Source organism: Dryobates pubescens, chromosome 31 (assembly GCF_014839835.1).
Source record: "Dryobates pubescens isolate bDryPub1 chromosome 31, bDryPub1.pri, whole genome shotgun sequence".
Taxonomy (NCBI): Eukaryota; Metazoa; Chordata; class Aves; order Piciformes; family Picidae; genus Dryobates; species Dryobates pubescens.
Window position 1 is genome coordinate 5,648,786 of NC_071642.1, and position 51,422 is coordinate 5,700,207.

The 51,422-nt window shown below is 59.0% G+C and overlaps 6 protein-coding genes across 6 annotated transcripts; 4 read left to right on the plus strand and 2 right to left on the minus strand.

Moving 5' to 3' along the window:
- Window positions 1-10,573: 10,573 nt before the first annotated feature.
- On the plus strand, window positions 10,574-21,426 carry KANK3 (KN motif and ankyrin repeat domains 3). Its single transcript, XM_054175468.1, has 11 exons — window positions 10,574-10,687; window positions 15,800-15,874; window positions 16,154-17,926; window positions 18,073-18,172; window positions 18,319-18,519; window positions 19,064-19,151; window positions 19,450-19,669; window positions 19,981-20,123; window positions 20,432-20,632; window positions 20,725-20,823; window positions 21,086-21,426. Exons 2-11 carry the CDS (start codon window positions 15,838-15,840, stop codon window positions 21,143-21,145), a joined length of 2,922 nt encoding a protein of 973 aa, XP_054031443.1. The 5' UTR covers window positions 10,574-10,687; window positions 15,800-15,837; the 3' UTR covers window positions 21,146-21,426.
- A 2,726-nt stretch (window positions 21,427-24,152) lies between these two features.
- On the minus strand, window positions 24,153-24,819 carry RPS28 (ribosomal protein S28). Its single transcript, XM_054175475.1, has 4 exons — window positions 24,707-24,819; window positions 24,577-24,624; window positions 24,376-24,502; window positions 24,153-24,278 (listed from the first exon to the last, which is right to left on the minus strand). Exons 1-3 carry the CDS (start codon window positions 24,743-24,745, stop codon window positions 24,380-24,382), a joined length of 210 nt encoding a protein of 69 aa, XP_054031450.1. The 5' UTR covers window positions 24,746-24,819; the 3' UTR covers window positions 24,153-24,278; window positions 24,376-24,379.
- NDUFA7 (NADH:ubiquinone oxidoreductase subunit A7) lies at window positions 24,798-25,906 on the plus strand. Its single transcript, XM_054175474.1, has 4 exons — window positions 24,798-24,927; window positions 25,076-25,125; window positions 25,223-25,498; window positions 25,684-25,906. Exons 1-3 carry the CDS (start codon window positions 24,877-24,879, stop codon window positions 25,380-25,382), a joined length of 261 nt encoding a protein of 86 aa, XP_054031449.1. The 5' UTR covers window positions 24,798-24,876; the 3' UTR covers window positions 25,383-25,498; window positions 25,684-25,906.
- A 721-nt stretch (window positions 25,907-26,627) lies between these two features.
- Window positions 26,628-30,749, plus strand: CD320 (CD320 molecule). Its single transcript, XM_054175461.1, has 5 exons — window positions 26,628-26,727; window positions 26,946-27,200; window positions 28,117-28,194; window positions 28,549-28,696; window positions 29,111-30,749. The coding sequence occupies exons 1-4, from the start codon at window positions 26,628-26,630 to the stop codon at window positions 28,692-28,694; spliced, it is 579 nt and encodes a 192-aa protein (XP_054031436.1). The 3' UTR covers window positions 28,695-28,696; window positions 29,111-30,749.
- A 1,527-nt stretch (window positions 30,750-32,276) lies between these two features.
- On the plus strand, window positions 32,277-36,072 carry LOC104308578 (potassium voltage-gated channel subfamily V member 2-like). The gene is made up of 2 exons (XM_054175469.1): window positions 32,277-33,762; window positions 35,464-36,072. Exons 1-2 carry the CDS (start codon window positions 32,509-32,511, stop codon window positions 35,743-35,745), a joined length of 1,536 nt encoding a protein of 511 aa, XP_054031444.1. The 5' UTR covers window positions 32,277-32,508; the 3' UTR covers window positions 35,746-36,072.
- A 1,821-nt stretch (window positions 36,073-37,893) lies between these two features.
- On the minus strand, window positions 37,894-40,733 carry LOC104308579 (bone morphogenetic protein 2). Its single transcript, XM_009909783.2, has 5 exons — window positions 40,472-40,733; window positions 40,220-40,356; window positions 39,818-39,937; window positions 38,784-38,982; window positions 37,894-38,300 (listed from the first exon to the last, which is right to left on the minus strand). The coding sequence occupies exons 1-5, from the start codon at window positions 40,731-40,733 to the stop codon at window positions 37,894-37,896; spliced, it is 1,125 nt and encodes a 374-aa protein (XP_009908085.2).
- Window positions 40,734-51,422: the final 10,689 nt, after the last annotated feature.

Here is a 51,422-nt window from a genome sequence, read left to right on the forward strand (position 1 = left end):
CTCTCTCCAGCTCTGGCCACACTGCTTTGGTTGCAGCCCAGACTGCCCTTGGCCTCCTGTGCTGCCAGTGCCCATTGCTGGCTCCTGTCCAGCTTCTCCCCCACCCCAGCACCCCCAAGTCCTTCTCTGCAGAGCTGTTCTCAATCTCATCATCCTGGACTGATATTGAGGGTTGCAGGACTTTGCACTTGGCCTTATTGAACTTCATGAATGACTCTTACTAGGCTCTTCTTGCCACTGGTTGTGCCCCAAAGCCACATGAAGCCAGGGTGGCATCACCACAGCTCACAAGCATTGTGTAAGACACTGGAAAACCCCCACACTGCTCCTCTGCCAGCACTCAGCAAAGCTAAAAACACTTCAGAGAGCTCCCTGGGGGGTAGATCCCATCCCTGCCCCTCAGATGAGAGATCCCTGATTAATTGCCTTTTAATAAGAAGGTAGAAATGTGGAGCCCAGGTCCCCAAACACTTGAAGTGAAAACCTGGAGGCTCAACACGCTGCTGGAGGAAGGCAGTTTGTACTAGCACAGCTACATGGTAACATCTCCAATCCAACCCCTTCTCCATCTACTGCCGAAGGTGCCAGCTGCCGCATGTGCCCTGCCACCGGCACGGCCGCCTGGGGACCACGGGGACATGGCTACGGCTGAAACGGGAAGGGTTTGGCGGAGCCCCGGGGGGCGCTGGCAGCAGGTGGGGGCTGTGGGAGGGGGTGACTCAGCCTGGTTTGACGTATTTCGACCTGCTCCTGTCGTGTCCGGTCCTGCCGGCTGCTCCCCCGCCGGCTCCGCAGCTGCTTCCCGGCCGCCCGGCCCCTGCGCTGCGCCCTGCCCGGGACGCCAGCTGGAGCACGGCACCCCCGACCACGGCTGTGCCTCCTCATCCTCCTGCTCTCGTGGGCTCCTCTCTGCTTTGTTAACTCTGTGTTACATCAAGGTGTGGGTGGCAGGAAGATGGGGCCAGATCCTTCTCAGCGGTCCCCAGTGACAGGACAAGAGGTGATGAGCATGAACTTGAACACAGAAGTTCCATCTAAGCATGAGGAGGAATTTCTGTTCTGTGAGGGTGCTGGAGCCCTGGAGCAGGCTGCCCCGAGAGGTGGTGGAGTCTCCTTCTCTGCAGCCTTTCAAGACCTGCCTGGATGTGTTCCTGTGTGAGCTGCCCTGGGTGACCCTGCTCTGGCAGGGGGTTGGACTGGATGATCTCCAGAGGTCCCTTCCAACCCCTGCCAGTCTGTGGCTCTGTGATCTCATACTCTGCTAATGATTTCTGATCCTCTCCAAGTCCATGGTGGGAGGACTGGGGTCTTCTCACCCCAGTGTGGGAGGACAAGGGGCTGAGGAGGTGTAGATCATGCCCCAGGAGTCACCTCTCCCAGCACCACACTGTCCCTCACACTCTTGCATTTACTGGCAGACACCTGCAGACTGGAAAGGGGGTGGGGGCTCCAGGGGACAACAGGGTGGAGGGGGTTCCAGAGCCTTCAGCCACCAACACCATTGTCACTGGAGCAGTGTGACCCTGCTCTGAGCACCTCCCAGCTTCATAACCCCCAAAGTACTCCAAGAGGGGCACATGTGGCACCTCCAGGGCTGTGGCAGGAATACCTGCCAGTCCTGGGGTGGGCACGAGGAAATGCCACTGTGGCAGTGCTGACCTGTGCCCCTGTGACAGCAGCCCCATGGCAGGTCCATCCCTTCCCAGCCCACCCAGCTTGTTTCACAGCCAGTCCCAGCAGCAGGACCCCCACTCACCGGGGCTGGGCCCAGCGCTCGCCTCCGTGCGTCACTGCCTGAATTAATCATCAGCCTGCTCTGCACCAGCTCCTCACTTAGAGTCTTGCCCATGAAAAATTAACAGCACTGAATGATTGATGGCTGGGCACCCCCACACCCCACGCTCTGCAGCACAGCTCACACCCCCCCAGCTCTGCTTCCCCCGGGGGCTGCCACATCTCCTTGTGCCCAGCCACCCCTCCACTGCTCTGGAGGATCAGGGAGAGAACCCCAGCAATGAAGTAACCTTCCCCCAAAGTGACCATTAGCTCTGAAGAGCTGCTGGTGGTCTGCTGGAGATGTTGTAGGTGGTGGAGCATCCCCAGGGCCCTGGGCTGAGCCATGGCAGCCACCTGCAGGGCAGGGATGTGCCACCCCTGGACAAGTATTGGGGTGTCTTTGCCAGCCCCAAGTGTGCACAGCAAAGCAAGTGGGGTGGAGCAGTGCTGCAGGCTCCAGAGTGCAAGATGCAATTTGGGGCCTTCTGCTTCCCCTCTGATACCACCCTGGTATCAGAGTCCTGACAAGAACTGCACCATGAACCAGTAATGTGTTCTCATGGTCAAGAAGGGCAATGATCTTGTAGGGTGCATGGAGAAGAGTGTGGGCAGCAGGTTAAGGGAGGTTCTCCTGCCCCTCTACTCTGCCTTGGTGAAGCCATCTCGTGAGTCCTGGATCAAGAGCTGGGTTCTCCAGTTCAAGAGAGACAGAGAACTGCTGGAGAGAGTCTGACAGAGGCTACAAAGCTGCTGAGGGGCCTGGAGCATCACTGTGAGGAGCAAAGGCTGAGAGCCCTGGGGCTGAGAGCCTGGAGAGGAGCAGCCCCAGAGGGCAGCTGAGCAATGCTCAGCAAGAGCTAAAGGAGATGTAGGGGGCAACAGGCTGGGGCCAGACTCTACTCAGTGGTGCCCAGGGACAGCACAAGGAGTAATGGGCACAAACTGGAACCCAGGAGGTTCCATCTGAACAGGAGGCAATAATTCTTTGGTGTGAGGGTGCTGGAAGCCTGGAGCAGGATGCCCAGAGAGGTTGTGGAGTTTTCTTGTCTGGATAGAGTCCAAATCCAGCTGGAAATTGTGATTCTGGGCAAGCTGCTGTGGGTGTCCTGCTTTAGCAGGAGGGTTGGACTGGGTAATCCCTTCCAACCCATACCATGCTGAGATTCTGGGCTTGTGTCATCTCTCTCCTTGTCACCTCTTGCCATGACCAAGAATTTGAAAGCAACCTTTGAGAGGCTGCATAGGTCAGGGAGAAGAACAAAAAGCTTCTTTGCACTGTCCTAGGCTCTGTGGCTTCTTATCCCTCCTGTCACTGCGCCACCAGCTGTGAAGAGGTCTTGCCCTCACCTTCTGGCAGGGCCTGACTGCCTCCATGATCCCCTCACCACCTCCAGCACCCACCTCAGGCTCATGCCCCTTCCATGCCCCCTTCACCACCTCCAGCACCCACCTCAGGCTCACGCCCCTCTCACCACCTCCAGCACTCACTCTGTTACCACCCTGTGCCCCCAGTGCCCACCTGGTGACTTCACTTCCAGCACCCAGCTCATGCTCCCAGCCCCCACCTGTGTCCCAGCCCCCAGAGCCCACCCCCATCCCAGCTCCCACCTCTGCCCCCCAGCCCGGCGCCCCCCCTCCCGGTTCCTCTCCCGCGGCTGTTCCCGGGACGCCATCGCCCCCTGCCGGCCGCCCCGTCCCGGTGCCTCCGCCGGACCCGGATCCCAACGGGAGTGGCAGAGGTCCGAGGGAGCGGAGCAGGGCCGCGGGGCCGCGGGGGCGGGAGGAGGCGGCTGGGGACAGGGCTGGGGAAACGGCTTGGGGACCGAACCGCCAGAGCAGCGGGGAAGGGGTCACTGCCAGCCTGCACCCCCGCACCCTGCCACCCCTCACTCTGCACCACAGCACCCTGGCACCCCATCACAGCTGCTCCTGCTGGTTGGCACAACCTCCTCCCAGCGTCCCCCAGCTCCATCCCCAAGGTTTCACACTGGGCATGAGCCCAGAACCTCTTCCCACCAACCCCCGCCAGTTCAGCTCTGCTATGGTGCCCTGCTCCCTGCCTCAGACACCCCACACCCTTCTGCCCTCTGTCCCTGTGGAACGTGGGGCTCAGTGACCTTGGTTCAGCCCACAGTGCTTCTGTCCTGCTCAGAGCAGGGCCAGCCAGCCTGCACCACCCTGCACCCACACACTCAGCAAGGTTTTTGCTCCCTCTGTCCTGGAAGCCACATCAGGGGACACCTCCTTGGTGTCGTACTGCCCCCACGATGTGCTTGGCTTTAATGCCTCAAGCCTGTGCTGCACCCTCCAAACACAGAGCAGTCATTAACAAATATCCCTCGGTTCTGGGGTCTGCCCTTGCTGGATGCCAGCACTGCCAGGGGTCCCATGCTCAGGGGGAGCTGTTTCTGGAGAGCACCCATGGGTGCTGCTCCATGCTGAGGCAGCTCTGGGAGGGCTTGAGCGGCACCTCCGCTGCCCACAGTGCCCCTTGGTGCTGCCCTGCCCCATGGCCTGTGACTGTGGGACTGGGCCACACTGTCCCACTTGTCCTGCTCCTCAAGGGAGTGGAGATGCAGGTCCTGCATGCCCAGCTGCTCCCTGCAGGGCAGTCCTTGTCCCCCTGGTGCAGGTCAGCTTGGACCAGCAAGGTCTTGCAGGAAAGCTGTGAGGGACTATTTGTAAGGGGCTGTGCTGACAGGACAAGGGACAACGGTTTGAAACCCAAGGGAGTAGGTTTAGATTGGATGTTGGGAGGAAGTTCTGCACAATGACAGTGGTGAGACACTGGAACAGGTTGCCCAGAGAAGATGTGGATGCCCCAGCTCTGGAATTGTTTCAGACCAGGCTGGGTGAGGCTTTGAGCAACCTGGGCTATTGGGAGCTGCTCCTGCCGATGGCAAGGGGGTGGGAACTGGATGATCTCGAAGGTCCCTTCCAACTCAAGCCATTCTATGGTTCTGTGTTTCTGTGGCTTCACCACACATCATCTGCAGGACAGACTCCTGTAGCTCAGCCACCCTCCAGCTCCTCTCTGCTCGCTAGTAAAGAAAATCCCAGCTGGGTGCCAGCGCCAGGGTCGTTTCCCTCCCCACTGTGGCAGCCAGGAGGTCTGGGCTCCAAGGCAGGGGTTGTCCAGGAGGGAGCTCTCGAAGTGGTGGTGATGGTGCAATACTTGGGGAGACTGTTTGTGTCCAGTGGATGAGGTGAGAAGTTCCCGGCGGAGATTCAAGAGCAGAAAGCAACGTCCGAAGTGCTGCCGGGCCACGGAGTGGAGCTCCAAAGCAGCCTGCGGAGGGAAGGAGCACGGAAGTTGCATTACCTCGGCCCCGCTGCGCTGTCGCTGACTCAATGCCCCGATTGTGTGCTGGGACCAGATGTGCTGCTTCGGGCAGTGGCACAGAAAGGCTTTTCTGCTGCCTTTCAATGGCAGATCTGTGCCATTCCTGCCGGGAAGGTCCCGCTGCGCCGCCCTGGCCCTCCCCAGATCCCCGGCGGCTGGGAAGCTGCTGGCTGCGGGGCGCTGGGGCAGAAGGGTGCTCTGTGTGCCCAGACACACGCCGCCTGTCTCGGCCTCTCTGGAAATGTCACAGGGAGCTGGGCGCGTCAGCCTGAGGGCTCCGGGGATGAGGGGAGCCGAGCTGGGGCAGGGGGGGCTGGAAACGACTGGAGAGACTGAGAGGCTGGCTCGCTGGTGGCTGTGGCAGGGTTGAAGGGCATCCACTGGGCAGAACATTCTCTCTTTGTCTTGAGGACTCAGCTGGCATCTTTGCCGGGTGCTAGAGGGCAGAGAGCCCAGAAGAAGGTATTTTGGGTCCAGCTTTTCCCTCCAGTGCACATCCCATCCCCTTCCTGCTCTGCAGAGTGAAGAGACAAGCTGCAGAGGCTGAGGAGGGGAGACTGGAAAGAAGGAAGAAATGTTTGACACTGAGACTGCTGAGACCCTGGCCCAGGTTGCTCAGAGAGGTGGGAAATGCCCAATCCCTGGAATGATTCCAGGTGAGGTTGTTTAGGGTTCTGAGCAACCTGCTCTGGCTGCAAGGAGTCTGGATGGGGACTGGATGACCTTTAAAGGTCCCTTCCAACCCAAACCAGTCTGTGCTGATTCTATTAAATCAGTGTGTGAAGCTGAGCCCATGTCACTACCACGTGATGAGGACATCCCTGTCCCCACACAGGGCAGTGTCCTCCCCTTCTGCCCAGAGCCAGGGATCTCAGAGCTGTGCCAGGGCTGCTGCTCCTACACAAAAGCACATCCCATGGGTGCTGGGCAGCATCCTGGAGCCCATCCTACTGCCAGACCAACCTAAGGTGGTGTGAAATCCCCAGAGCAGACACCCTCCCCAATGCCCCTTTCCAGCAGTGACTCCCTGTGGGGACAGGCAGTGTGGGCACTTGTTTTCAAAACTCATTTTGCAGCCTGTTGGCAGCAGGTGGACATAAGGACACAGCCCAGAACACCCCGGAGGAAAATGCTGGGTTTAAGCCGAGGTCACAGCTTTTCAAGGCACCTCAGGCTGTGCACAGTGTGATCCATGTTCCTGGAAAATCCCAGACCCAGGAGCATCCTGCTGGCAGCTCCCACCAACCGTTGGGGTGTGTTTATGGCCTTGTAACGGCAGGAAGCTGCCAGCTGGAGGGACAGGTTCCCCCCCAGTGCTGCTGGCCTCTGGCCAAGGCAAATCCCAGTCTTGGAAAGCCTGCTTGACATTTTCCTCAGCCCTGATAAGGCCAAGCTACAAAGGCAGCTACCAAAAAAAAGCCATCCCAGCCCTCCCCAGGCTGGCTGGGAGCTGTGCCAGGCACGGGAAATACTGCCCAAGACAAAAGTCTTCAGTGCCACATGGGCACAGAACGTCACCTGTGGCCACCTAGGTCCAAGGGAGCACAGGAGAGGGGATAGGGGATGAGGGCACCCTGCACCTGGGCCAGGGCTGGTCTTGCAGGGCCATGCTGTGAATGAGAGGGGGCACAGGGTCACATATGTCAGTGGGATGAGGGAGGGACTGGAATGGAGCAGAAGGTCCCCAGCGAGTGTGCGACACTGTAGCTGCCACCTCATGGCCCTGAATCAGGTTCAGGAGAGTCCCCAGGAGGTGATGAGGTGGTTGGGGACAATGAAGCAGGAGACTGCTGGTAGGGTATCTGTGGGGTGGCTGTGCTGCTGTTGGGGTGAGGTTTCTCCCACCCACTTCAGCCTTTTCCCTACCAGCCTGGCCAGCTATGAGCCCAGCATCCATGCAGACATCCAGCAGTGCCTCAAGAACCTTTTCCCAGGTCCTGCTGGCCCAATCGTGACTGGAGAGCTAAGGAAGCTGCTCCAGCTCCGCTCTTGTATCCTTTGTTTTGCTGCAACATCCCGGGGAGGAAGGATCCCAGCAGAGAAGCAAGGAGAGGAAATGAGCTTCCTGCCCACTCCTGCAGGCAGGACGGACATCCTGCCATGGCCGGGCTGGGACAGCTGAGCCTGCCGCGGGGGATGTGTGCTGGGAGGGTTTCTGTGTGCAGCATGGAGGTCTTCACAACACCTTCCTGCAGCACTGTGCCAGGCAAAGCCCTGGGCAGCCTTTGCCCGTGGGTCTCACACTGTGCCCATCCTGGCCAGCCCATCGGTGGGGACATGGAGGGGGCGATGGAGGCAGGAGCCAGGCTTGGGCCGGCATGGGGGAGCTGGAGCAAGAGGAGATGAGCTCAGGCAGGCAGGAAACGGCTGGAACACACCCCAGCAGCTGCTGTTCCGTGTTCACCCTTAGCACACAGCTTCTCCCAGCCACAGCCCACCAGCAGGCAGCCTTGGACACCCAGGGCTTTGGGAGCCTGCTGCCTGAGGAGGGGACCAGGATGTTCAAGGGTTTGGGATCCCAGGATCCCGGTGCCCAGGGACAGTTCATGCTGCAGCACACAGGGCTGCAGCCTTTCCCTACCCCACCTCCAGCAGCGTTTCCCAAATTCTCTCCATCCAAGGGGCCACCAGAGTGAGGCAGGATGACAGCAAAGGCTTGCTCACAGCCAGCTGCTTGCCTGGCCAAGCTCTATGGGTTTCCTCGTGTGCCAGCACCGTGCAATTCCTGTGCTGTAGAAGCAGGGACATGGACACAGCCTGTTCTGTCAGTTTGCAGCCACTTTAAGCTCCTGGGGCTCTGCTCCCAGCACACAGCAGAGCAGCTCCTTGCCATGCTGGTGAACATCACAGCACACATGCCCCTACTGCCCTGATGGGGAAACTGAGACACAATCACATGTACAGTCCCAGCTGGGGCAGGCAGAGGGCAAAGGACTGCGATTCACAAAACAAAAGCATGGTTGGAGACCCTCTTCTGGACCAAAAAAAAGCTCTTTAGTGTTTCTGACAAAGTCAAAACTCATCAGGTCCCAGAGCCTCGGGAGGGTCAAGGCCAGGTTTTCTGGCCAGCATGAGGTTCAGGCCCAGGCCCAGCCAGGATGCCATGAAAGTCAGCAGAGCCCCAGGCAGCTGAACTGCAACACTGCAGCACCAGGAAAACATTGGGGGGTGGCAAAGCTGCCCCTACAACAGCCACAAAAGCCTGACCAGCCCCACTCACCACTGTGCAGGGTGATGAGAGATGTTGAATGCTTGGTTCCAGGCTGTGCCAGTCCCTGATCTTTACCCATGTCCTTACCAGGACTGGGTCCCCAGGTGTCCTTCACCCACCTGAAGACTTGCAGCCTCTCAGTTGTGTGTTCATTAACTCAAAGCTTGGCACAGCAGGGCAGGCAGCAGGAGCTGCCATTTGCCTCTGAGCCGGGGTTCAGCTGGGGCTGCCACACTGGCTAACATGTGAGACTTGGGAAGGGCTTTTCTCCATGCAGCCTCTCAGAGCAGCTGTGATTTACTGGGGGTTACAGCAGGGGCTGGCCCTTGGCACTGCGCTGGCCATGTCTTTGTGCTTGAGCTTTGCAGAGCTCCCTCAGGAAGCCCTGAATGTTAGACGCAGAGGCTGTCCCTTGGGGTTAATTCTGCTTGATCACAGGAGTTTACAGCCAGGGGGTTCTGAGTGGCTCAGGGAACAACTCCACAGCCCTTGTTCAAAGGCTGCTGTTGAGCTTTAGCCTGGAAATCTCTCTGAGCTGCCACAGTTCCTTGCTCCAGCAGCAAATTTAGGTAGCCCCAGGTCTCTGTTTCCTTGGAGGTGCTTGGTGCTTCAAGGCTCCTCAGCACTGTTTCACAGCTCTGCCCTGGTGCCAGGGTGGCACTGGACATGTGGGTAAGGTCTGCAGAGCTGGCATAGACATCTCTTTCCCAAGATCATTTTCCCTCAACTCCTCCAGGGTTTTTCCCTGCCTTCACAAGGAGGAAACAAGAACTGCAGTTTGGCGACGGGTGACAGCTCTGTCAGGCTTCCAAGAGAGAGACCAAAGGGCTTGGCTGTGTGCCCTCCATGGAGCTTTGAGCCAGGACACAGGGCACAGGGCACAAGCATTGTGGCACAACCAGTGGGCAGACACTGGTGGGACTTTGCTCACTGTGCCAGATTTTACCTTCCTGATCTGGATGGAGAAGGCAGGCTGCAGGGCTAGGGAGGAGAGGCCAATGTCTTTGCCAGGCAGGCAGTGAGTCGTCAGGAGTGGAGCTATTCTAGACCTGCTTTGGAGACAGAACAAGGGCACGAAATGATCAAGTTCATTACCACAGGATGTTGGAGAGGCCAAGTATGTAAATGGGTTGGAGAGGGGTGAGGTCTGTTGGTGGAGGTAGATCCATTAGGCTATGAAAGGTTTTTCCGTCCAGATGCTGACCCTTTCCCAGGAAGTCCCCAGGCTGGCAGGCGGCGGCTGGGCGGGAGCCGGGAAGTGCTGCTTGCCTCTCCTGCTCTTCCCCTGAGCAGTGGTTACAGAAAAGCCAGCCATGGAAAAACACCCGCGGGGTGCAGCAGCTGAGAACCAGAGAAAAAGAAGCAGAAGCCCTTGCTGAGGGATTCAGCCCTGAAAGAGGTTGGAACTGTTAGTGAGGGCAAGCTTTAAAGTGTGAAACTGCCAGGGGTCCCTGCGGGATGGAGCACAGCCCAGACCTCGGCGCTGAGCGACCGGCGTGAGGAGCAGGCAGGGAAGAAAGCTGGCAAGAAAATGAGACAAACAGCCTGCTGCTGAGCCTGCTGCCAAAACCCAGCGGGGCCAGGCCCGGGGAGCCCGGCCGGGAAGAGCGGCACAGGGCTCCCAGGCACGGCTGGGACGTGAGACCACAAGGGCCAGGCAGGCGGGGGGACACAGCTGTGATGTGAGGAGGAGGATGGAGCAGGGAGCCGGACCCCTGGCACCCGCAGGCCACCAGCCCACAGCAGTGTTGAGCTCAGGGCTGAGGATACCCCACATCATCAGGGTGACATGGGCAGGGGGATCTCCCTTTCTCCAGGGAGACCGTGGCAAGGTGAGCAGGGTAGGGACATCCCAGAGTGATTAGTAAGAGCATTATCTCATCCCATACCAGAGATAACCAGGGCAGGGGTTCCCCCATCCCTGGAGTGACTGGGACAGCGGACGCCTCCCTTCCCGGGCTCACTGGGACACGGGACAGCCCTTCCCCGGGGTGGCCAGGACAGCGGACCCCGCCGTGACCAGGGCAAGGGACATCCCCTTCCTGGCCTCGATGGGACAGGGGATATCCCACCCCGGGAGCCCCCCAGCCGCAGGAGAGGGGGCGGCAAGGACCTCCGTGCCGGGGCGACGGGAGATCCCGCGGTGCTGTGCGGGCCGGGGGCGGCGCCCGTCCCGGTCGGGGCCCGGGGGCGATCCCCTCCCGCCGCCACCGCCCCGCCCCGCTGCCGGCCCGCCCTCGGCCCGGGGCTGCGGCGGGCAGCGCTGCCCGGCGCCGCGGTGCAGCCCAGAGCCGCCGGGCCCGGGACGGCGGCTCCGCGCTGGGGCCCGGCTGCAGCCCAGACGCCCGGGCGGTGAGGTGAGGGGCGGCGGAGACGGGACGGGGGGGTCCGGTCCTGTCTGGCCGGCAGCGGCGGCTCCGGACGGCGGCGGGGCGGGGGCTCGTCCCGGTGGCGGCGCCTGGCGGGGCCCCCGGAGCCGGAGCCGCCGCCGCCGCTCCGGGCCCGCCGAGGGGCCGATCGGGGACCGCGCTGGGGTGGGACGGGCCTGGCATCTCCCTGCTCGGGAACTATGCCCGGGCAGCACCGGGACCGGCGCTGCTGCCCGCACCCAGCGGAGCGTGGACCGGGGCAGGCGGCTTCGGGCCGTCGGGGCCGAGTTGGGCCGCCCGCCCCGGCTGGCGGGGAATCTCCGGGGCGGTGTCCGGGGCTGGGCTGGGTTGGGCTGGGGGCGCCCCGACCTGCGGGGGCGTGCAGAGTGCTGGGAGCGCTATGGGCGTCCCGGAAGGGTGGGGATGCAGGTGGGCACCCGGGGCGTGGGGACCTGCTAGGGCGGGGGGTGCTGCAGGGCTGGGGGACACTCCGAGGTGCTGGAGCCCCACAGGGCTGGGGGTGTGGCAGGGCAGTTTAGCTGCTGCAGGCCCTTCTGGAGTGCCGAAGGGTACATGGGGTGCAGATGGGAAACCCGCCCTGGGGCTGTGCCCACTGCTCTGAGTGTACCTGGCTGTGTGTGTACCCAGGGCTAAGTGGAACCACTCACTTCACCCCCCAGCAGCTCCTCGCAGCAGGGTGACCCCAGACCGTTGGGACTCTGCCAGCTGCATGTGTGGTCATCAGCCCTGAGGGGATCAGGGAGGTGTTGGTGGAAGTGCTGGTGGGCAGCTGTGATGGGGGTGCAAGACCAGAGGTAGATGTTGTCTAGTGGAGATGCAGGAGCCCTACGGAGCTATAGGTGTGGCAGGGCAGGAAGAGCAGATCCCCCTGTGAGCACATCTACCTATGGACCATGCCTGCTGCCCCGGTGTTGTGTGAGCCTGGGGAGGTCCCCGAGGTGCTGGAGAGCCCAAGCAGCCCCCACGGCTTTCTGACACCCGTGCTGACAGTGACAACTCCAGAAATAGCAGCCCAGCCCTGAGATGAGGCTGCTGAGTGGGAAGCAGCATTTCCTTTTCCCTCTCTTGCCAGCGCAGGCACAGCCACTCACATGGCACCCAGCAGCAATGGGAGCAGCCCCAGCATGGGCAGTGTGGCCAAGGGGGCCTGGGAGAGCAGGTGTGGGGACAGCAGGTGGCACACACCAGCTGCGCTGTACAGCCACGGCACAGGGGACAGGGACAGGAGAGACGGCCGAGGAAGTGTGGTGAGCCCTGGATGCCACAGCACCGGTGGTGACACTGCAGGTGACAGGGAGGTGTGACTGCCAGCTCCCTGTGAGCAGCCTGAATCCCAGCAGGGCACTGGGGGTGGCGGAAGCCCTGTGCTTGCTCAGTGTTTTCCCTTCGACTCTGGGACAGCCTCAGCCCCGAGCTTTGGGCCTTATCTCCTGTGCGCAGCTTTGGGGGAAGCGTGCCTGGCCGAGATAAATCAAGTCGTGCTGGCCAGGGCTGCTCTGGACTCTGTTCTTCTCACATTCCTCATGACCTCACTGTTTTGGCTTGGGAGGAGAGCCAGTGAGAACTCTCTCCACGTCCAGCCCTGGCCACGCTGGTGGAGTGGCTCAGGCTGCATGGCCAAGCACCTGTGGCCGAGCCAGGGTGGGGGCTGCCCCATTTGTGCCCCTGATGAGGGAAAGGGCCCAAAGAAGTCTGCAGCTTTAAAAATAGATGTGCCAGATCTGTCCCCTGCAGCCCAGGGGCTTGGGGACCCAGAGCAGAGGTGGTTCCACAAGGCTAAGGGTGCCAGGGGGCTGGCTGAGGCTGGGGCATGAGTACTGGGCTGTACCTGAGCTGTGCCAGCTTGCTCAGGATGCCCCATCCCTGACATCGCTTTTTATTGTCGCTGAGCAGAGCAGCTCCAGTTTTGGCCCCAAGTTTCCTCTGTTGGCATCACTAGGATGGCAGGAGGAGGAAATAGAAGTGCAAGCCCAGGATGAAGTGCAGCCCTGTCTCCACAGGGATAACTGTGTCCTCATGCAGTAGATTTCTGCTTCACCTCCTCCTCTTCCACTTCCCTTGGTCCCCCCCTGCTCCTCTGCAGAAACAGAGTGGGGCTAGAAATAACGTTTGCAGTTTTATCCAAAGGAAGATGGCACCTGGGGGCCCCTGTGCCCAGCCCCAGCAGCACCAAGCCCTGGTGCCCAGGGAAGCAGCCACGGCTGCTGAAAGTCAGCCTTTGGCACCAAGGTGGCCGGCATGGTCTTCCCCATTGGGACTTCAGCCCAGGTGGAGAGCGGCTTCCCTTTGAAGCGCTGGTGGCGGCCAGCCGGGGACAAGGCTGGCTTTGTGTGGCCGCCCCAGCAGGTGCCAGCAGCGGCTGGGCCGAGGGTGTGGGGACTTAACCCTTTTGCTACCACTGCACAGGGCCCTCTGCCACCGTTGCTCATCCTCTCCAGCTCAAATCCAGCCTGCCTCTCACTTGGCCACCCAGCCCAGGGCAGCCCAGGAGCAGGCTGCATATCATATGGTCCCCAGGGGGACATCATGGGGACCCTGTCAGGGTTTGGCCATCACAGGGTCTCCTGAGCAGTATTACAGAATCACAGAATCAACTGGGTTGGAAAAGACCTCAGAGATCATCAAGTCTAACCTATTACCTAATACCTAACACCTCCTGACAACTAAACCATGGCTCCAAGTGCCACATCCAATCCTTTTTTGAACACCTCCAGGGACAGGGACTCCACCACCTCCCTGGGCAGCACATTCCAATTGCCAGTTACTCTTTCTGGGAAGAACTTTCTCCTCACTTCCAGCCTAAACCTCCCCTGGCACAGCTTGAGACTGTGTCCTCTTGTTCTGGTGCTGGGTGCCTGGGAGAAGAGACCAACCCCCACCTGTCTACAACCTCCTTTCAGGAAGCTATAGAGAGCAATAAGGTCTCCCCTGAGTCTCCTCCAGGCTGTGCAGTGATTTAGAGCCTGCAGGTCCCATGGCCTGGCCTGGCCCCTTGTTTTGGAGATGGGTGAAGGCAGGAGCTGGATCCAGCCCATCTTGTTGGGGGCCGAGAGCCACGGGGGAACTGTGGGAGGCTGTCCCCTGGCTCTGGGGACAGGCAGTGCTGCCATGCAGTTGACAGCATCCACTGGCAGCGGCTGAAGGGGCAGGACAAGGTGGCACAGGGAAGGGGCAGGACAAGGTGGCACAGGGAAGGAGCAGTGCAGCCCTGGGTCAGGAGAAGGGACAGCAGGGCAGTGCTGGTGGAAGAGCCTCTGCCACAAGCGGCAGACCTTGCGCAGGGCTCCTGGCAGAGGCAGCTCCTCCTGGCACGGCCCCAGGCAGGACAATGTCTGCCCTGGCAGCGGAAGGGAGCTGCTGGCCGAGGAAACACTGCCGCTGGCCCCGCTGCTGCTGCTCTCCCTCTTCCTCCCGTTTGATTTACAGCCTGCACAGAGCCCGCTGGGAGGTTTGTCCTCACTACCTCACTGCTTCATGACCTGCAGCGAGGGCCCTGCAGAGAAGGAACCTGGCAGCTCCCCAGGGCAGGAGGGATTAGATGAGCTGGGGGTGCGTGGACCCTGCCAGGCACAAAGTTGGTGGCAGGGGAAAGTTGGAGATCCCAGGGAAGGTGGAAGGGGTGCCAGGATGGAGCTGGGATGATCCCAGCAAGGTGGAAGCTGGGAGTGTATCAGCTATGGATAGGTTGGTAGAGGAGGGGAAGAGGCCCAGGATCTGGCCTGGTGACTGATGGGAGGTGTCTCATCCTTGCCTGGTTGCTGTGAACCCCTTGACCCCATGCGCTGGGGCTGGCATTAGGAGGCTGCCCTGTCCAGCTGAGCCTGGCCTGGTGCTGCCTGTGCCATGGCTGCTTCTCCAGCTCCTGGCAGCTGCGTGGTCAGGGTGAGCTGTAGGCTGGTGACTGCAGCAGCATTGCCATGGGCAGTGGGTGCAAGGCAGGGACTGTCACACTGTTCCCATGTGACAGGGATGGCCACAGCATCTCTGCTATGGAAGTCTAGATCTTCTGGTTGGCCCAGGCAGGGGATTTGGGAATGAATAAGAGTGTTTGTCAGCAGCCAAGGCACCCTGCTCTGGACGGTGCTGAGCCTCAGCTTCCCTTGGGGCTGTTCCTGACCTGCCTTTCCTCTGCTGCATGCTTCCTCCCTTGCTTTTTTCCAAAAATAGCCTGGTGCCAACTGCTTTGCCCACCAACAGCTGCACAGCCACCTGTGCCCATGGGCAGGGCCACCACATCCCTGCCACGTCAGGACCCAGCAGGTGCCTGGGGGGTGACGCTGTGCACAGCAGCAGAAGGCGTTCCTGGGGATCCGTTTGCCCCTGTCCTGCTTCTGCCAGGAGCACTTCCAACCTGGGCCCAGCACCCAGATGCTGCCAGATGTTATGGCAGGTCCCATCTGAATGCTCACAGCTGGCAGCACCCCTAGCTGTGAGGTCAGCCCTGGCGCGCAGCCACATCCCACTGGCTCCCCTCCTGCGTGCCCATGCCTGGCTCCTGGGGTTCCCATTTCATTGCCCCCACCTCCCACTGTGCCTTATCCCCCATTATCAACAGGGAAAGGCAGCCAGGTCCCTCCTGGGGGGGTCACTGACCCTCAAGACACCCTTGGGGCAGGGATGGGCAGCACAGGGCACCCTGGCCCTGCTCAGCCCTGGCAGAGGGCAGCCATGGCACCCAGTGACCAAGGGGTGCTGGCAGCTGCCTGCTGTCAGGTGGCTCTGCAAAAGCATCGATTCGCTTCATCCGAAGCAAACTTCGCCGCCGCCTCTTTTCTCTTCCCCGTCCGTTCCCACAGCACAGCCAGGCTCTGACTCACGGCTCTGCACCCTTGGAGCTGACAGCAAGCGGCCGCAGCGGCCCCAGCCCAAGCATTCCTTAAATGTACAAAGAGCCCCAGCCCCGCGGGCAGCGCTGCGCTCCCTGCCGCACCGCCGGCGCCACAGCGGGGGAGGGGTCCTGGCACATGGTGGGGGTTGGTTGTGGGGTGTCCCCTGGCCAGGGCACACAGGTTTGTGGCTGCGTGGGACTCAGTGTTCCCTGTTGGCTAAGTTTCACTGGACGTGGCCCTCTCGTTGCAGGTTGATGATCCCCTGGTCAGCAACATCCTGGGGAGAAGATGGCTCAGCCTGCACCCCTGAACCAGAACCTTCCAGGTAAAGGGACTGGGAGTGTCACTGGGCAGGGACAGCAGAATGGCAGGGCTGAGTTGTCCCACCCCATCCCCATGGGCTTCTTCACCCCAGCACCAACCTCAGCAGGGAGTGGGCGCCCTGTGACACCCAACAACACCGAAGGTGCCAGGGTCATCTGCTGGGCCCATTGCCAGCAGCATCCTGACACAGAGCAGGGGCTGCAGATCCCAGTATAACCAGTAGGAAAAGCTTTCCTGTCTCCATCAAGTCTCTGCCTAACCATCCCTCCTCCACCTGCAGATCTTGGGGGCCCATTCTTGTACCGGGACCAGGATGATGGGGAGAAGAGCTCCTACTCGGTGGAGACTCCCTATGGCTTCCTCCTCGACCTGGATTTCCTGAAGTATGTCGATGACATCCAAAGTGGCCAAACGCTCAGGAAGGTGCCGCGCAGGGCCAGAGGTGCCCGGCAGCCGCCCAGCGCCCTGCGCAGCCCCAGCAGCCATGCCAGCGCCTGGACCTCTACCGAGTCCCTCAGCTCCATGGCCAGCGAGGACGGAAGGACAGCCGTACTGCTGTCCCCGCACAGCCGGGGGGCCCCGAGCAAGCCAGCCTCCCATCCTGTCTCACCGCCGCTGCCGGTGCGGCTGCTGCCTGTGCCCACCCGCAAGGGCCTCATGCGAAACCCGCGGGTGGAGAAGACCCTGCTGGAGACGAGCAGGAGGCTGGAGCAGGAGCAAGGCCATTTGCAGGACGGCAGTGGTGCCTCCCGCGGTGGCCTGAGCCAGCCGCTCCCCTGGGCGCCGGTGGGCACCGAGAGCCAGGTGGGCTGGGGCCGGGTGAGCCCTGGCAGCTCGGGGCGCAGCACCCCAGCGGCGGGGCTCAGCACCCCGGCGGCAGGGCTCAGCACCGCACCCCTGCACCACGTGCGGGAGCAGATGGCCGCGGCCCTGCGGCAGCTGCGGGACCTGGAGGAGCAGGTGAAAGTCATCCCCCTGCTGGAGACACAGATCTGCGAGCTGAAGAGGGAGAAGGCGAAGCTGATGGAGAAGCTGTCAGCAGAGCCCGGCGAGGCTTTTGGCCACCCCCCTGGCTCCGAGGTGGTGGCAGGGGGTGAGGAGCCAGCCCGATCAGGGCTGGAGGGTGAAGTGGAGCCAGCAAAGGGGCGAGCGAGCAAGATTGCAGAGCTGAGGAAGCTGACGGAGAAGCTGGCAGTGCCAGAGAGGGCTGGCAGGGCTTGGCCCAGCAGGAGCCCCAGGCCCACCGAGAGGCTGTGCCGCTCTGTGGCGGTGGGCGAGGACCGGGCCATGGCTGATGCAGTCTTCTACTACCGGTCCCAGCAGGGGGGCAGCGATGTGGTGGATGGCAGGGAGAGGGAGTGCAAGGATGCGGCCGTCTGGGTGCTGGAGTCCTCGCTGGGGCTGTCCAGCGAGGCAGAGCAGGAGCTGGAGCTGCTGCAGCAGACGGTGGGGCACCAGAAGGAGGTGATCGCCCTGATGGAGGGGCACCTGCAGGAGGCCACGCGGGAGCTGGAGGAGCTGCGGCTGGAGGTGTGTGCCCGCAGGCCCCGCGGGCAGGCAGACAAGGAGGTGACAGCCAAGCCACAGGTGGCCGAGGCACTGGTGGAGGTGGCAGTGGCGACGCAGAGCCGGGCGGCCGGAGACACCCCGCAGACGGCAGAGGCAGGCGTGGAGTGCTGCCCACAGACCGCCTGTGTCGGGGTGGGCTGCCGCCCCCAGGGACACGACGTGGCTGTTGGACCGGATTCGGTGCCCCGGGTTGAAGACAAAGGCAGCCAGACCGACGTGGGCAGCAGCCAGACCGACGTGGGCAGCAGCCAGACCGACGTGGGCAGCAGCCAGACCGACGTGGGCAGCACCGTCCTGGCAGGTGAGGAGGCAGAGCCTGGTGCAGGACATGCCCTGAGTGCCTCCTCAGTTCAGGATGCAGGAGATACAGGGGGGACGTGCCAGAGCAGCCCAGCCTCCAGGGCAGCCACTCCAGAGATGATGCCCAGCGGCTGTGACCCACACACAGTGCAGGATGGCAGAGCTGCTCCGAGCCCTGCAGCCGGTGAGCCAGCAGCAGGGGTGACAGCAGGGTTTGGGCTGGGACGGTCCTGTGGAAAAGGAGAGGGTGGCCCTAATGGGGACAGTGCCTGCAGGGCCAGCGTGGGGAGGTTCCTGCTTGCTGGCTCCTGACACCCATCTCTACCCCAGGAGCCCTGAAGTCCATCATGAAGAAGAGGGACGGCCCCCCCCGGAGCGAGGCCGAGGGCAGCAAGAAGAGCCTGCAGTTCGTGGGCGTGCTGAACGGGGAGTACGTGCTGGGGGCCTCCCCCTGCCCTCCTGGGCTGGCCCTGGGCCCGAGCATCCCCACCCTCTGCTGGGGAGCAGTGGCAGTGGGGTCTCGGGGGGGGACCAGGCAAGTGCTGTGGCACCACCAAGCATCTTCCCTTTGCGCAGGTACGAGAGCACATCCAGCGAGGAGGAGGAGGAGGAGGAGGAGGACAGCTCCTCTGAAAAGGCTTCAGCTGACAGCTCTGACAGCGAGGAGCAGGACACGGAAACCTCGGACGAGGAGGCTGGGGAGGGCGAGCAGGAGCCAGGACAGGAGTGCCAGGGGGGTGGAGTGACCCTGATGGAGCCCCCCGAGGTGAAGGAGAAGTAAGTGCCCAGTGAGGAAGGCTTCCTCACACTGTGCAGCTGGGAGCCACAGGCTGGCACCAGACCTGCCCCCTCGACACCGCTGCCCTGGGGCTGGTTCAGCCAATGGGGAAAAGCAGCTCCAGCTCCTGCAAAAGCCATTCCGCAGGAAGAGTCCTGCCAGCTTCTTGGGTCTGCTGAGGAGAGGAGAAGAGTGAGGCCTCAGATGCCCCTTTGCTGGAGAAGAGTTTGGAGGGGGATATTGAAAAACCAGCAGCCCTTTAATGGCATTTTTCAACAAAAGGGAAAAATTTGGCCTAAAACTGAGTAAATCCTGCCCGAGCACAGCCGGGTAGGGCTTGGCTCAGCAGAGCTTTGCAGAGGCTGAAGCTGCCAAGGTGCAACCACCAAGCCAGCTGTTGCACCATGGGGAGCTCATGGAGGCTCACTGGCATGGGGGGAGAGGAGCTCTCTGCAGGAGCCTCAGGGTGGCCCTGGCTGGGGAAGTTTGGAGGGGGGGAAGTTGACACAGACCTGCAGCGCAGACCCCCCCTGCTCTCCCCAGGTTTGAGCTGAGCCCCAGGATGCGAGAGGCCTGCCTCATCGTCAAGACACACCTGGGCCATGCTGGTGCCACCAAGAGCAAGGAGGTGGTGAGTGGGGTGCTGTGGGTGGCACTGCTCACCCAGTACCTGCCAGGGTCCTTCCTAGGGCTGCCCTTCCCAAAAATGGACCAAGCAAAGCTCAGCATCTTCCCCCAGAACGCAGTCCTTGGCTCCAGACACCCTTAAACCCACGTGGACGCAAGCTTGGGCCATCCCAGCATGGGTTTGGGGTTCCCTGCCTTCTTCCAGACCCCTCCTATGGAGGGGCAGGGCCAGGGACAGCAGCATGGTGCTGGGGGGCACACAAAGCTACAGCCCCCAGCTCAGCGCTGCTCGCTGCCCACAGCTCGCCAGCAGCAGCCTGGTCCTGCAGGAGTGGTTCCGTCTGTCCAGCCAGAAGTCCTCCATCCCTGACACAGTTGCCAACCACCTGCTGGCCTTCGCTGAGCTCTCTCCTGCTCTCCTGGCTCATGTAGTGAACCTGGCAGATGGCAACGGCAACACAGCTCTGCACTACAGCGTCTCCCACTCCAACTTCCACATTGTGCAGCTGCTGCTGGACACAGGTCAGTGCCCCTGAGGCCCTGAAATGTGCCCCTGCCACCATCCCACTCTGCACCCTGGGCCATATCCTGGCCAGGACATGGTGAGATGGTGCTAGCAGCACAGAGGCAGGGAGAGCTGCCCTGGGCTGTGTCCATCTACAGGTGCAAAGGAATCTGGGCAGCCACTGCAGCCCAGACTGGAGAGGGGGAACCCCTCCACAAGTCTGTGCTCATGGGGCTATGGGACAGCTTGCAGCACCCTAGGCACAGCAGGAGCCAGGCATATGGCTCAGTCCATGCCTCCTGAGCTCCCTGCTGTGCCCATCCCCCAGGGGTCTGTAATGTGGACCACCAGAACAAAGCTGGCTACACAGCTCTCATGCTGGCAGCGCTGGCGGCCGTCGAGCAGGAGGATGACATGAACGTGGTCAGGAGGCTCTTCAGCATGGGCAATGTCAACGCCAAGGCCAGCCAGGTGGGTGTGGGCTTGGAGCCACCGTGCTTACCTGCTCCCCCAGGCAGCTGCCAGGGCCATGCTCAGCTCCTTCAAGGCAGGACTGTGACTCCAGAGTCTGAAGGGACTGGTACAGAGGGCATCATGTTGTTAGGAACTCCTGCCTGGCATCAGGGCTCTTAGGTCTCACCCACAGCTAATCGCCAGTCAGCGAGGTGCGCAGAGACTGTGTGGGCACCAGAGACAGGAATAGTCCCTCCTTGGGGCAGCAGAAGAGAGGGTGGCAGAGCCTGGGCAGGAGCAGCCTGGCAGTGTCCCTTGCACCGCAGGCTGGGCAGACCGCGCTGATGCTGGCCGTCAGCCACGGCCGGCAGGAGATGGTGGCCGCCCTGCTGGCCTGCGGGGCCGACGTCAACCTGCAGGACGAGGAGGGCTCCACGGCTCTGATGTGCGCCTGCGAGCACGGCCGCACCCACACCGTCCAGCTGCTGCTGGCCCAGCCTGCCTGCGACGTCTCCATCACTGATACTGTAAGTCGCTGCCACCGCGGCTCAGGGACACCTACCCCCACCTCCCCCCCGCGGCCTGCCCCCAGGCCTCTACCCGAGCGCCTCCCTTCCAGGACGGGAACAACGCCGTGGCCATCGCGCTGGAGGCTGGGCACAGCGACATCGCTGTGCTGCTCTACGCCCACCTCAATGGCACCAAGGCACAGCCTCCAGTGAGTACCTCACCGCCCCCCTGTCACCTGCCCTGTGCCACACACAGGTGTGGCACGGCACCGTGACTCAGCTGCACAGGTGGCACGGGGCTCCCTTGGGGGAGGGACAGGGCTATGATCCACAGTGCTCCCCAGAAGGGGCTGCAGGGACAGGTGCCACGCACTCGCTGCACCCTCAGAAGCAGGGACCCAGCCTGGCTGGTCCTGATCAGGAGTTGCTGGAGGGATCTCTGGTGACATTTTGTGGCTGCTCTCTCTACAGCAGGGGATATCACCAAGGGCCCCGAAGAGCCCTGGCAGCCCCAAGACAGCAGATCAGTGACCCTGGGATCCAGCTGGGTGCCAGTCAGCACCATCAGCACTGGGCTGTAACTGATGTCCCTTCACCTGCCACTCCTGTGTGTTGAACTGCTCCCCGCACTGCAGATGCTCCAACCCTCCTGTCACTAGGAGCAGGCCTCCTCCCTGGGCCTCCCTTGCCTCTCTGCTGCTGACAGCAGCCCACACATGGCCACCTTGCTCCTCCAAGTGACAGAAGCCAAGCATCAAGTGTAGGGTGTGCCCTACCCCCTCTGCTCCCTGCTGTCACCACTGGAGCTGTGCTGATAGTCCTCTGCGAGTCCCTAACTCACTGGAACTCAGAACAAACCCAGCAGCACTAGCTCCTGGTTTCTGCTCCCTTAGCAGCCCCTGGCAGCTGCAGGGGCAGTGGAGCTGGTGGCAGGGGGCAGGGCTGTGGAAGGTGAGCACCGGCTCAGTGTCCCTGGGGGAGCCATGCCCAGCAGGCAAGGGAGAGGGGACACAACCAGCTTCTTCCTGGTGCCTTGGACGTGGGCTGGGAGCATTTCCAGACTGAAATACTTGCCCTTTTCTGCATTCCTTTTCCTGGCTGAAATCTGCATTTTTTCCTTGCACATGCACACAGAGTGATAAAAACCCAACCACATATTGCTTAGCCAAAGGATGGAGTTCAACATGGAATCACTTGGTGATGTCATCTACAGAGCAGGAGCACAACTTCTGAGCACTCAGGGCTGCAGCCAAGCTGACAGGAGGCAATAAGCCATGGAGAGACTGCCCAGCCAACACCTGACACAGAGAGCAGGGACCTTGTCCCAGGGGAAAGACAGCAATTAGCAGCTGAATACTTTAAAGTCTCAGAGCCACTGAGTATGAAGGCAACCAGAGCCCAAACCCTTCCCAAAGGTGAGGAGAGCAGCTGAGGATAGCTCCAGGAAAAAAAAAGACTGGCAAGAAGAGCTGAAGGAGCCCAGGGCCTGCAGAGATGGATGTGAATGTCGCAGACGTGTGTGTGTACACCAGGCAGGGTGAGAGCAAGCAAGGTAAGGAGCAAGGACCAGGAGGAAAGAGAAAAAAGCTTCTGCATGTGAAGTCAGCTCTGCTCTGAAGCCTTCATGAAGCCAATGTGTTACAGCCCCCAGTTGTGCTCTGTGGCCCAGCCTCCTCCCCCACCCAGGCCTGGTCTGGACCACGCTGCAGGCTGGGAGGTGCTCCCCAAGAAACTTGCTGTGGGCTGCACACTGCTGTCCTTGGAGTGGGGCTGCTTCAGCTTTGCACTGAAGTTAATCTGCAATGCTCACAGCCACACCCTAGTACATTACTCTATGTATTCTGTACTCCCTGCTTTGGTCTCACAGGTTTGTGTACTGATATTTTAATACTGATGTCCATTTTTAAGATATAAATAACATGTAAAGTAAAAGTGTTTTGAATTATTATTCTAGCCAGCAGCAGCAGCCCCCTGCCTCCTTGTCTGGCTCAACCCCCACCCCAGAACAGCTTCAGTAGAGGTACAGCCCAGCACAGCCCTCACCCTCAGCAGGTGCCTGCACATTTCTGAGCTGCCTACATCCACCAGGCTCATTTTATTCCAGCTGAACCGTCCCAGTCAGCATCTTCTGACCTGTTTCACTTCACAGGACCAAGTGGGACAGCAGAACCAGACTGAGCCCTTTGCTACCCCTGGCTCACCTCAGTGCTCTTGTGTTAAGCTGTATTATTCAAGGGCCATCATCAGTGGGGATGCAGTCACCTCTGTCTTCACAGTGTCATGGGCTGACCCCACAAGGACATCTGAGAAGGGCTACAGCTGCTCTCAGCCATCCCTATTGTAAGTCTACCTCTGGCTGACTCACAGCTGATACCTCCTGCCTGGGCCACTCAGCACTGTCAGCTGCCACAGCAAACACTCTTTGGTCATTCCTAAAGCTCAGCAGGGAAAAAGCAGTCAGAGGACTGCGTTCCATGGCGGAATTCTTGTACTCGCAGCTAGCTCCTGAGAGCTCTGCTGCACCACACGAATCAGGGAAGTGTAGGCTCATGCAATGCTCTGAAACAGCTCCAAAGAATTAACAAGCACTAGATCAAGTGATAGCACAAGCAGGTATTAGTAAGAGCTCTGTCCAGAACACAGACTCTGTGAGCTGACCACAGCACAAGACCGACAGGAGAGTTAAAAAAAACCCACCCCATATTTCGGTATCAGCCCCAAGTGCAGTCCTCACCATCTGCCCACTTTGAGCAATGTGAACACCCATTCCTGAAGTGCTCTCCTCAGCTTTAGGACAGTCAAACTCTCAACTCCACCTGCCACTGAAGTATCTTAATCAAGTCCTGAATGTTGAAGGATAAATCCCATTGGACACTACAGAGGAACTGCAGACCTGACACAGTTCAAGCATACCACAGACCAGTGTCACTCTCTGCCAGGTAGAAAATACCAGTACCTAAAAACCAGCCTTCAACTGTGCCAGTCTGCAGGCTCATTCCTACTTCTCTCAGCCTTATTTTTATTTTATGCAACAACCTAAACCAGTAGATCATCTTTCTAGCTAATCATGTGGCAGTAGGGAAAGTTGAGAAGTGCAACAAATTTACTAACTCCTCTAAGGAGAGAAAGAAACACTGACTGTGGGTGGCTGCCAGGAAAGAGCAGGTGTATTTATAGGAGCATTCACAGAATAGTTTGCTGAGCACAGACAGAAGCAGCAGGCTAGTGCCCTGCAAGCTCTGGTACAAAGCTGGACTTCCAATCTGCAGTTAAACTCCTCAGAACTCCACTAAGTTTAGCAGTGCCACTACACCATTTACACACAGAGAAACAGCTACGGTAAAGGTCAGATCTAGACTGCTGCAATCAAAATAATTACTTTTGTTGTCAATAGAAAGTCCAGAACACAGCACTATTATGATGAAGGATGCTGTGTAACCCCAGCAGCAAGCAGGGTGTGCTTTCATCCCTCAGCTGAACAAGTGCTGGGATAAGGCAGAGCACCGGGACACAGCAGGGCAAACCTGCATTCAGTGAGATCCAGGCAAGAGGCTACTGGAAAAACCTTTTATTGCAGTTACAACGCCACCATGCTCCTCTCCATCCATCTGGCCCAGATGAAGCCCACCAGCCGCTCCGAGTAAGCGCCACCAGCATTCATCACCTAGAAAAGAGCAGCGGGGACCATGCCGGCTTAGAGGCCGGGGAGCTCCGCGGCGCGGCGAGGCCGCAGCCGCCGCCCCGGGCGGCCCTGCACTCACCGGCTCAGCGCAGCCGCCGCGCCTCACGCTCCGACTCCAGCAGAGTGAGAACGTCGCCCTCCCGCACCGGCCCCTTGACGTTGCGGATGATGGAGCGGCTCGTATCGTCCATGAACTCCACGCGCACCTACGGGCCCAGACAGCGTCAGCTCAGCCCCGGCTGGGCCCTGCTCCCCGGCCAGGCCCGGCCCGGCCGCTCACCTGTGTGCACTGCCCCTGGGAACCGGTCCGGCCCAGCACCTTAGTGACCTGCGGGGACAGAGCGGAGGATGGCGTCAGCTCCCGACCCCTGCGTTGCGCCGCGCCCCGTCCCAGCCACCCCCAGCCCTACCCTGGCCAGCTTGATGGGCTGCACGCGGCTCGTGTCCATGGCGGCTCCGCGAGGGAAGGGCCTCGGCCTCCCCGCGCCGCCTTATATAGCGCCAGGGCTCGCGAGACCCGGCGTACCCCGCGCGCTCCCGGCAGCCCCCGCGCCGCCCGCTGCCCTTCAGAGCGGCCAAGATGGCGACGGCCACCAGGATCATCCAGCGCCTCCGCAACTTCCTGGCGGGGGTAAGGGTGGTGCCGCTCCCGAGCGCGCCCGGGCTCACTGGGCTCCGTACTGTTGGCTCCGTAGAGCCGCCGCTGCGGGGCAGCGGCCCGCGGGCCTGCGCAGCGCCCGGCATTGTATGAGCCACTCTTGCCTCGCCTTGTCTTGCAGCGGAACCTCCAGGCCAAGCTGGCACTGCGCTACGAGGAGATCTCCAAGAGGTGCCAGCGGGCCGGGCCGGGCCGGGCTGCGGGTGTCGGCGTCAGCGCCGAGGCTCCCTCGGCCGCAGCTGACGTTCTGGATCCGTTCTCTCTCTAGAACCCAGCCGCCGCCCCGCCTCCCGGTGGGTCCCAGCCACAAGTTCGCTGATAACTACTACTGCAGCCGGGACGGACGCCGGGAGTCGTTCCCGCCCATCGTGGTCGCATCGCAGCAGAAAACTCTGGCGGCGGGGGCGCTGGCTGGCAGGTGGGTCTGACCTTGTCGGTCCCGCAGCGCTGCTGCTGCCGTTGTTCGAGCTGAACGGGTTTAAGCCTTGTTTGAGTTACAGCAGAGGTGCAGAACTCTTCCCGTTACCAGTGTTGGATTTCCAAGGTTGGTAGAAGAGCACTAAGCTATTTCTTTGTGTCTGTATCTCCTCTTGAATAGGGGACATGATTGAAACTTGACTGAACAAACCTCTCTAGCAGTAATAAAATTTGTGCTTCTGATTAAATCCAAGCCTGATTTTCATGCTGTTTGCTAATCTGTTTTCTCTTTCTTCATTTCCTCTGCCACAGTTCAGGCTCTGCAGTGACAACAGCTGATAAAAAAGCAGTGACCCCAGGACCACCACTTAAGAAGTGGGAAATTTCTAAAGACCAGCCTTATTTGTGAGCGGTGAGGGTGAACGAGGCTGGGTGTGCTGATCACAGTTTGTCACAAAGCAGCACTCTGAGGGGGAGGCCTGCGGTGGATTTTGCAGCAGTGGTGCTGCTGACCAATAAATAAATGTATTTAAAGCTGTGGTTATCCCCCCTGTATTGTGTCTGTCCTATTTAAATTACCCAGAGTACTGCTCTTTAACGTTTTGGGTGTGAGATTTTCTTGAGGGAATAGGAGCACAGGACAGGTACGTGAGCTCTGAATTTGTAAGCCACAGCTGAGACCCCACTTCAGGGTAGAGCTTTCCAAACACTCTCTAGCCAAAAAAGCCCTGATGCCCTGATTTTGCAGAGACAAGTGGCCTGCAGCATTCTTACTGCAAGTGTCTTCATTCAGGCTGCCCGCTGTAGTTACAACTCTTCCCCAGTGACAGCAATGTGCTCTGGCTGTGGCTGCTGTGAGCTGTCCTGGTTACTCCACTGTGCTGCTGGAGGTTCGCCTGCTGCCTGCGCTGCCGGAGTGTGAGGTGGTTCCTTTGCGCGGAGCGGCTGGCAGCTAGCGGCGGCGTCACCTGGGTAGGAAGCTGCAGAAAGCTGCAGATGCGGCCGCAGGGAGCCGGACGGTGACTGTGGAGGGCCGGCCCGCCAGGGGGCGCCAGAACCGCGGTCCCCTTCCCAGGCCAGCAGGGAATGCGTCGGGCTGGCGCGAGGGCCGGGCGGGGCCTCCTCAAGGGCGCGCGTCCGCGCCCCGCCCTCCCGCGCATCCCATTGGTAGAGAGCAGACCCGCGCGCATGCGCGCCGCCAGAGCGCGGCCGGCTTTATAGGGCAGCGGAGGGGCCCTAGGGGCTGCGCTAGCGGCATGGTGGGGCGGCGGCGGCTGCTCCCGCGCCCGCTGCTGCTCCTGCTCCCGCTGTTCGTCCCGCTCTCGGCCTCGCTCCCGTCACCTCCTCCAGCGAACGGTGAGAGCGGCGGGGGGGGTGGAGTCAGGCGCTCGCACGTGTCTCGGTTGTGCCTATTGGCTCCCGCGCACACCCTTCGCTCACATTGGCTGCTGCCCGTGTCCGCCCTCGCGTGCGGGCTCCCCTCGTGGGGGGTGGGGAGGGGGTCGCGGGGGTCTCCTGGGGCGGGGGGGGGATCGGTAGTCCAGCAGCTCCTCACCCTCTGGCCCTCCCTGCAGCCTCCCTGCCTGGTTGCCCCCCGGGTCAGTTCCAGTGCAAGCCGGGCACCCCCTGCTTTCTGGATGAGTGGCGCTGCGATGGGCACCCGGACTGCAAGGACGGGGAGGACGAGCAGGACTGCAATGGGTACCCGGACTGCGAGGACGGGGAGGACGAGTGGGGGTGCGGGACGGCGACCCCGGCGGCGCCGAGTCCTGATGATGCTTGGGTGACCCCGCCGCGGAGCTCGGCGGTACTGCCCACCGACAGTGCAGGTACGGGGCCGGGGAGGGCAGCGGCAGACTGAGTCCGATGGTACCCCCGGTAAAGGCTTTCACTGCCGCGCCGAGATCGCTGCGCTGCTGGCAGAATGCTGCAGGCAGAGGAAACGCTGCAAGGTTGGCCCCACCTTGAGCTTCCTCCTGTGGAGAGGGCAATGAAATCCCTTAGGGCTCCCTTGGGAAGCGCCTTTGAAGTACCTTCTTCCAGAACGTGCAATTCTGTAGCTTCCTTACAACAAGGCATCCACCCATCCCAGCCCCTCTCGTTTTTGGGGAGTAGGTGAGCTGGAGAGAGTTGACAGTGGAAGCACTTCTGGGCCATAGGAGCAGGATCAAAGCAGCAGACAACTGGTGTCTGTCAAGCTGACCTTCAGCACCTGCATCCCCAGGGCTGCTCTTGTCTGCTGCTCTGCTCTGAGTTGTTCTGAAGCTTCCCTTGTCACAGACCTGTAGCTGGCTGAGGGGCTTGGAAGGGCTGTTGAGCCCCAGGGGTTCTGTGATGCCAGGGAGTTGAAGTACCAGGTATGGAGGGCAGGGATACTGCTGCAGGCATGAGCAGCAGTGCTTGGATTTGATCTCTGCAGAAGTTCATTTGGTAGGTGGGGAGGTGTGTTGCAACCAAAAGGTTGGACCTTGGGCTTCCACAAGGAAAGGTTAGGATGCTGCAGCTACAGCTGGACAGTTTCCCAGCTTTCCCTCTTACACATTTGCAGCAGGATGGTTTTTTTTCCCCTCTGCTGTGGGCTAATCACAGTAGCAGCAGATAAGGTTCTGCTCAAATTGAAAAAGGCCTCAAGGTTGGCACTGTTGAGTTGAGCTGGGCACTCAGCCAGGCTTGTGTTGGAGACTGCTTTGCACACTGACCATAAGGTGTGTTGGAACCTGACTGACTGCTTGCTTTTTCTTGCAGAGACTTCAGGTACACCTGTGCTTGAGGGCTCTGTGCCATCAGGGACTCGAGGCTGCTTGTGGATCTTGATTATGGCAGGTATGTGAGACCCAGACTGCTGCACATGGTCCTGGTTCTGGCCTGGGCTGTAAATTGGTTATCCTGATGGAATTAATTCCAGGCTTGTGTCAGTAGTTGCTTTTGCTGGGCTGGGAGGACTGGGGCAGGCCTCACACCACAGCTTAATCATTCCTCTGCCTTGGACACACCATGTCCTTGGGAAGGTCATTCCATGCAGTCTGGCACTAACTCATTTCCTCTTTCTGTCCCTTATCCTTGAGGGAAGCTGCTGATCTCTAGTTGTTGGCTAACACTGTTGAGCAGCAGAGTCCAGCCCTGACGTCCAGGCCAAGTACTGTGAGTGGTTCTCTGCTTGTGCACTCTCCTCTCTAGTGCTCCTGAGTGTCCTGGTAGCTGTGGGTTCTATTGCTGTGTGGGGTCTGTCCAAAGCAAAAAGCAGACCTGATATCTTCAGTCCTGAAAAAGCATCCAGGGAACAGCTGATGCCTGATAAGAGCCAGACAGGTTCCTTTCCCTGAAGGTAAGTCTCTTGTGCTCTGTGTGCCTGAGGGAGAAATGCCTTTGCTCTGTGTTCCCAGCCTCTAGAGCTTTTCCCTCTGGGAGCAGCTTTTCTCAGCTATTTGTGCTGCTGGTCAGCCACAGGTCTGGGGTTTCAGTCTATCTTGAAGCAGCAGAGCTCTCCTCTTCCTCACAAATCAGGCTTGAAGGCTCTTGCTTGACTGCAGAGGTAGCTGCCTAGCCCAGTGTGAGAAGATGCTGGCTTGCTCTGGTGGTGATGTGTGCTCTCTGTCCCTCCTGCACTGCCCAAGGACACTGAGCATTGTGCTGATCTGCTGCTGGGGACTGTTTTCCTCAGCTTTGCACAAAGGGAAGGCAAGCCAGTGCATTCCCAGAGGCCTGTCCATAACCAGGTGTTTCTCTGCTCTTGTTACAGGGTTCTTTGCCATGAGGTGATGAGATGGGGTTAGTTCTGGTGTCTCTCCTGCTCACTACAGAGGCTGACTACATTGGACATAAGCTCTCCACTCTGGGTTGTTGCACTGAAATAAGAAGATGCTCCCTTTGGAAATGGTTGGAATTACTTTGGCTCTGGAAGTAGCACAGAGCCTTCCCTGGTGCTGTGAACTCATCCTTCACACAGGTTCCTCTCCAGGGGCTGGTGATGCCAGCTCTCACCAGTGTGGCCTTGGACACAGAGGTTTTGTTCTCCATGCCATGACAGTCACTAGGTGCAATGTTTCCTCTCAGCTTCCTGTCAACTGCTTCCTTCCACTTCCAGCCAAGAGGCCTTTTCCACATGCCCCATCCTTGCCCCTGGGTTTTGTCAGGGAGTAGAGGCTCCCTCATCCATTTCAGCAGGAGCTGAGTGACTCCACAGGGATCAGCTGGCTGTTTGCTCCCTGCTTGTGCTGGGGTTCTGGTGCTGCTCAGTCCCACCTGCAGGAAGCCTGTGCTGGCAGGTCAGCCTCAAGGGCCAATCTTGAAAAGCTTCTGTCTGCTGTGGCTTTGCTGAGCAGCCACCCAGAGCCAGCATGGGGCAAGCAGCTTTCCTTCACACTCCCTTCCAGCAAGGTCTCTGCCCTTTGCAGAACTGCACTTCCTACCCCAGTGCTGAGCTCTGGATGTTTCTCTGACACTGTTCAAGGTATCTTCCTTGAAACTCTTCTGACATGAGTGGTGTCCCTCAGGTGTCTGTACTGGGACCAATGCATTTGTCTCCATCAGTGGTGTTTTCAGTGGGGTCAAGTGGTGCAGTTTCTTTGCTTGGGCGATGGGGTCCAGCCAGAGGGAAGAGTGGAGCAATGTGAACCTCAGGAAGTTCATGTGCAAGGTCCTGTGCCTTGGTTGGGGCAATCCCTGGGGAAGAGAAGGCTCCAGAGAGACCCTATTGTGTCTTTTCAGTAATACCAATATCGATTTAAAATACAAGTAAGGGGGCAAGGAAGAAAGGGGGAGAGAGGCTTCTGACCAGGGCCTGCAGTGACAGGACCAGGCACAACGGTTATAAATTGGAAGGAGATAGATTGGACACAAGGGAGAAATTTTTCACACTGTGAGACCCTAGCCCAGGTTGCCCAGGCACGAGGAAACATTTGAGGTGAGGTTGTTTTATTCTTTTTGCCTTCAGCTTGCACTAGCTCATGTCTTGGATCAGACATGGTCCTCTGGGGCCTCTGAGCAGCTCCCTGAGCAGCTCCATGATGTCCACTTCTCAGAAGAACTGGCAGTGGGGGAAGGAGATTACTGAGCACAGCCTCCAGGTCCATGCTGGCCACATGCTCCCTGCACAAATGATGAAAAGCTGCTGCCCAGCCTGCTGAGCTCTGTGCCTTAAAGGGGAGACTCTGCCTTGCCAAGCAGACCTTGGTTGTCAGCCTTGGACCTAGAGCCTTCATCTGCTGGATGGTGTTGGGATGCTGATGAGCCCCACCAGAGAGACTGCTCCATGTGGTGTGAGTTCCTCCAGGGCTATCTTTAGTACCAGCCAAGAGGTCACCTGCAGTGCTGCACACAACCTTGCTTCTGTTTCCATAGGGACAGGTGGAGAGAGCTGCTGGTGAATGACACAGGGGAATAAAAACCCCAGGAGCCATCAGTTTCAGATTCTTTATTTTCCTTGGGTTTATCCACTTGGGAGGGTGGGGGCTGCATCACCTTTGCATTTTCACATCCTGGGAAAGAGGACTCCTGGTGGGTAGCCTGGCATGGGCAGGTAGGGAAAGCAAGGGCTGCTGTGCCTGCTTGGGGCTGGAGTGACTCCAGCATACACCATGAAAAATGGAATAGAAGGGAATGACAGAATGAAATAAAGGGAGCAGAGTCTGTGGGGCCAAGTGAAGCATCTGATGCTGGCACCCAAGGGTGCCAAATAGATGACAATGGAAAGTTTAGCCAACACCAACCTGAGAAGTTTGAGACTGCCTGAATTTGCTCCTTGATGAGAGCAAGTGAAAAGAGATCCCAGCAGGACAGGGCTGAGCCAGGGCTGGCAGAGCTGCTTGTGGCAGAGGTCAGCTGTCACCAGCCTGGCCCAGATCATCCCCTTAGCTGGAGCTGTGGAGCTGAGCTGCACTAACAAGGCAGAGCCTCTTGCTCTGTGTGGTGAGAAGCAAGGCTAGGGTCACACTGAGCCGTCTCAGCCTCTTCCCACTGCAGGTCCCTGCAGGTTTTGCTCACTAATCCCTGAGCTGTTCCAGGGCTGAAAGAAACATTTCTTTATTATTTTTTTTGTGTGTGAGTCTTGTGCCAAAACTTTGTGACAGCAATTTCCCTTCTTCTGTCCTGTGCCAGAAGCACTTTTATTGTCCTAATCCCCAGGCTCAGGGACTTGAAGGGTGGTGGAGCCTGAGCTGCTTTCCGGCCTGGAAGCAGCTTTGTGGTCCAGGTCCTTCTGTTGAATTAGATCAATTCATGGAAATCTTTGTGGTGTTTCATATGCTGAGCTCAGGTTGTGCTCCAGATGTTTAATTTTCATTCCCCTTTGAACTTGCAGGTCCAAAGTATTCTTTCCTTCTCTTTCTGTAGTCTAGGGGAATTTTTCCTGCATGTTTGCATTTCCAGTGCCCCATTCCCTGTTCCTGCCCTGCTGGTGGGAGCACTGCTGCTGAGGGCTGCTGTGGTGAGCAGGGGGCCCAGGGCAGTGCTGCAGGAGCAGCTCTCACACTGGGGATCTGCTCAGGCACTGAGTGGAGGGTCAGAAGGTTCCTTCACCTCTTTCCCTGTCAATGAGTGCTGAGAGCTGAGCTGGGAGGTGACAGCCACTTCCCTGCCCTGGGCTGTGACAGCTGATGAGGCAGGGGCAGCTGCTTAAGGAGTGGCTGCTGCCAAGAGCAGCATCTGCGGCAGGGGTACAAAGCTGGTGGAATCCTGACCGTCTGCACCTTCCTGTGCTGCCAGGGGAGGGCTTCGGGGTCAGATCAAGGCAAGTCCCTGCTCCCTTTCCCCTTGCCGTCGTGGATGCCCTCCTTGGGAGCAGAGTAGCGTGAGAGAGGCAAACAGCTAATAACAGCCCAAGGGAGGAGAGGTGCAGGCTGGAAATAGTTCCTTACATAAAGGGCTGCTGCTCCAATCTCATTATGGTCTTAGGGAGCGGACACTCGGCCGCCTCCGACCCCTCGGATGCAAATCACAATCTGATCAGCAATCGGCTTTAGGAACCTGGCAGGTGCCACATGGCACCGTGGCACAGCCAGTGCCCCGTAGGCAGCGGCTCACCGCTGCTCTTCTGAGCCCGCAGCACTTCTCCGGTCGGTGTGCAGCCGGTGGGAGCACGCCCATGGAGCCGGAGCTGCCCTCCCCCAGCCCATAGCAGCCCGCAGAGGGCCAGGCACCATGCGGCAGCCGCCAGCGAGACGGGCGAGCCTCTCGGCCAGCCTCAAGATCGGGGACCGCCGTGGCTGCCGCCACAGGACCCCGGAGGAGGAGGAAATCCACATCCCCTTTGCGCAGGATAGCGTGGTGAAGCGATGGAGCTCCCTGCAGAACGTGGCAGATGTGAGCCAGGAGGAAAGCAAAGCTCCCATCCAAAGGAACAAGCTCCTGCTCAACATTAACGTGGGCGGCAAACCGTTCCAGATCGCCTGCAAGGCGGCAGCCCAGTACCCCATCACCAGGCTGGGCAAGCTGGCCCTCTGCACGGACCCCATGAAGAAGCTGCAGCTCTGTGACGACTACTCAGTGCAGAAGAACGAGTACTTCTTTGACAGGGACCCTTCCATCTTCCACTACATCTTCCACTTCTACCGCAGCGGAGTGCTGTGGATCATGGACGAGATGTGCCCCAGCAACTTCGTGGAGGAGGTCGAGTACTGGGGGATCCACCTGAAGCACAGCCAGCGCTGCTGCCGCATCCTCTTCGAGGAGAAGCAGGACGAGCTCAGCGAGTACCTGAAAATAGAGAAGGAGCTGGAGGCAGAACTGGAGCCCTTGAACTTGGCAGGGAAGTTTGAGGGCAAGTTCCTGGGGCGGTTCCGGGGAGCGGTCTGGAACCTGATTGAGAACCCCTACTCCTCAGTGGCAGCTAAGATCATTGCGGTCATGTCGAGCCTCTTTGTGCTCATCTCCATTGTGGGCATGACGCTGAGCACCGTGGAGGAGATGCAGCACAAGACAGGGAAGGTGTGGATGGAGCAGCTGGAGATGGTATGTGCCATCTTCTTCACCTCTGAGTACATCATGAGGCTCATCTCCTCCACCAGCTTCAAGAACTTCCTGCGTGCGGCCTTCAACGCCGTGGACCTGGTGGCCATCCTGCCCTTCTACATCCAGATCCTCTTCGAGAGCCTGGACGAGGCGGACACTCTGTACCATGAAGAGCTGCACAAGGTGGAGAATGTCAGCAAGCTGGGCAAGGTCCTCAAGCTGATCAAGCTCATGAGGATCTTCCGCATCCTCAAGCTGGCACGGCACTCCACCGGGCTGCGAGCCTTCGGCTTCACCATGCGCCAGTGCTACCAGCAGGTCTGCTGTCTCTTCCTCTTCATCGCCATGGGGGTCTTCACCTTCTCTGCCCTCATGCACTCGGTGGAACACGACGTGCCGGGCACCAGCTTCACCAGCATCCCCTACGCGTGGTGGTGGGCAGCGGTAAGTGGGTAGGGGCTGCCCTGCTGCCAGCTGGGAGGCAGAACAGGGCCCAGGCTTCCCAGCAGCTCAGCCCTCCGTGCTCTGAGAAACCAGAGATTGGGGCTCAAAAGCCAGTGCTGGGGTGGGATGGTGGGACAGAGGTGGTGGCCTGGGAATGCCCCTGCCTGAGCTGGTGACAGGAGAGTGTAACTCAGTCCAGGCTTTGTTTTGTTGTGGAACCAAGTGTTGGGTGGATGTGAGACAGCTAACCAGGACACCACTGCAGCCTGGCTGGGCTCAGGAGAGGGTCAGAGCTTGTGATCCAGGGCTGCATGTGAGAAGCAAGGAAACAACCACAGAATGATCCGGGCTGGAAGGGACCCCCAAAGCTCATCCAGTGCAACCCCACTGCAGTCAGTAGGGACATACTCCACCAGATCAAGTTGCTCAGAGCCCTGTCCAGCCTCACCTTCAATATCTCCAGGAATGGGGCTTCAGACACCTCCCTGGGCAACCTGTTCCAGTGTTCCAACACCCTCATGGTGCAGAACTTGTTCCTCACACCCAATCTCAGTCTGCTCTGCTCTAGTTGCAAACCATTGCTCCTCTTCCTGTCACTGCAGGCCTTTGGAGACTGTGCCCTTCTGGCACTGGAAGGTTGTTACTCGGTCTCCCCAGAGCCTTCTCTTTTCCAACCTCAGCTCTCTCAGCCTGTCCTCATAGCAGAGGTGCTCCAATCCCTGATCATTTTCCTGGCCCTCCTCTGGACCTGCTCCATCAGGTCCATGTCCTTCCTGTGTTGAGGACTCAAGCTGGATGCAGTGACATGGTCACACCAGAGTCACACCATGCCTCAGCCCCTGTCCTGGAGAGAGTACAGCCTGGAGTGCACTTCAGGGGAGGACAAGGAGCCCTGCTTGTGCTGGGAGCCAGCAGATCTGCTGAGCCCAGTGCCATGGTAAACCTGGGACTGGCTCTGAGAGGAGGAGCAGCTAAGGCATTTAAGAGCCAGGGGGGCACAAGGGCACTTTGATTTATGGATTAAATTACCCCAGAGATCGCTTCTGCTCTTACAATTCCCCTTGGCCACCACAAGCTGCCTGTTCCTTATTCACTCCTCCTGGGGGAGGTGCAAAGTCACCAGCTTGGGGCATTCAGCTGTCATAGGCAGATCCTGTCCTTGTCAGCACAACTCCATGCAAAGCCCAGACCTCTGCCTCAGCTCTCCCTGTCCTCACAGCCCTGCTCCCCTGCCATCCTCCAGGAGCATTCCTGGATGGAGGCTCCATTTGCCTTGGAGGGAGGGACCAGGAAGCTTCATTCTTGTGGGAATGGGCACCTTAGGGCCAGGAAGCATCAGAGCTGTGCTGCATGGGGGCAGGAAGCTGCAGCAGCTGGCTGTCTGCTGGGGAAACTGCAGCTTGATGACGTCCAACTGCTGGTGAGGAGATCCATGGAAAGGGCAGGAGGGAGCAAGGAGACTTGACCCTGGTCTCTGGTCTTGGGTCCTCATCCAGCCCTTGCCTTCAACTCTCCAGCAGGGAAGCTGAGCATGGCCTGCAGACTGCTGGAGCAGCCAGAACCAAGCTGGCTGCAGCCAAGGGCTGTGCCAGTCCCAGGTGATGGCTCCCACACAGGGGTAGAGGGAGTAGGTCCCAGCAGCAGGCAGCCTCTGCTGGGCTTGTCCAGGAGGGATTTTTATCCTTTCCCCTTCTCCCCCAGGTCAGCCTCTCCACCGTGGGCTACGGAGACACAGTGCCCGACACGGTGCTGGGCAGGATGGTGGCGTTCGCCTGCATCTCCTTCGGCATCATCCTCAACGGCATGCCCATCTCCATCCTCTACAACAAGTTCTCTGACTACTACGCCAAGCTGAAGGCACACGAGAACGAGATCAGCCAGGGGCAGAAGCTCTGCCGCAGGTTCCGGCTGAAGGAGCGAGTGCGGCACAAGCTCTCCGAGTGCTGCGGCGCCGACCCCCGCGGCCCCCGCGGCCCCCGCTGACCGCCGCGCCCCCGTGCCCAGCCCCGTGCCCAGCCCCGTGCCCAGCCCCGCAGCCTGGCCAGCCTGCAGCAGCTCCTGGCCCCCGGGGAGGTTCCGCAGCCCAGGCAGTGTCACAGCAGCGTCCAGCTGGGTCTGCTGCCGTGCAGGTGCCCCTGCCAGCCCGGGCTGTCTGGAAGGACGATGTGGCGGCGGTGACCTTCCTCAGTGCCACCTGCTGGGCTCTGCTGGGCGCAGAACTACAGAGCAGGCTGCGTGGCTGAGGCGGGCTGGCTGGGGGCCATGGGCTGGGCATCGGGCACCCTGAGGACACAACTGGTGAGGTGCACAGCACTGCGCTCTGTCACCTCCCTGCGGATGGTAGAAGCGGACACCCATGAGGAGCCCAGCCCAGAGCTTCCCTTCCCTTCCCTTCCCTTGGATGCTGCTGGGAAGTGTGGGCACTCTAGGGGTGCAGAGCTGGTGGCCACAGCACCCCCAGGAACAGGCACTTAATAAAGGAGGCCACAACCACTCATTGTCCTGGACACTTGAACAGCCTCTCTGTGTAATGCAGTAAACTGCTGCTGCTAATCCAGGGCTGAGGAGGGGACACCTCCCTGGGGCTCATGAGTGCCTCTCTTGCCCACTGGTGGGAAGCTGAGGCTCTGGTGGGGTGCAGCTGAGCCTGTCTGCATGGCTGTGGGGTGAGCTGCCTGCCCCTGGGTGCTGTGTGTGCTCATCATGAACCGGTTGGCTCTGCCCTGTGCCCACATCCTGCTAGCAGTGTGAGACAGTGGGGAAGGATTTGCCCTCCATTGTGGAACCACATCTAGTCAGTGGGCTCCTGGCTGGGGATTCACTTCTGCCTTGATTGGGATGGGTAGAGGGAGCTCATCCTGCAGGGCAGGCAGGGCAGGCAGTATTGAGGAAGGGCAAACAACTGCTGGTGCTGCTTTCAGGTGAGTGGCTGGAGGAAACTGGTGCCCACCAGGCCTGAGTGGGATTTGGTCACTTGCAAGTTGGGTGTGTTGATGAACAGCTGCTGGGGGGGTGGGTGGTCATTTATGCCTGAAACCACAATTCAGCTGCCTTTGAAACTGCTGGAAAGAGTTGTAGGGGCTGAGTCTTCTGTCTGGGACAGCCACACTCCCACTGAGTCCTGCACTACAGGGGACAAGGGGGCTGTGGCAGCTGGTGCAAGATGAAGACCCCCTGCCCTGACCCCGGCACCTACATCCCCTGCCCCAGTACCCAGACTGACACCCACCCCCTACACACCTCCCCAGCACCAACCTCCTCCCCAATGCTGGCCAGCTGTGGCTTCCACCCCATTGCTCTTCCACAAGGAGCACTCTCCCCAGGCATGGCACAGCCTCCTCTGGCCACCTTCATGCAGAGCTGTCCTTCCCCACCTGCCCAGGCAGCCCCATTTTGGGGCACCTCTAATCCCTCCTCAATCCCAAACCTTATCACTGCAAGTCCCCTGCATGCTCCCATTGCCTGCTTGGGGTCCCCTAGCCTCCCACCCCCACTGTGTGCTGGCTGATGTGTCCTGAGCTCATTCAGCTTCCAAGGAACAGGGCTCAGCATCTGAACCTTGCCCTGCCCCCAGGGGCTGTGCTGTGGCTGCATCTTTATCCTTCTTGCAGCACCCTCCCTGTGCCCACAGGCTGTTTGACCGCCCTTGGCCAGCCCCATCCCAGGCACTGGCCCCACCAGCAGCCCCTCAGAGAACATCACCTTTAATAGTTGCTCTGCAGCCACTTCACATCACCCAGCACAGAACTGTACAGACATTTACAGGACCCCGTGTGGGCAGGGTCTGGCATATATTAGTGCTCTGGCTATGTACATATGGTACAGCCTGGGGGCAGCCCCTGCGTGGACAGGGGGACCTGCACCCCCGCACAGGGCACCCCCACATGGAGCTGCTGCCCCAGGGCTGCCGAGTCCCATGGGCTCATTCTGCTCGATTTGATCAGAGCTCGGCCCTGAGCCTTGCTGGGCACCAGCAGGGCTGATGGCACCCAGAGCAGAGCTGGGCACCTCCTTGCTGTGCTCGCCCAGGCCTCTTTCAGAGGGCTCTGTGGGGCAGAGATGCTCCAGAGGGAGCAGGAGCAGGCTCTGCTGCAGCAGCCTCTCTCCCCCCCTGCTGCCCTGCTGCCCTGCTCAGTGGCAGCCGCAGCTCCCTGCCACCATGTCGTCGTACTGCTTCAGCACCACGTTCTCGTCGTCGTCGAAGTAGAGCAGGTTGATGGAGTAGAGCTTGTCGGGCACGCAGCAGGGGCTGCTGACGCCCTGGCTCAGCTTGAGGGCGTTGATGATGGACTGCACGGTGGCGTGGTTGGTGGGCCGCATGTTCTCGCCCAGCGGGAAGGGGCAGGAGCCCTTGCAGTGGTAGGCGTTGTAGCCGCGGGGGGAGATGATCCACCCCGCCCAGCCGATCTCCTCGAAGTCCACAGACAGAGGGTGCTTCTGGCAGGGCTGCAGCCGGTCCAGCGAGCGAGCGCTGCGGGGCGCACCCAGCCTGGGCACGGACAGCTGGGCAGGGGCCACGGGAGCCCGGGGCTGCACGTCTGCCAGCGAGGAGCAAGAGATGAATCAACAGTGGCAGGGGGGTTGGAACTGGATGATCCTTGAGGTCCCTCCCAACCCTGACAATTCTAGGACTCTATAACCATCACCATGAGAGCCTGGCAGGAGGGAGAATGAGGTGCGGACACCCCCAGGCCTGGCCACCCCTCCCCACAGGGTTTTGTCTGCAGCTGCCAGGTGCAGTGAGCCCTGCAGTCACAGCCTGTCACCAGCACAAGCAGAGCCATCAGGAGATGGCAACCTTATAGCCCCATGGCCACATTCATCAGGGCAAACAAAATCCGGATAGAGATGTGCAAGCCTGCACCCCCACACAGAGCAAATCAGAAAGGAAATGGCCTCTCCCTTTGGCTTCAGAAGGAGCTTTGGGTTTGAAGGAGCCCATGTCTGGGGAGCACCTCAGCACCCTAAAGATGTGGGGATGGTGGCATGGAGGGAGCTGTACCAGGGTGTGTGAGACCCACCTGAAAAGTCAGCCATGGGCAGGGATGCTCCCCGGCGCCCATCATCTGTGAACAGGACCAGCATGGGCTTCTTGCTGTCGTGGTGGTCCATGCTGGATGCAAACTGCAGTGGGGGGGGGTCAAGAGGGCTCCCATCCACACTTTGGACTGTCACCAGCAAACCCTGGTTGCTGCTTTCATCCTCGGTCCAGTCTCGAACCTGGGGAACCAAAGCAGTGTCAGCACAGCCAGGACAGGCACCGTGCTGGTGTCTCCAGGGCAGCCCCCAGGCCAGCAGAGCCAGTGCCTTGCCAGCAGTGGGGCAGTGTGAACTGGGGCACCCCAAGGCCACACTGCATCTCCCAGCCACAGAAGGGGCTGTGCTGCTCGGGGGCTGCAGCACAGTGGCCATCACAGCAGGAGCCAGCACCGGTACTGTGGAATCGTGGAGTCACAGGAGTGTTTGGGTTGGAAAAGGCTTCCAAAGTCATTGAGTCCAACCAGCAACCCAGCAGCACCACGGCCACCAAACCATGGCTCCAGGCATGGGGACTCCACCACCTCCCTGGGCAGCCTCTTCTAATCCCTGACCACTCTGGCATCAAAGAAATTTTTCCTCCTCTCCAACCTAATCCTCCCCTGGCACAATTTCAGGCCATTTCCTTTCCTATCACCTAATCCTAGGGAACAGAGCCCAACCCCCACCTCACTGCAGCCTCCTTTCAGGGAGCTGTAGAGAGCAATGAGGTCTCCTCTTCTCCACTCTAACCACCCCCAACTCCCTCAGCTGCTGCTCCCCAGACCTGTTCTACAGACCCTCCCCCAGCTTTGTGGCCCTTCTCTGGAGCAGAGCAGTACAGGTGGTCTGAAGCAGGACAGAGCAATCTCCCAGTGCTCTTGGCAGGGCTCCTACCCCCTCCCAGAGGCTGCATTCTCCCCCCCTTCTGCTGCAGACTGCAGACAGGGAAGCAGAGGCTGAAAGGCTGCTGGGAGTGAAATGGGTTTGAAATGGGTTAGCAAAAGCAACCTTCCCAAGCAGGGGAAAAGCAACTCACAGCCTGTGTGATGGCAAAGACTTCCCAGCCCGAGCCCTGCAGTGGGACGAGTCTGGCTGCCAGCAGCTTCTTCCCTCCCGGCACCTCCGGCTCGCTCTCCAGCACCTGGTAGATGGTGACCTGGGGAAGGCAGCAAAGGGCAGTAACCACCAGCGTGTCCTGCCCAAGGTCTGGGACAGATACTGGGGAACACAAAAGGTGGAGTTGTCAGCCTGGGTTTGTCACAACCTGTGGGTGCCTTGGCTGATGTCTGCACAAACCAGAACCTACCAGGGTTCTATCACCCTGCGAGCAACTGCAGGATGCCAGTGGCATGTCCAGGCACAAGCTGGCCATAGCCCCATCCCCACTGCACATCCTGTCCCCATCCCCAACCAGTTCTGTCCCTGTCCCTCTGCTCACCTGGCAGAAGTGATGCCTTTTGGGCCCGTCAGTGAGCCTTGGCCAGAGGCGGAAGAGATGCAGCTCAGCTGTCAGGATCTTCTCATTCTTGGCCACGCTGGAGAGCATGAAGAGGAACCTCATCTTTTCACCGTGAGCTGGAGGGAAGGATGGGTTGAGGAGTGGAGCCAAACGAGGGGCGGCACCTTCGCTGGCCACGCTTGGGTCCTTCCTGCAGTCCCCTCCCCAGCACTGCGGGGACCCCCTCCTTACTTTTATCCAAGAAGCTGCGGACAGTGTTGCCCTCCAGGATGTCAGGGTTCTTGGTGACACCATCTGCGTTGGCAACAGTGTTGAATAGATCCACCATGTACTGGGGTGGCTGCTTGACGTGTGCCGGAGGCGGGGGAGGGTCTTCCATGCCAAAGACTTCCAGCAGCCTCTTCAGTGCCTCAGCTCTCCGGCTCCCCGCACCAGCCGAGCTCGGGCAGGTCGGCTTGGCCAGGGCCAGCAGCAACAGGATGGTCGCCAGCATGACTCTGCTGTCCTGCACTCAGCTCTGCTCCCTCCTGCCTCCCCGACCCTGCCTTTATGACTGGCTGGAAAGGTGGAGTGGAGTCAAATATGCACAAGAGCAATCAGGAAGGCAAAGAGAGCTAATTGCTCTGCTAACAAGGTGTGAAGCTGGGCTCCCGGCACGTAGTACACAGACGGGAGGAGAAGACAGCTCCCGGGGCTGCTGGGGACATGGGGGGTCTGAGGCCACACAGCCCCTCGGCCACACAGCCCCTCGGCCACACAGCCGCTCAGCAAGGCCCTGGCTGGGTCACGTCTGCGCTCCGTAGGAGGCTAACTGGTTTTTAATGATGACACTAATGGGGCAAACGGGAGGACCTCTGTGCGGGGATCGCAGCCCCGACAGCCGAGCGGGCTGGACCTGTCCCCTTCCCTTCCCTTTCCCCACGGTGTGATCACTGCCCAGAGCTAGGAGCATCAGTGGGGCTCCGTGTCCCTGCCGCATGTCCCTGCCAGGTGTGCAGGGCAGGGTGCCCAGGAACCCTTCACGAAGCAGGGGCAGAGCAGGCTGCAGGTCTCCACCACACACCACTGCAACACCTGCAGCAGGGAGCCCAAATTGCCTGGACCACGCTGCCCCCCGGGTCTCCAGCAGAGAACCAGCATCTCCTGGGGCTGTAGCTTCCTTGCACAGGCTGCCAGGTCCTGAGCTGCGACAGCATCTCAGCAGCACAAGGAACAAAACCCGAAATAAGCTTTTTGTTTAAAAATATTAGCCAGGTGGCTTCCTGGGGTTTAAAAGGCATTTGCAGCTAATTCCTGAATGCTCAGTGTTCATCTCATGATAAGCCTTTGGGCTCTGGATGATGAGATGGAGCCAGTTCTTTTGCTCTTATTCCCCCAGTCACAGACAATCCAGGCTGGTGAAGTGGAAGTGTTGACACTGCACACTTGGGCTCTCTATTTGCCATTTGTTTAGTGCCATGTGGCTGAACAGAAAAAAATGAGCCCCACAAGCATGGAATCTGCTCTCTCACCTTCCCTTCTCTCCTGGTCCCCCATTCCCAAAGGCATCAGCCAAAACACTTCCAGGCCAACACGACAGGAGATGAGCCAAAGGCTACTTGCCCAGTTGGTGTCTGTAATGGTGTAAAGAACAAATCCCATGAGGAGATTCTGAGGGGACTGAGATTGCCTAGTCTGAAGAAGAGGAGGCTGAGGGGAGACCTCATTGCTCTCTACAGCTCCCTGACAGGAGGTTGCAGTGATGTGGGGGTGGGGCTATGCTCCTTAGGATCAGGTGATAGAAGGAGAAGAAATGGCCTGAAATTGTGCCAGGGGAGGGAGAGAAGGAAAAATGTCTTTGCTGCCAGAGTGGTCAGGGATTGGCACAGGCTGCCTGAGGAGGTGGTGGAGTCCCCATCCCTGGAGGTGGCCAAGAAACCTGTGGCCATAGCACTTGGGGTTTATGGCCATGGTGGTGTTAGTGAATGGTTGGACTGGATGACCTTAGAGGGCTTTTCCAACCCAAACAATTCTATTCTATGATTCCATTCTAACCTGGTGCCTGGCTGGTGCAAGGGATGTTAATTATCCAGAACAGGTAGGGAGGCAAAACCAGCCTTGAGTTAATTAATAGAGGAAATTGTTTGTATCCCCTGGATCCTTTCCTTCCTCTTCCTGACTCACCAGCAGCAAGTCCTGCAGAGTATCTGGGGCTGCTGCAGAGGGGATGTCTCTGCCCCAGCATCCCTGCCTGCCATGTTTCTTCTCTGAGTCCTTCTCCACATTCTGTAAATGGGAGCAGCTGGGCTCCTGCACCCCCATCCCGTGCAGCCAGACAGCTGCATCCCCCCACACCACATCCCGGGATGCCCGGGTAGGCTGAGAGGCCATGGGGCTGCACAGCAGAGCCCCAGGGAGCTGCAAATTGCCCGTGAAATGCTGCAAAACCTTTTGCAGAGAGTTCTTTTCTACAGGCACTGTTTAAAATAGCTTTTATTCAAAAAATAGCCTCCTCTCATTTACATATACTACAGACAGTCTGGCGGGGGTCTTGCAGGAGCCCACCTGCCGCTGCCCAGCCCAGCCCAGCCCCGCTGCCCTCTGCTCTTGCACTGCCGGATGGCCAGGACGCTCCCGAGCGTCTGCAGCTCCCACCGGTGAGAGCTCCCACAGTGGCTGGAGACAGCTTCTGCCCGGCATGGGCATTTCTCTGCACCTTCTGACTCCCTGCAATTACAGACAGATGCAGTAGGTCCCCTGGCCCTTCATGCCCTGGGGCTGAGCTTTTCATCACCTGCAGATGCCCCGGACCAGGGTGGAGGGGAAAGGAGGCAGCTTGCTCCCAGCACATCTACTCCTTACTCCTGGTGTAACTGGGTGAGCTGTCTCCTTCCTCTCTGTTGCTGCCAGGCAAGGGTGATTTCCCTTTCTGTGGTTTGCTTTCCTTTGCATCCTTTGCATTCACCCTGGGTTTGTGTCTGCAAGCAGCACCGAGCGCTGCTCCTCTGCTCTGAAGAGACTGCCTGAGCCGCCCTGCCCCACAGCATCTCCCTCCTCCTGCCCCGCGGCCCTGCCAGCAGGTGGCTGGCAGGAATGGCACACCCCATGCTGGAGGAAGCCACTGTCAGGATCCATCTGTCTGCTTTCATGGAGGACCAGAAGCTCTGTGTGCAGCTGCCCAAAGGGATTCAGCAGCGCCGCGGGCGGGTTGCTCCCCACCCAGAGCAGCAATAGCAGCGTGGGGCTGTTCTGCTCTGCCTTTGTCCCCAGCCCAGAGGGTGCCCAAAAACCTGCTCCCAGGTCCATCCCCAGGAGCAGCAGCTGCCCTCCTCGCCAGGCATGGGAAGAGCTCAGACCTGCCTCTGAATACCCGTGGATGCGTCCGGAAGCGGAGCGGCCGGATCCGGGCAGCTGTGCTTACCTAAGCGAGCAGGGATCCCCCGAGGAGCAGCTGCCCAAGCACCTTCCCACATCAATTTCCTACTAAAATTTGCAAAACAAAGACTTGAAAATCCCCTGAAGCACTTCACTGGGGACACCTCAGGGGACCGGTCGCTCCCCTCCCCCCCCCCCCACCTGCCCTCCATCCTTGGGCTGTACCTACACCCCTGCAGAAGGGCAGCAGCAGGGCCAAGCTTGTGAGGAGAAGCATCTTGGGGACACACCAGGGGGGTTTGAATCAGAGCTCCAAGTGCACGAAGGGGTGTGGAACTGGAGAGCAGAGTTTCTGCTGAGCTGAGCTTAAGACATGCTTAAGGATTAAACACTTTTAAAGAGAAATATTTTGCTGCTCACTTCATTACATGTTTAAAGAACTCCCCCCCTCCATTTGTGGCTTTGTGGTGCTTTGTGGTACACACAAAAAAAGTGCCAGTAAAGGACATTTTATAGCATTGTAGATGTAGATGAGATATACATTGTAAAGGTTGGACCAGGTGATCCTGGAGGTCCTTTCCAACATGGCATTCTGTGACCTGTGAGAGCTGTGGGGCTGCTCAGTCTGGAGAAGAGAAGGCAGAGAGGAGATCTGATCAATGTCTATTAAATACCTGCAGGGTGGGTGTCAAGAAGGGGCCAGGCTGGGCCTGGCTTTTTTCAGTGGTCTCCTGTGATAGGACAAGAGGCAGTGGATGCAAAATGGAACCCAGGAGGTTCCACCTCAGCATGAGGAGAAACTTCTTCGGTGTGAAGGTGCTGGAGGCCTGGAGCAGGCTGCCCAGAGAGGCTGGGGAGTCTCCTGCTGTGGAGACTTTCCATAGCCACCTGGATGTGGTCCTGTGTGACCTGCCCTTGGTGCTCCTGCTCTGGCAGGGATTGGACTGGATGATCTCTGGAGGTCCCCTCCAGCCCCTAACATTCTGTGATGCTATGAGCCAGAGGGCTGGGGAAGCCAGAGGGGTGGTGGGATTTATGCACACCTCTGGGGTATATATATAAAAATACAAATATATATAGAAATAGATACAAATAACTGTTGATTAAAATTTATTGAATCATAGAATGGTCTGGGTTGGAAGCTCAGCCAGTCCAACCCCTCTGCACTCAGCAGGGACATCCTCCACTAGATCAGCTTGCCCAGAGCCCTGTCCAGCCTCACCTTGAGTGTCTCCAGGGATGGGGCCTCAGACATCTCCCTGGGCAACCTGTTGCAGTGTTCCAGCAGCCTCCTGGTGCAGAACTTGTTCCTCACATCCAATCTCAGTCTGCTCTGCTCTAGTTTGAAGCCATTGCCCCTGGTGCTGTTCCTGCAGACCTTTGGGAACAGTCCCTCTGCAGCCTTCTTGTAGCCCCTTCAGGTACTGGGAGGCTGCTCTAAGGTCTCCCTGGAGGCTTCTCTTCTCCAGGCTGAACACCCCCAGCTCCCTCAGCCTGTCCTCATAGCAGAGGGGTTCCAATCTCCTGATCATTTTTGTGGCCTCCTCTGGACCCTCTCCACCAAGTCCTTTCTATGGTGTGGGGGTCCCACAGCTGGACATAGTACTGCAGGTGAGGTCTCATCAGAGCAGAGGGGTAGGATCCTCTCCATCTCTGGCCACTCTTCTTTGGATGCAGCCCAGGCTGCCCTTGGCCCTCTGTGCTGCAAACTCACACTGCCTGCTCTTGGCCAGCTTCTCCCTCACCAGCACCCCCAGGTCCTTTTCTGCAGGGCTGCTTTCTATCACCTCCTCCCCCAGCCTGTACTGACAGTGAGGTTAGCTCTACAGACACACTGTGCTGCTACAGTTTGCTGCCAGTGTGCACTTAGCTGTGCCAGGGTGAAGCTGCCCATGCCAGAGGATCCACCCAGCTGTTCAAACCCCAGCTGAGCCCAGCAGAAGAGGCTAAGCTGTGGGAAGCCAACCTTGAGCCCTTGCTCCTGGCACCCTGCAGTGCTGAGCAGTTTCCTGGTGGTGTTCCACCTGGGGCACCAAATTGCATTTCTCCTTCATCTCACAGCTCTACAGTGTCCCAACCACCTCCCCACCTTGGGGGGTTTGACCAGAGCAGTGCTGAACTTTGTGGGCATGCAGAAAAGTCCATCTGCAAGGGGAGAAGGAAATTCAATCTGGGGCTGCATCTGAGGCCACTGTGGCTGCAGCATCTTCACCAGCAGCCTGCCCTGGGGCACAGATGCAGGTCAGGCTCCAGAACCCAATGTGGAAAATGCTGCTCCCTGTGTGGGGGTCCCCAGCTGAGTGGCTGGGGCTCACTGCCTCACCTCTTCAGGCCTCAGCAAGAGGTTTTGTTCCTCCATCCCAGTTTCAGACCCCAGGACAAAGAGACATTATTGTGGGTGCCAGTTGTGAAAGCTGCTCCTGGCGCTGTGAAAGCCACATCTGAACATGAACTCCTCAGGGCAGACAGGGTCCTACACCAGGGAGCTGGGGAGCACTGCTCAACCTCTACTCATTCAGCACTTCCCTCTGGATGTGCCAGGCCACTGTGCCCTGCAAGGGCTTCTCAGGTGCTGCAGCCAGTGTCAGTGACTCTCCTGCAGATATATTCCCCCAGGGATCTCCAAGGATTGGCTTGGGGCTGGTCTCAGCTCTTCCCACAAGCAGAGGAGCTGGCCAGGGCTGTGGGGATTGAGGCAGCATGTCCCCACGTCAGCCCCAGCCACTGCATCTGCCTGGCCATGCTGTGGGACAGAGGAAGGCCTGGACAAGAGACAAGGTAGGGGAAGGGAGGTGATGGCCATGCTGAAAGGCCACATCTTTCCTGCTGTGTCACCTCCAGGCCAGGACTCACCACCTCCATGGCAGGTCCAGGCTTGGCTGAGGCTGGGTCTGGGTCTCAGCAGCTGGACAGGAGAGACAGAGGCTCCTGCAGCAGTCTTCGTGTCTGGTTGGAAGGAAGCAGGCACAGAGTGTCCTGTCTGGCTCACTCTGAGCTGTGCAGAAGCAAACAGCTTCTCTGCTCAACATGCCAAGAGCTGTCCCTCACCAAGTAAACACAGAGGTTTCAACCTGCATTGCATGAGAAGGGGATGGCTGCCCTGACAGCCAGCTCTTGGCTTTGGGCTCTAAATAAGAGCTATCCTTGCCCTGTCCCTGCCCCTGGGTGTGTGTTTGGTTCCTGTCTCTAAAGTGGTTGTGAGAGTTTCCTGCCCCCTCCCAGCCACTTCAGCTGCTGGAGATTTCATTGTTCCAGGACTGGGCTGGGTTTTCAGGGGAGGGAAAACCTTTTTGTGCTGAAAGCAAACCTCTCTGGGCTGCCTTTAGAGGAGGACACAAAATCCCAACCAGCCTTTCTAAGGGAGATTTGAACACCCTTCTCCAGGTGCCCCCTCCCTGCTCCTCTGACCTGACCAGTCTTTAACATGACACTGAAAGTGTCAGCCTGGCTGCCAGGGGGGAATCCAGAAGGAAAGTGCTGAGACCTGCCCTGGAGCAAGGGCAAAGCTGGGGGCGAGTCCACATTTCCCAGCCCTGGGCCATTAGCACTGAATGAGCCACGGTCCATTAGCCAGCCCGGGGCCAGCAGCCCCGTCCCCACCTCCCGGTCCCACGTCTGGGAAGTGAATGCTGATTCTCCCACCTCTGGAAAAAACCACTTCACGCTGCCTAATTTCCTCTTCCACTTGCCGTATCCTTTGCCAGGCCCTCTCCAGCTCTCCCATCCAAAGCAGAGCCCCCAAGGCTTTGGATTCCTCCCTCCAGTCCCCCCCGGGGCTTCCGCAGCCCCTCTGGCTCAGCCCCGCTGCTCCCCAGCGGTCGGGACCTGCGCTGGTCTCTGTCTCTCCCTAGCGGCTGCCGCGCAGCCCTGCCACGGGGGCTGCCAGGAGGGGTTTAGATGCAGAAACGGCAATAAAGTGACATCAGTAAACCTCAGGAGAAGTTATTTTCTCCAGCAGCTGTGGGAAATCATCACAGCCTGTGTGCAGCTGTCCCAACATGCAGAGGCTCCTCACTGTCCCTTCCAGGAGTGACACATGGCATGTGATAAGGGAATGACACAAGCACCTCAAAGGCCATGAGATCACAGCTCCTGCCAGCTCTGCCCAGCCAGGCACAGGAAGGTCTCCAGCCCTTTACATACAGGGCAGCAGCTCTCATGTACAGCAGCGGCTCAGTTGCTCTGGCTGGTGGCGCTGGGGAGAAGCGCAGGAGAGTGTAGCCTGGAGCAGCTGGGCAGGTGCTGTGACAGCTCTTCAGCTCAACCCTGGCCCCTCCTCTGCCCCAAGGCAGCCAGCACTGCTGGCTGCCCAGCCAGCATCACCTCCTGCTTGCTGGCTGCAGAAGGACAAAAGGCTCGGTGAGGGGTTTTCAGCAGCACAGAAGCAAACCCCAGGGATTTTGAAACGTGGGCAGAATCACAGCCTCAGACACCAGTGCACAACCTTCACACAGACCTGAGTGCCCTGCCCTGGGGGTGGCACCAAGACACTTTTCCCACCTTCTGGCTTCTAAGGAAATCGAGTGTGCAGCAGAGAGCCCCAGGAGGCTGGGCTGGAAGGAGCTGACCCCCTGGGACAGGCAGCTGGACTGGCACTTCCCAACATCCAGGCTGCCAGCAACGCTGCAGAGCACAGGATTGACTACTGAGACACTCCTCAGCTTCAGGTGGTGTAGTGCAGGCTCAGGCTCAAGCCTGAGCATGACACAAACCCTGAACAAACAGCCCCAGCGTGTGCCACAAACCCTTCATCTTGCACTGACTCAAACCCTGCCCTGCAGCCTCAGAGCAAGGCACAGCCACCACCCCCGTGCTGCACAGCACCAGGAGACACTCAGGGACGTTTGAAACTCACCTTTGGGGTACAGCTGCTGCCAACAGCCTGAGGACTTCTCTGTCCAGGGAGCTGAGTGAGCAGGAAGCAATGTGCTGTGTATCAGCCATGCCTGGTGGTGATCTCTGTGGGTGCTCCTCACCTTCAGCTCAAGGCTGAGGCTTGCTGGCCACTTTTCCAGCTGAGGCCACTGCTAACCCTGTTCTCCCAGCCCCACAGGCCGAGTTTGTTATCCCCATCACTCTTTATTATTACTTTTGCTGTTTTCATCATTATTTACTCTTGCAAAGCAGTTTCCTCTGGAGCTGACAAGCTGTCACCACTTGTGCCACAGCTCCTGCCTTGGCTGTGCTCACTTTGCAGCTCCTGCTGCTCACATAAGCACCTGAGGCTGCAAACTGAATCTGCACAAGTGCTGTTCTCATGCACTGAGAAAGCCCTAAGCAAGCTCAGCCCTTTGGCTCCAGAGCTCAAAGCCACTTTCAGTATCAGCTGAAGCTCATTTCCCAGAGCCTTACTGCACAGCAAGGGGAACTGAGACTGAGCTCCTGGAGGCCACAGACTGCTTTCTGGTGAACAAATGGAGCTGTTTCCTACTTTCTCTGCGCAGCAAACTCAGGGCTCCTTGTTGTTGTTGACAACCCTTCTCACACACATCCTGGGAACTGAAAGTCTGCAGCAGTCCTGAACTTAGCACCAAAGAGAGACAAACAGAACTCAGCCACAGAACTGAACCAGCCTGCAGGACTCTGGCACAGGAAACAAAGCCTCCTCCATGCAGATGAACAGACCTAGGGCCAGGCTCCTCCTCTGTTCCTAACAGAGAAGGGCCATGAGGATGAGCAGAGGGTTGCAGCTGCTGTCCCATGGAGACAGACTGAGAGAGTTGGGGCTGTTCAGTCTGGAGAAGAGAAAGCTCCAAGGAGCCCTTATCCAGTATCTGAAGGGGCTACAAGAAAGCTGGGGAGGGACTTTTTAGGGTGTCAGGAAGTGATAGGACTGGGGGGGATGGAGCAAAACTAGAAATGGGGAGATTCAGATTAGTTAGGAAGTTGTTCCCCATGAGGGTGGTGAGACACTGGAACAGGTTGCCCAGGGAGGTGGTGGAAGCTTCATCCCTGAAGGTTTTTAAGGCCAGGCTGGATGTGGCTCTGAGCAACCTGCTGTGATGTGAGGTGTCCCTGCCCATGGCAGGGGATTGGAACTGGATGATCCTTGAGGTCCCTTCCAGCCCTGACGGCTCTGTGATTATTTGGGCAAGAAGGCCCCAGAGTAGTCCTGTGCTTTATCTTCCAAGGCAAACCTCACCAGAATGATTTCAACATCAGGAAACCCCCAGGGCAATTGGGCAGGCTGTGAGTGGGGAAGCTGAAGGGATCCCAGTTTCTCATGGGTGAAAGGGGAACCCACCACATCCCACGTGGAGGACAGGGGTCTGCCTCCTGCAGCAGCTCCCCTCTGCAGGCAGTTCCCTTGCTGGTCCTCTCTGCCTGTGGCTCCAGCAGTTGCAGTCACAACCACCAAGCCCAGCACTACCCCAGTTTAAATTCACCACCTTCCCAACTGGGGCTGGGAGAAGGCTCTGAGTGCAGACCACAAGCCTCCAGGCACCTGCTGTCCTGAATCAGCTTCCGTGCAAGGAGGAGATCTAAGTAGTTACAAGTGGCCATGACCCTCTTGAGCCCTCAGGCCTGGCTAGCTGGGGGAAGAGCCACCTGATAACCACTGCAAGAAAATGCTGCCCTTAGCCATGGGGTACAGCAGGAACCAGTCCCCTGCTCTCCTCTGCTTCCACATTAGTGCAGCCTGAGATTGGGAGCAGCCTCACCCAGCTCATGGGAGCAGCATCACAGCTCATGGGCACTGAGCTCTGCACACCAGCTTCCTCCAGGATAAACCCCAAATGATTTGCTGAGTGCAGTCAACATTGCTCATGGTGAAGCACTGCAGAAAACAAACACCATGCCCATAACAGAAGCATCAGGCAGAAAGCCAGCCTGGCACTGCCTGGCACACAGCCTGGCACCACAGGCCCACACAAGCCCTTTTCTCTCCTGTGCAAGAGGCCAAATCAGTGAGAAGCAAAAGGAACTCACTGGCAAAGCTGGGAGCATGCAAGAGCCCTGCAGAGCACAGCTCCTGGGTACTGCATGATGCACCCTGACAAACACAAAAAGGCCTCTGGTACCTCTGGTGCTTATCCTGGGCTCTCCCTCAGCAGCTGAGAGGGTGCCCAGCTGGGGGACAAACAGGCCTGCACATGGCACGTCCCCAGACTGCCAGCTGAGCAGCGATGGCAGCTCCTGGCCTCTCCCCCTCCTGTCTATGGGGGTCAGGTCTCAAGAAAACTTCAAAGTGTTTTTTGAGGGCAGCTGGGATTGTTCCCAGCCTGGGGAAAGCTCCCTTGGCATCTTGGTTCTTATCACCACTTTCAAACTAATTGAGTTTGTGGCGACTCAGAGTGACTTACAAGTCCCTTCATTGGAAAGGAGAAAGCATCCCTCATGCATCCCTCACCCCCATGCACCCTTCATGCATCCCTCACCCCCATGCTCCACTCATCCCCACTCATCATTCAATGGCCTTTTTAGCTGGGGACCACCCTCCTTGGCTGCTCCACACCACCAAACCCAAGACAAAGCTGTCTGTCAAAGCTGGCCACAGGCTCAGCCACATCAGCAGTTTCAGTGTTGCCCACAGCATACAGAGGCCCTGCAGCTTTTGCCTCTTGTCAGTGTGACAGAGCCCTGGAGCCCTTCCTTTCCAGCTTGGTCAATACCCAGAGGGAAGAGGCAGTCTCCTGAGTCCTGGAAACAGCAGAGGCACAGACAGTGCTTGTGTGCTGTGTGGGACCCCCAGACACACCACTTAAGGGCAGTGGATGTCCTAACTCTTGCTGCATGTGGATCTTAACCGCAGAGGTCAGGAGCTCTGCAGCAGTGTGCCCAAGTGCACACAGCAGGGAACAGATCCAGCCCCCAGGGAATCCTTTTG

Excerpts from the sequence above, each read along its gene's own strand:
- RPS28 (XM_054175475.1), bottom strand. The coding sequence starts at position 24,745 with ATGGACACGAGCCGCGTGCAGCCCATCAAGCTGGCCAGG. Across the intron at positions 24,625-24,706 it reads AGCCCATCAAGCTGGCCAGG|GTCACTAAGGTGCTGGGCCG; the intron begins GTAGGGCTGGGG and ends CTGTCCCCGCAG. Across the intron at positions 24,503-24,576 it reads CCCAGGGGCAGTGCACACAG|GTGCGCGTGGAGTTCATGGA; the intron begins GTGAGCGGCCGG and ends CTGGGCCCGTAG.
- LOC104308579 (XM_009909783.2), bottom strand. The coding sequence starts at position 40,733 with ATGCTGGCGACCATCCTGTTGCTGCTGGCCCTGGCCAAGCCGACCTGC. Across the intron at positions 39,938-40,219 it reads AAAGGCATCACTTCTGCCAG|GTCACCATCTACCAGGTGCT; the intron begins GTGAGCAGAGGG and ends TGCCTTCCCCAG. Across the intron at positions 38,301-38,783 it reads GCCCATGGCTGACTTTTCAG|ACGTGCAGCCCCGGGCTCCC; the intron begins GTGGGTCTCACA and ends CCTCGCTGGCAG.
- NDUFA7 (XM_054175474.1), top strand. The coding sequence starts at position 24,877 with ATGGCGACGGCCACCAGGATCATCCAGCGCCTCCGCAACTTCCTGGCG. Across the intron at positions 24,928-25,075 it reads TCCGCAACTTCCTGGCGGGG|CGGAACCTCCAGGCCAAGCT; the intron begins GTAAGGGTGGTG and ends CTTGTCTTGCAG. Across the intron at positions 25,126-25,222 it reads TACGAGGAGATCTCCAAGAG|AACCCAGCCGCCGCCCCGCC; the intron begins GTGCCAGCGGGC and ends TTCTCTCTCTAG.
- KANK3 (XM_054175468.1), top strand. The coding sequence starts at position 15,838 with ATGGCTCAGCCTGCACCCCTGAACCAGAACCTTCCAG. Across the intron at positions 20,124-20,431 it reads TCAACGCCAAGGCCAGCCAG|GCTGGGCAGACCGCGCTGAT; the intron begins GTGGGTGTGGGC and ends CTTGCACCGCAG. Across the intron at positions 20,633-20,724 it reads ACGTCTCCATCACTGATACT|GACGGGAACAACGCCGTGGC; the intron begins GTAAGTCGCTGC and ends CCTCCCTTCCAG.
- LOC104308578 (XM_054175469.1), top strand. The coding sequence starts at position 32,509 with ATGCGGCAGCCGCCAGCGAGACGGGCGAGCCTCTCGGCCAGCCTCAAG. Across the intron at positions 33,763-35,463 it reads ACGCGTGGTGGTGGGCAGCG|GTCAGCCTCTCCACCGTGGG; the intron begins GTAAGTGGGTAG and ends CTTCTCCCCCAG.
- CD320 (XM_054175461.1), top strand. The coding sequence starts at position 26,628 with ATGGTGGGGCGGCGGCGGCTGCTCCCGCGCCCGCTGCTGCTCCTGCTC. Across the intron at positions 26,728-26,945 it reads GTCACCTCCTCCAGCGAACG|CCTCCCTGCCTGGTTGCCCC; the intron begins GTGAGAGCGGCG and ends CCCTCCCTGCAG. Across the intron at positions 27,201-28,116 it reads ACTGCCCACCGACAGTGCAG|AGACTTCAGGTACACCTGTG; the intron begins GTACGGGGCCGG and ends TTTTTCTTGCAG.